Below are 72,089 nucleotides of genomic sequence, written 5' to 3'. Positions count from 1 at the left end.
ACATGAGAAAAAGAAAAAAATTAAATTTTATGAAGAATTAAAATTAAATAAAGGCACAATAAAAGCATTAATAAAAGCGGAAGATCTTTATTAAGAATTTATTAAGATGCGTTTATATTTCATTGTGCTTTTCAATTCACTAGCTATCAATATTTCGCTATATGCGCGCATACATTTCTTGATTCTTTTTTATACACACACACATACACATACACACACGCAAGTATATAGATTAAAAATATAATTTTAAATGTAGCAAATCTCATCTGGGCGAAAATGAAACTATAACGTCATATTAACAACGTATGAACGCCATTTAATGAAAATATGGCAGCGGACATATTTTTTCTGCCATGCAATTAACGTCAAAGCGGGTGTCGGCGTAATTTGCAATTTTCACGCTTTTATCGTTTATCGCAAATGACTGAGGGTTAAAGAACAAAGTTATCCTTTGAAATAATAGCGCCGCGTCATCTAAAAAATCCGAGACCTGCGACGCGTGCGCATTAATTCGCCATAAAAGCTGACCATAAATGGTTTGACATAATTATACTATTTTACGAAAGGAGAAGCGAGAGAGATCTCTCCTTGCTGGTAGCTCTTCGTTTTAAATTCGAGGTAAAATCGTCTCTAGTACAAATCCGGACGGATCGCTTAATTGAACAACGAATGTATATGGTATGTGTGTGCAGTACGCAGTACGCGAATCTGACGGATACAACCGGAAAGCGCGCAAAGATGTTTTTTAGTAAACGCGCGGTGCGCGGCGTCACTTTTGCATGACTCGCACTCGTTAAAACCGTCATAGGAGAAAGCTTACAAATCCGTCCGGTTGGGTGCATTGATTTCCGGCTTAAAACTTAAGCCCCCCGACTGGCAAAACTAATAACTGCTCGGCAAGGCACCCGTCCCCATTCCACCACCCCCTCCCCTTCGCCCGTTCCCTGGCCCTAGTATTTTTCAGCGTTAGAGGATTTTTTAGGAAGTAATTCTCGATTTGAAGGGCGAAATCAAGTTTTGACACTTTCGGCGATTTTTAATATCGCGTCGTTGCCTTTTACAGAGATATTTAATATCGCGTCGTTGCCTTTTACAGAGATAGACTGCATATGTTTATTGTTTATGAATCTCAGCTTAACTTGGAACGAAATTTTTTATTATAAACCCGCACGGTATTTTGTGAAAGAGACGTATTTAATATCGACGTAAAACTAATTGCCTGTTTTTATCCCTGGATCGCGGAATGGTGGATAAATCTTTTTCTGGGAATGTTTCGTTATCTTGAGCCTTGATACGTTTAAATAATATTTAAATTGCGAGTTGCAATATCGCAATATTAAATTTATAAAAAGCCATAGAGAAAGAGCTTCATAGAACACACAATTATAAAATTTGCTCGCATATATATTTATCTCTTCCGGATTATGTTTGTGTTTTGTAATTTATTAAATTGAAAAAGGACAGGTTATACATATGTGCGTCTTGTTCTATTTGAAATTTATATTCTTAGCTTCTGATCTCTGTCCTTTTGAAAATAATAATTTTATACTTTAATTTATAACCATATTGACGTGTGTGTCCGTGTGTGAGAGAAACTGCGATTCGATCGTAACTAAATTAAAATCGTCGCAAGCAGGTTTCTCGATCACAATAAAGCACGTATGCGCCGCGTCATTTAATTTATACAATGTTTACTGTTTCGCGTAGTGACTTGCTAAAATGCGTGGATGATTAATGAATCGAATCGCGACAAACATTATGCGCGGATATCCTCCTACGTACGAACGATGGAGTCGCTCTTCGATCGACCGCATTATAAATCACACGCGATATTCCCGTCCTGCTCATTGTCCTTCCGCGTGCATGATAACGATCGTAATTGTACCTTCGCGATAGCCGATCTAGGAAAGAGTAGAAAAAAACACACATCCCGGAATGTGTCATTAACGATCGTTATTTCCTGATTGTCATAAATAACGCGTTACACCCTCGGTCGACGCTTTTAATTCTATTATATTGCGATATTTCTTTGTTTACCTTGATAGGGCTTTTGGAAAAAATTTATATTAATATATATATATATTTTTTTCCACCATCTGAGATAATATTTTTCCATCAGATTGTATTGCGTTCAGAAGATCACCACTCTGAAAATGATCTATTTGTACATTTATCTTCTTATCTATTAAATGCCGTATCCTGTTCGTGATCGGGATGCGCTCGTCGGTAAACTTCAACGTTCTTTGCCAAAATCCTTCGGTTTCTGTCTCACCGTTCGAACGATCTCCGCTCCTCCTCGTCGAGTGGATCTCGTGTCTCACTTAAGCCGCGCACAATGTGGCAAATGAACCGAATTTGCGAAACTCGGCGATCCATGGGCGTCGGTGGGTTCTCCGCAGACGTCTTAGTGGCCCCGGCGCGCGGATCAACCATAGGCGTTAGAACTAACACTATTCAAGGTGTCAGCCCGAAAGAGGTTGGCGACCCGCTCGCGGCCCTTGACAGGTACTCAGAAAAAAAAATCCTCACCGAGAACCCCGAGGAGTTCATTACCGGTATCTGAATGGACGGCTGTTTCGCGTTTTGGGATCCGTATCCCTCTGGTAAAGAAATTTAATCGAGATATTAAAGGACCCTTTTGCGACATTCTCCTCAAATATTCGGCAAATTTAAGGACTGAGATCAATAATTTAATATTTGAAAGATATATCTATTATAAATATGGATTTTAATATAAAATAAGATTAAAAATATGCTTATTCCCTCTTTGTTTCTGTCTTTTAGTTTCTTTTAGATTGCAAAATTGTATTTTGACAAACTTAATCGAGCAGAATTACATAATTTACGAATACCATTTGATTACAACATAATGTAATTCTTCAAGTTATAATTCTATTTATAATTCTATCATATATACATATATATATTTAATGCTTGACATTTTCTATTCTTCAATAAATTAGCGAGAGGAAGAAAGTATGAGTAATCTCATGGTGCATCATTTTGCACATGTGCGGGACTCGCGGGAAGTTTTTCGAGCTTCATTGGAAATGCCACCAACCGCCAGACGGGGACGAAGAAACAGAGGCGTCGGGAATTTTCGTAATCACTGGCCGAGGGAAAGCAATTCAATGGCGCGTCACGCGGAAATTGTTGGGCAGTATTTGCGAGATTAATGAGTTTCATAACGCGCTAACGACATTCACGGTCAAAACGAAAAGTAGATTAAGCGGGTGAATTGGGATAGGGTAGGGCGGTGGCGCGGAACGTGGATCGGGAGGAGGGAGGAGGGGAAAGAGAGCGGGCCGGCGGAGGGGGAGGGGACACGAGGGGAACGTTGCACGCGCAACGCTCTCGAGCCATCTGCGAGTTTTGGTGACGATGATTTCACTTGATGAGGCCGTTGGTACTATTGTGAAAACGTTCCCCAGGGCGGGCCGCGCAATTTTGTAGCGCGCGGTGACGATTTAAACACCGACCGTCGTTTTCGTAACGAACGTACGCGCGCACGCATATGAATGAGATCTCATCTTGAGGAAAGAGCATCGGCTAGTAACTCCGATCTGGACAGAAATGATTTTTTCTTTTCTTTTTTCTTTTTTTTAGATCCTTACAATTGTATAATACCAATATATTGATACAAAAGAAGGGTGACTTTTATATTACGTGGATATTTAAATTGCGCATTTTCATACGATTAATTTTGTGAGAAATTCCGCTCTTGCGTATTATCCCAGTTATATATAAAAACGATTCGAAAAACAGATGCTTTATTAAGATATTAATCATAAAAATTGATTCTAAATCTAGAATCTAAAGATCGGAAAATAATTTTCTTTAACGCGCGCGAGGTAATCTTAAACATTCGATATTATATTTTAAAAGCGTTGCGCAACGCTTATATAGAGCTTCAACGCACTCGGAAAAGATCTGCTATTTCACTTTTAATCAACGGAGCGTCCACGAACGAAGTGTCCATCCATGCCGAGGAATTTCGCGAGGAGGAAGCGTTACGAGCTTCGGTAGCGAGAAATGAAGGAATATTGCCCGGGAACAAAACTGTTTCCAGCCTTCCATCGAGAAGCCGCTCGTATACGAAACAAAAAGCTGGCCGAAAAAAAAGGAGAGCCGCGAAACTATGTATGTTCACGAAAATGTGTCGAGCACAAGTGCCTATGCAACGCGATGTCATGGTCACTCGTTTCGTCCTGTGTCTCTCTTTCTCTCTCCCTCCCTTTCTTTCTCGTTCATCCACATTCTGCCTCCTATCTTTGTCTCTCTCTCTCTCTCTCTCTCTGGCGCGCGCGCGCTCGCACGCATTTTTTTCTTTAATCTAATCTATCGACAATTTGACGGGCGAAAAACTCGTCGCCATTTTTGCCTGTCCCCCGTATCCCTCCCGGCCGACCCCGGCCCTTCCTTCCACCCCCACATGGCGCGGCGTAAAGCTATTAAAATTCATAACCCCGGACATACGCCGAGGGGTTAAAACGCGTAGCGCGCCACGTCGAAGAGGCAGAGAACACAGGTGATGCGGGGACGGCGGCGAGGCGAGAGGGTGTGGACGATAGTGACCGAGAGGAGATACGAGCGGGACACGACGGAGGAGACGAGCGACAAGAGAGAGAGAGAGAGAGAGAGAGAGAGAGAGAGAGAGAGAGAGAGAGAGAGAGAGAGAGAGAGAGAGGAAGCGAGGGAGAGACAGAGAAAGAGAAAGAGCGCGACTGACCGGCGAAGGGGGCGGAAGAGGGAGTACGGTCAGGGCTCTCGAAATGAAGTAACCGAATTTGCGGACTCGTGCCCCGCGCTATAGTCCGGGCGCAAAACAAGAGACTCCGTTGCCCTGGCATGCCGCCCGCGGCTGAATTTTGAATATGCATTGCTTCCCGGTGCAGTGTCGCATCCATATACATGTGGCTCGCGTCTTTGTGTCGGCACGCGTGTATTAGGTGCGGGACTCTGAGGGGTTGCCGGGAGAGGATGATGGGGGAGCGGCAGGGGGGGGGAGGGAGGAAGGGAGACGGCCGGGCAGGGGTCGCGTTATGTCCGGAGAACGTACGGACAATGAGGTCCTATTGGATTATACCGACCTCTTTGGCCCGGGTCGCGAGCGCCAGCGCAAAGCTCTATTAAAAACTTCAAATTGCAGGCCCGGCATCGCGCGCGCGCGCCTGGATCATAAGCGCCGCGACGCCAAACTGACACGCTCGGGCGTCGCGACGATGAGCCTTAACCCGGATGCCTTCGGTCATTAAAACGCAATGATGTTGTTTCGCGACCATGCGTCGTCCACGATGGAACGATCCGAATGACGCGTATCCGATAGATATGACGAGTTTGAAGAAACGATACGTTCGAATTATCTCAAGATACAAAAGCTAACAGCATTAGAAGCTGATTTTATCGCGCACGATCGTAAACCATATATCGTATAGTTAAATTTCACTAGCTGTTATTACTGACAATATTATCTATCGTAAAATCTTTTATAATAGAAGCTATAAAAATGCGTGTTAGTTTATTGAAACTTTATTATCAAAGATAGGGTGATATAATATATTTCTTTCGCGAAGTCTATTAAATTTGCATTTTTATTCCCTGAATTGTTTCCCATTTTGTTTCTTATTGATTATTTGTAGTTAATGATGATGTTAATAATTGATGGATGAAAAAAGCTCACGTCTTGATAAAATCGAACGATCGGATAATTGATCGCTCATAATATTTTATATTTCGCGGAAAAGCATGCATGTGATTTTACTACGAGATACTTTAGACACAATTATTAATTATTTCACTCTCTCGTCGATCATCTATTTATAATGAAACCAAACTATATTATTAATATAATATATTAACAAAGTTTTTTTTCTAAATAACGCGTACCTTAAAAATCTCTTCCCTTTAATTTCTTATTCAAATATATATATATATATATATATATATATATATATATATATATATATATACATAATTTATTGTAAAAAATATTTAATTTTCTTACGAGAACATTTTCCTTTTACAAATGATCTCGTCGAATTAGTCCTTATTTCCGTCGATCCTTTATCGTTGGAGAATCGAGAGAGAGAGAGAGAGAGAGTTGATTTGATACTTTACGAAGGGAAACGTTTAGCACAATGAAACGTAACGTTGCATTAGAGGACTCCGGCACGTGTTAGAGGCATTCGCGGTATGTTCGGACTGCTGGAGGTGTCCAATGGAGAGCGATCAAATATTTGTCAAACAGGACGAGCGTATCGCGTTTTACCATCCCCGCGCGAGCTCGCGCTTGTATATATATATTTTCTAATAATTGATACAAATCCGACCGCACCGATTACGTTCTATGGGTCGACGAGCGGCTAACCGTCGGCTTAATGAAATTCCATACAGACATACGCCGGTCTTTCCTACGTACGCAGGATTTCGAATCACATGCCGAATTAATATGTTACTAATTGTAAATACGGGATTTACGATGGGTTATGGAACGGTCGATTTCGCGATCGCCATCGAGTGGGATCGCGTAGTTTGCTTTCCCTCTCTCTCTCTCTCTCTCTCTCTCTCTCTCTCTCTCTCTCTCTCTGTCTCTCTCCATTTCCCTCTGTTCTGTTTCTATCGCGTGTCAATAAGATTAATTTCTGTGCGGATTATTCGCAATAATTGGAGGTACAATGAGCAGTCTGGCGGGACTACGGGAATATTGAACGAATTGAATATGTTATTTACGCTATTAAAGTCCATTTAGATTTATAAAAAGAGCTGAAAGATTGACGCCACATTGTTCGATCTTAATATAATAAAAATACATATTTTTTTTTTTTTAATAATTGTGCAAATATATATATATGATCATAATTACTCACTGAACTATATACCATACTGGAACGCGCCCGGCTTTGTCGATTGGTGGCTAGAAATGTGAGACTGCGAGAGTTTTCGCTTCTCAGATCTGCTCTTGTCTATCTTGTCTAACTACGTCGACCACGTGACCAGATGTACTATCCGTTCTAAAACCATTATCGTAACTTGGTGTGCAGTTTTTTTAAGATACACTTTACCACTTTTCATATTTATTTTAAATCTCTGCTTCTTAACGTTTCCAACTATCTAGCATAGAAATAAATATTCGCGTGGAAAATCGTATGGAAAATCGCGCGTGATTTGGTGATTTTGATTGCGTGGCAGAACGATGTTTTCAGTCATGATAGTTCACGGTAAAAAAAAGACAGCTCTGAAAAGCTGCAGCTATTCTCTAGTAGTCGCAGTAGTGGTGATTGGGGCATAGCCGCGCGCGTTCCAATATGATATATAGTTTAGTGTAATTACTATAATTGTTAATGATAATTGGAAATGTTTTATCAACGACTGTTTTATCAGCGCGAAATATTTTGTCGATAAGGAAGTAGATGCAGTTTATCGATCTTCGATCATTAGTTACCGTCGATGGTAAAATTTTCGTCGATTTTCGCGGACCGTATCGAATAAACTATATCGACATGCTTCCATTTTCTCTTGCCAGGAGGCGCTAGAGTTTCGAGAAATTTGAATAGTACTGATTTTACTCGCTTAATAAGCTTATTATGCGCCATTACGTGCAAGAGTCGCGACATTTCTCTGTGTGAATTATACTCGGTCTGAATAATTCCAAACTTTTTAATTTTGAAAGATTAGGAAAACGGTAAGTATCGATCTATCGTGATACGATAGACGACGTACTACATTCAATATTTTTCTCGAAATTATGTCATGTGGTTAACCTTGATTTAATAATTGTAGGTGGACGAGACGCTGAGAGATACACGTACACGATTCAGAGGGGAAGTATCGGAGGAGAATCGAAATATATTTGCGAGTAAAAGTGGTAAGTGTCAAAATCTTTGATGAAATTCGTTATTTGCCGTAGTAATGCGAGCTAACGTTGACAAATGGCGACGAGCGTGCCCGGATACTTGGTAGCCGCCACAGAGAACGGCGTCTGGCAGTGCACCGTTATAATTACGGAGTAGCAATCAATTAGTACACCAATCATGCGTTGATTAAGGGGTCGATTGGAATGTAATGGGACTGTAGGTGGTCACTGATAATTAACGTTGGTGGAAACCGCCCGATGCGTACTGCGTAAAATCAAATACCGTCGACCGTGCAGGAAACGAAATATTCGACGTGCGGCCAGCCCGATTTCAGACTTTGATCCTATGGAGCTACGCTATAACTCGCGCTCGTCACAAAAAATACAAATTCAATAGTATAAAAACGATATTCTAAATTATTATGAAAGATAATCATAAATTATAGAGATATTTTATATATACGTGTAATAGCATTTTTTTTCTATAAAGTTAAACGTGTTAAATGTTTTCAACTAAACATGAAATATCACTTTTAATCTATATTTTTTTGTCGATGTTAAATACGTATTAGAATGATTAATAAAAAGTATAATAGATAATAAAAAGAATAATATATAATAATAATGAATAAAAATCGAAGGAATTGCAATAAGTATCGCATAGAGTAGATGCATAATAAAGTTTATTCGCTTCCCCCCGTTTTTTAATAATAGCGATGAGGAAGTGAGGAACGTGGCGATTAAAGCGCGTTAAAATATGCCAAAAATCTGTATTTAAAAATATCGCAAGTAAAAATGAACGCGTCGTGCGAGGAAATCATCGATCTGTCCATCGTCGTTTATCAAAGCTCGATGTGAACGATAACGCTCGACGCGGCTCTATAATCAAGAGAGAGAGAGAGAGAGAAAGCGCACGCGTACGCGTGAGCAAGCGAGCGTGCAATTTCGCGGCATCCTGCGAAATATAAAAGCATTATATTCGCGAATAATAATCAGCGTTTCCTGCATAGCCAGGCGGAAAAAAGCGCGATCGACGTTGTATCCCGTCGACGGCATTAATCCGGCACGAGTTTTATGCAATTTGTCGTTCACAGGCGCGAAAGCCCGAGTCGCGTGTATGTATGTGTTGTGAGAGTATAGGTGCGCGTATTATGGATATGGGCGCGTGTACGCACGCAGACACACGCGTCTCACGCACACTGCGCCGCCGACGTCGCCGCTGCCGTCGCCGCCGCCGCCGCCGCCACCGCCGCCGCCAGTCAACTTTTAACGGGGCGCATTTTATTTTTATGCCGGACTACCTTTGAAATGCAAATCGATTGTTGGCCGAGCCCCTGCAAAAAACCGAGCAATTAGCGACAGAAACAATCCTGGCGTATTTGCACGGGTACTCATTTCGGAACTCCTCCGTCCCCGCGCTACCCCTTTGCCGCCCACCGTCCTCGATCGGTCGCCGTCCGTTTGATACCCGGATCGAAAGTTGCTCTACGATATCGATGGCCTCTCATTGCCGATTTTTTTCTCGCGATTGCAAACACGTTCGTCGGCGCGGGAATCTTTGATTAATGTTCCACGTTATCAAAGGTATGATCCGCTTTTGTTCTCCGCGAAGCAGTGGTATCAACGCAGAGTACTCTTTTTTTGAACTTAAAATATTATACAAAAAAATACTTTTTTTTTTCGATACTTGTTACGATTTACCGAGAAATCAATTGAAAAAAGTGTGAAAATTTAATTTCGCACTTAATATATATATATATGAATATCTCTTACATAATTTACTTTACTAGATATATATATATATATATATATATATATATATATATCTAGTAAAGTAAATTATGTAAGAGATATTCATTCGTTTAACACGCGCGCGCGCGTCTCGTAAATTAAATTTGTTAGATTACATCAAATTAAGTTGAAATATCGATTGTACGAAGCGTTTAAATAATGACTCACTGAATGACCTATGGATTTCGTGATTTTATCAATTCCCAATTCTCACAAAAATATATCAGTAGTTTAATTTATATTTTCTGTCGATCGTTCAATAATTTAATTCGTTTTGCCCAATCACCTAATTGTCAATATTTTTTTGCTTTTAATTCTGGATAAAAGTAATTGGTCTCAAAAATATTTTTCTATTTTTATCTTTGTATAGATTTCTTCGTTCAAATCAAATTTATGTAAAAATTTTGACCATACAGGACGTTTAAATTTTACCGAACTACGCGGAGTTTTTTTAATAAAATTCCGATGCGCTTTAAAAAGAATGGAGCAACCTAAATTATTCTCTCCATCGCTTCCGGAATAATTCAGCTTATCCTGCGTGTATGTGTACAAGAGAGACATGTAAAAGACAAGGTTACGCGGAAGAATAGAAAGCGCATCGTACGTTTCGCACGCGATTCTCTCAAAGCTGACGGTGGCTGCGGCGGTCGAGAATGACCAATTAGCGTGCCCAGGAGCGCGACGTCGGGTATTACATTAATCAGGGTGAAAAAACGAAATTTTCCCTCAACGTATTTTCGCGTTAAGGGGTAACCGCGACTTTCATTTAAGTTACCTAGTGGTAGCTAAACTACCCGGTAACTCGGTCCCCACCCCCACCCCCTCTCTCTCTCTCTTCTCCCGCGATTCTTTCGCCAGCCTGCGTGCTCTCTCGTCCGTCGTTCTCCTGTATGTCGTCCCCGTTCCCGTTCCCTCCGACACCAGCCTCTTCCCCTTGCGGGCGCAAATCCCACCATCCGTCGTGAACGAGCAAAATGAGTGCGAGAGGAGGGCAACGGATGAGAAAGAGGAAGGGGATCGCCAATCTTTCGCGGCCTCTACGTGTCGGTCACTTTGTTCATCTCCGGGCCCCCTCTTCTGGTATCCCCTGGCCGCTCTTTGCGCCACCACCTCCGCCCTCGTTCCCTTTGCGGACCCCCCTTTGGATCGCTCGCCTCGTTCTCTTCATTCTTTTTTTTTATCCTTTCTCGGTGTCTCCGCGAAGCGAAAAGGAAAGGCACGGTTATTTTAATGAGAATCCGGCTCGCGTTTATGCCGCCATCTCTCGTATCTTCATCGCCGCGCCGCCCGTCTAATGAACGCTCCGTGCAAATATTATTTCTGTTTATGTACTCGGCAACTTAGTGCGACTTTGGTTCTAATTAATAATGCTAAACAGACTCAGTCGGGACAAGGAGGTGAGAGGGGCTGGCGTCGCTCTTTGACAACGTGACTTAGACGATGCTGCGGCGAGTACACCTATTAGGTAGTTCGCGTTGCGCACGTGCACGTGTGTACGCGTGCGTGTGTGTGTGTTTATATAGCTGGGTGCAAGCAAAACGCTCCTGGCGGCGCGCAATTTGCGGGATTTCGCGTCTGGTTCGGACATGCGCTCTGATAACGCAATGAATTAAGACAAATAGATGAACCATCGTTTCTTAAGTTTTATCGTGTAAATCTTGCATTACTTCGATTTTCTTTCTCTGTCCGTAATTAAATCTATGTCTTACATCTCGCGAGCCAATTTTTAACAGAACGTTATTAAATCTAGAAGTATTAAACGACGGTCTTGACCAATATATATTTGCTTATTTTATTTAAATTATATATTTCATTGTATTTTCTTCTTTTTTATATATATATATATATTTTTTTTTTTTGATAGCATGAACCTATGCTATTTCCCTTTTAATTATTTTTTATATACTTAATAATAATTCTTTTGCAATTTATTTGATTCCAGAATAGAATCTTTAGTTGTAGAAAACAAATACATTGAATTAAATACAAAATTGGTTTTTATTTATTTACGATATTACAAGAATATTTTTTCCTATAATTTGAACTTATACGGACTAAAGCAAGATCATTGTCACATCAACGTGACAATTCTTCAAGTTCTTGCCGCGATAATACAGCATCCTTTTACATCGAATCAATTTTAATTGAACAAATGAAGTTTACAAAATGAAGTCATACCCGTTGCGAGAGATGTGCGTATATAATATGTTAATTACACGACAATTATTGCTTTGTTCTGTGTATGCGTATGATATTCTCGGGGCAAATAAGCGTTCTATATCGGGCTGTTATTGTAATTATAATATATAGCTAATAAAGCGTGTCGCGCAATCGTTGCACGGAGTAGCGCCTACATAATATATTAATGATGAAATAGGTCGGACAAAGAGAGCGCATCCACGAAAGGATTATCCGATAATAGGAGACTGAAAAACTAGGGATTTGTGGATATTATATTATTAATACCTTTCGATTAATCGATTGTCGAACATCTTTAATCATACAGTTTTTATCTCTCTCTCTATATATATATATATTGTATAAATAATTTTCCTCGTAAGAAAGACAGTTTTATGAAAACTTTACAGTTGATATTTTACTTTCGAATTGTCAGATATTTAATGCAATTTTCAATTATTTTTGAATAACTAAGTTCTAAATTAGGGCTTTTTAAAAATCAATTCATAATTAAAATTGTACAGAATGTGTTTAGTTTGATCTCTATTTATCCGTTTTTGAAATGTAATTCATGAAAAGTTCGTCGCTTTATTTGAACTATCGTGATATTTTGATAGTTTAGAATTTCGTGTTATGCACAAATTTCTTCCCGATTTTAATAATAATGTTTTCTAAATTATTATATTTAATAATGGGTATAAAACTAGGAACATGCAAAATCTTATGCAAACTCGATTCTTCATATATTTCCGACGTCATCCGTCGAGCTCTCTCCTTATCGTTATTTACAGATTTTAGCTGGTTGACTTGTCGCTCCATTGATCTACGTTCCATCGGCTCGAAAACTGGTCTTATTCAGGTTTCCTTGCTGGTTCTTTACTTTGTCGGGGCAATAAGGTTAGGCAGGACGGGAGGCATCGGGAGAGATATTAGATAGACGACGGTTCGCCCGAAATCAAGGCGCCCGTTCACCGTCCCCTCCCCTCTCTCCCCAACCCGTTCCTAAACAAATTTAATAAAGCCACGATTTCCGTGCCAATTTCAAACTCAGCAAGAGATTGCCCGCCGCCTTCGAGAGGCGAACTCCGCGTGTCTTCTAGCTTCTAATCTGATATACGTAAGACTAACGATCGGCCAGTTTGATCAAGTATCATGCGGGTTTAATATTTTATAAATTAATTGCTGATTAGACGATTAATGAAATTCTTAAGGAAAGTTTCAAATTTCACATTTAAATTTCGAGAGAAATATACATATACATACGTTACAAAAATATCTTAATGACAAACGCATGCAGATTTTTTTTAATGCCTATATTATAGAATTGACTTTTAGAAAGAGTTTTTAAGGGATTAAATTTTAGTAGTGTAAATAAATAATAATAATAATTATTATTATTATTTGATTAACAGCTTTTATTTTAACAAAACTTTGAAATAAATATAAACTACGGATAAAGAATTTATTTTATTTATTATGAGTTATAAAAAAAAATTATATATATAACATACTAAAATTTCAAAAGTTATAACGAATGACAATCTTCTTTGATATTATAATATATACGTTATTAATTTTATATACGTATGGTATATGTAAAATATTTTATTTGAGGATGTTTATTTTTATTTGTTATTAGTATTTCAAGGTTTGTCACACACACAAAAGCTCATAAAGGATACTTCTCGTATTTCCATATCGTATTCTATAATTCGAGAGGATGAATTCTCGAATTGTATTCCCATTTTCTGAGTTTTTCCGACTTTTCCACTCACGTCTCGTAACTCTCGCGCACTCCACAAATTCCCTCGCTCTCACGCGAGAGAACTCGTCTCCCCCCCTCTCTCTCTCTCTCTCTCTCTCTCTCTCTCTCTTTTTCTCTAGCACGATTTTACCTGCACCTTCTTCCAACTGTACAACTATATCACTGTCGGTAGCGTTCTGCCTCGAGTATTATTAGTCTTTGGAGTTAGGGAGTACGCATGGACTCGAATCTCCAGGCTCGCTCGCATGGTTAACTTCCGCAAACAGAAATTACCATTTTATTGGGTGAGTTCTAGCGTCCCCTTACCGCGTCGGCCCCTCGGCTGCCCCCTTCCTCCACAACATCCCCTTTCCCCGTCGAACCCGCCTTTTCTCTCCTTCTACCCCCGCCGCACTTCACGGCGGCCCCTAACGTAACGATTGGAATACCTAATCGTCCGGGGACCATTCAGCACCATTGTTCCATCGACTTGCCGTTGTTGGTGCCTGTTAACGCCGAATCCTTTCACACCCCGGCGCTGCCCCCGCCGCTGTCCCCGCCGCTGCTTTTTTGCCACCCTTGAAAAAGATGATCGGCTTGCACACGTTCGCTGTCACGTTGCTCGCGCAAACGGAATTTCCGAGTGGCATTTGCATCGAATCGTCGGCTGCCGCGTTAAATTCCCCGGCAGGGAATGTATGGACAGACCGAAGTATAAAGGGCCCGTCTGATTGGTCGCGCTTGTACAATGGGCCTGATCGATAAGTTGAAAAATATAGATATGAAATAGAGATTTAAAATACCGGAAAGTAATTTATTACTTTATAATGTAATACTTAATATGTTTTGAAATATTTTGTAGAAATTTTCAAAATATATTTGATGTTGTTCACTGAAATCCTTTATCCGTAAATGCTTCATTTTGATATCACAGACATATAATAAGAATATTTTTGTTTGACTTTTTCAACGACTATGAAAATTGTTTTATATAAATGAGTTTTCTGTACAAATTTTCATTTTTTTCTCGCAGATAAGAGAAATTATATTTCTAAACAGTTGTCAATTCTTGACCATTCGACCATTGACGGATTTTTCGCGTTCTCATAAATCATCGGTTTTAATTAAACCCGAAGAAAGACGAGCGAGATGGCCTTCTCTCAGTTGCAACTCTCTTTCGCTTCCTCTCTCTTCGCGGAAATGAATTAAGACTTAATTAAAGTCGTTCTTTGATATGTTAATTCCTTCGTAAATATGTGTTACTTCCTCCGTAAGAATTAAAACTTTCTCGGCATACATCTCACTCCCATTAGACACCGATTGCTACTAGCACGCGAAAAATGCGATCAGCTAACAGAAATTAGCTGAGAAATGTTAAAGTAAAAATTACGTGGCTGATATAAGTATAATAATAATAATAAATGAAATAAAAGCAGAATTAAATGGTGACTTTTAAATCTGAAATTAGTGATTTTTAGAAGTTTTTATACGTAATAATAAATTAAAATATGTCGAAAAGAAGACATGCCCTTTTTCTCTTCTAATATTATACAAAATAATTAGAAAAATTAATAAGTGTTGTTGAATAAATTATTGAAGTTATTAACGTTATTATATAAAACTATTTTCTTTGGTATATTAAATTTATAGTTTAAATTTTATTATTTTTTATATGTATTCCGCTTTGAATGAAGGAACATGTTTCGGATTTCAGGAGAGGAAAATATTAACGATGAGAAAAAAGGTAGTAAAGAGAAACTTATCCTTTTCCATTTTAATATTATCATCGTTTGTATTTTTATTTCAATAAAGGAGGCCCTGTTTTCAAACGATATGGTACGATTAAATATGTACATCGAATTTTATTCTGTCACGCGAGCAGGTATATATACAAATAGACGTTCGGGAAATGACTAACTACGTTTCTTCATCCTCTACGAATTCTCCTTTGGGGACCGCGGAGGCTGACCGACATCGCTCGCGATTGATCAGAATGCAAACATTCATGAAATATGACTTGTAAAATCGTAAGTCAATCAAAATTGTAAATGATACTTATATGACAAAGATAATACGTCGAGTTATAATTAATATTTCGATCAAAATCTATGTCATATATATCTAAAAAAAGAAATTAAGAATACATACACACATACATACATACATATATATATGTATATATATATATATATATATTTATTTATTTATATGCAGAATGGATTATAGTCACCGAAAGTAAAAAGTTCATTAAGAAACTTCGTAACTTTCATATTTGAAAAATGATATCTTGCAGCTTACGATTTTACACATCGCAATTAAATCGTATTTCACATTAATTGTTAAACCTGATCCTCTCCTCCGCGCTCTTCGGAATTTACATACCGTGACGGCATCTAGATAATATGCACAATTCTTTGCCTTAACTTATTAATACTGTAGAATATTGTTTATGTCAAAATGTCACTTCTTTTCTCGCCTCCGTTTGCCTCTTTATTCTATATTCTACAAGAGATATTTCGCGCTAGCTCGCCGATCGACGATCGTACATCGATTTCGTGAACGTTGCCGATCTGAAAAGTTTTTAAAAGACCGAGCGACTTTCGGTTTGCGTTTAATAAACGTTTAAATAAACGTTTTGGTTGCGTGCGTTACGCTACGAAGGTTGAACGCAACTTGCCTTGTATTGCGAGAAAATATTCGGCCGACGAGCGCGAATCTCGGAAACACCTTACGCTCAGCGTTATTCGATTTAATCGGCGCTATCGAGTTTATTGATTCTTCAAGATATTTGTTTATTGAACAATGTCCTTTTTCACTTTTATCGTTTCGCACGGATGATACTACTACTCTATAGGATATTCCGTAATAGGTGTATTTGTCGAACAAATCGATATTCCTCGCTGAAAATTGAAACGCTTCTTTCCTACCCTTCTTTTTCTTTTATTACGTTTCATTCGTTTAGAGAGGATTGAGATTCTTTTTACGTTCAATGCAATGTTGAATATTTTTATGTAAAATATATAAATTATCACTTTACGCATACACTGTCTAAATAGATAATTGATAAATAGCGGTAAAATATGCTACTTGTTAGATTTCTAAATAATTTACATACTTGGTGATAATTTAAACATCTCACACATAAATCGTGATATTAATTTATTGATATTTGTTTACATATTTAATAAAAACGTGAAATAATATCTATAAAATTATTTTTAAAACATATCTGCTGAGGCTAGGAGTTTTCCGTTATTATTTAATTATTGCGCAATATTGAATAATCTGAAATATGTATATCGAGTATCATATTCTCTCTGTGTTTTATGCCGCGTACATTTGCAATTTTATAAATTCAATCACATATATTAATGAATTAGTTAACAACTTATTTAGAAATAAACTTAAAATTATATGCTATTATTTTCCTCTGACGATTAGCGTACACCAACACATATTTGTTTGCATTATATTGCTTTGTAAAAATAAATAATGTATTATAACGATCTCTTTTTTGATAGTATGATGTATAAATAATTCTCAATTTCTTTCTTCCTCGAGCCAATTATTTGGAGTCCTTTAAAAATTTTCACATTTTTTTCTAATAATTTATTTATTGTTTTGTATTTATTTTATTTTTAATTTTCATGAATTTTCACATATTTCTCTATGATAATGTTCTCTCTCTCTCTCTCTCTCTCTCTCTCTCTCTCTCTCTCTCTCTCTCTCTCTCTCTTCTTGGACACTTTGAAAGATAATTTAGAGTGAAACTCGGAATATACAAGATTCATAATAAATGACACGATGACACTATTGAAGACGATAGTGGCAAGATAATAAATATTGATCTTTTTTATCTTTATATTAATTACATATATGACAAGCTTGCGCAACATAATTTGATTTGCATATTGCACAATGCCGACTTAGAGCGAATCCTGAGCAAATTTTCCACATAATACGCGCAAAATTATTTTGTCATGTCAAACACGCGGATCTTTTTTCCATTGGTCGGCTATTTTTAGCGTCTCTATCGTTGTCAAAGTTATCAGAAACATCACAAAAAACACAAATTTCCGAAAAACATCTCAATCTTGCAGATGTTTCTCATGCGCTTTTTAATGCTTTCTTTATATTTGAGATAAAATCTTGATTTCTCTAGTTAAAGTCATTTCACGAGGAATATCTTGATGATCGGCCCGTTTTCAATCATGAACACATTGCTTATTTCATCATAGATATTTGCCAATTTTATAATATTGATAGTCTCTATAATTGTCTCTATAATTGAAGATACCTATAAGCGCCGATCATTGATTATTGCAAGATTTGTCTGTTTGATGATCTAAAATTCTCACCAGAATGAATGTCAGATTTTTCCTTTGGTAATTACATATCGATATATCAAGAACAAGGATCTTTTCAAATAGAACGATAGGGGCTTTCTCTCGCGAGATCTCTTGTACTTCACGTGACGTCCAGCTCCGTTTCGTCGGTGATCTTTCCCTATGACGGAACGAGCTCTCTCGCTCTCGTCGGTCGACATACCGCTCTCGCTGTTCAGGCGATTCTTCTCTTCGGGATCTGGAATGTCTGGGCTGGAAGGATTGTTGCTCGCTTGCTCGTCACGCTGTCACGAGGCCGGCAGCGGTGCGCGCCCTTGGCGAATCTTCGGTTAACCTTCAAACCATCTGCAGGCCTTTGGTGATGCTCTCGACGTGCTCCTTGGCTCGCATCCTGAGTGCCTGGATACTCGATGTGCGAGGATCGTGTCCTGGCGGACTCGGCGGTGATGGTTGAACGTGGCCGCCGGCGCTTATGCTCGCCATGCTGCCGGCTAGCGATCCTGCGAACAGTGCAATTCCTACGTCTCGTTGGGTATGCACAATGACAATCATTGATGACGAATTTAATAATGCTGATTATTCCATTAAGATTATTTTACCCCGTGTAAAAATTATCGTAAAATAATTTCGAGTCACGGTAACTTAAAAATAACAATTATACAAAATCTAACTATTATAATGTTTTATAATAGTTTTATAAGAGTATTATAACGCCTTACAAAAATTTTATACTTGTAAAGCATAGACACTTAATAACAAATTCGCCTGATATTTGTAGAACTGCTCTCCTTTCATTGCAAGGGGCATCCGATTATTTTATTTTTATAATTTTATTTTTATGCTCATGGTTCTTTATTTTATTTTATTTTTAATGCCGTGCAAATCAAACGATTGACAAAAAAATGTGGAAAGGAAATGTTGGAGATGACTGTTACCTGGAACGGCATTGGTCACGGCGCCGACATTTGGCGGTGACGGCAATCGCCTGGGAGACGTTAGATAACTGGGATATCCTGTGTGAGGCGCAGCGAGGAAACCGGGAAGCGCACTGAGTAATCCAGGTGGCGCGAGCCAAGGATCTCCTGGCAGACCTAAGGCCGGACCGGCAACATTCCTGAAACAAAATATTTCCACACACGCAATATAGCTATATCTCTTGCAAAAGTTTACGCGATTATGTTAATAGAAGTATTCAGAAAGCAATTCAGACAAACCTCATATTAGCAGCGTGATGATACTCGCTCAAACCGAGTCTCGCAGCTTCCATTTTTTCCTGTCTACGCCATTTGGCTCGTCTATTCTGAAACCAGACCTAAAACATAACAATAATTTCTCATCATTCGCTCGCACTCAGATGAGACGTAAACAATGGAAATAGGTATATATATTTTACTTGAATACAAATTTACGAGATACTTTGCGAATAAAATAAATCTTATTACCCTTTCTGCTATTAACCGATAAGTAATAATATTAGCCGTATTTAACATTTTATGAACTTAATTTCGCAAATTTATTAAGTCCGCGTTTGACTCGACGTAAATCAGGGGAACAACGCCGGTACAAACTCTCATTAGCTGCCGAGACGCGATAATAGTAACGTGTCACTACCGTATACTTGAGGAAAAGGGCGCCCCTCCTTTCTTCTCATTCTTCCCTCGATCTCTATAATAGATTCGCGAAATATCACTTTTGACTTTGATAAAATGTTTGACCTCTGTTTCGCGTTACTGTTATAAAGTTTTCTTATATTATTATGAAATTAAAATTCTCTTAAAATTAAATAATATATTAAACAATCTGTTATAAAAAAATTTTATATTTTAATATATATAGTAGGCTTTTGTAAAATCAGCTTCTTTATAAAGCGCCAAATTTTTAGACGAATGTTTTATAAAAAGTCTAGGTTTTCTTTTTGTAAAAAATTGAATTTACAAACAATCTGCAATATATATATCTTATTTAACTATTATATTAAATCAATTTTTTTTTTCACAATATAGCTTAAAATATAGTAATGTAATGAAAGAATTTATTCAATTATTTAAAATTATAAATAATTGGTCTTAAAATTTTATTTATACATATTATTAAATGTGATTAAATACAAAAAGAAAAAGAGAAGAAGGAGAGAAGATTCGGAAAGAAAACTATAATTATTATTAACATATGTAATATATGAAATAATTTATTGTGTGTACAATGTACAATAATTTATATAATATTTAATAGAATTTTTATAGAAGTTATTTTAAATTTCAAAATCGCATTCCCCCAAAGTTGACATTGGCATCTTCAGTCAAATTAGACGAGACTCGCCCTAATAAGGGCCGCGCGACTCTTCCCCATAAACCGGTCAACTGCAAAAGCATCTAACCGCGATAAAGCAAGCCAGAAGTGTGCAAAACGGTAAGTCAGAGCAAAAAGAGTAAGCAAGAAAAGAGGGTTTGATAGAAAATGGAGTTCCTTTAGCGGGGAGCAATCGTGCGAAGGGCGAGAAAAGTGGCTGCCAAGACTTTCTCTCTCTTTTATGTTCTTTCTCCTTGTCCTTCTCTCTCTCTCTTTCCCTGTCTTTCTCGATTTCTGCTCCAAAAGGAGGGTTGCAGAAATGTCTCTTTGGGCGGGTCTCCCAAGTCCACCCCTAACCCCTGAAAGCGGCGTTGGCTAAGAAAAGGGGGGCAAGAAGGAGGATCGGGGCGAAAGATCGGAGGGTGAGACGCGGTCCACCCTTCCATCGGCATTAAGAGGGTAACGAGACCGTGGGGCGAAATCGAAAGTGAACGAGCGACGCGGCGTAACGTGACGCGCGGTGCGCCTTCAAGGAGTGGACCTAAGAATGGAAGTGAAACGTAGGAAGGATGAGGAGGGAAGGGAAGGTACCCCGAGCTTATTGGGACGGGGTTCGGCCATGTTGATTTCTTTATTGTAACATGGCTGCTGTTGGCAGTTCGCTTAAGTCTATTGCGTTAAGAGCCGATGCTATCGGTCTCGGCTTATGAATTATTCAGTTCCCGTCGCGAGACGCGCCGGGTTTATAAGGCCCACCCGGTGCCGTCCGTGACGAATTTACACGCGGCAGCGAGGCGAGCGAGATCCCGAGGATCCATCGGCGATCGATGAATCTCGCTTTTCGCTCTGCCGGCAGCCTTCGACGCTTATCTCAGATAAATAATGCTGAGCAATCGATTCCAACTTCCCTACACGGTAGCTGTCAACGAATGACCGTACGATCATTCTTCTTCGACGTATTAATCCGTATGATTATTAACGAGAAGTCTGAGAGAAAATCATAAATTCCGAAATATAAACATATTATTGTTGTCAAAATCTGAAGAGAGATATTTAATTATCAAGGATCATTCTCGTGTATATTATGGAATATTCTTTTGCAGCGTGAAATAACGCTAAAATTTTGTATCATTGCAAATACTTTCGACACGTATATCTCGTAAACTTGTGTTTATTAATGGGAAGCGCAAAAATTTCTTCCCGCCTCTGAAATAATCAGTGACAAGTATCGCGTTCGAATAACAAGCGACTAGCAAATTGAATGTTACCGTCGGGAATGAACGGCGGTGAATCGTCGAGAGGAGTGAAAGAGAGTGAAGGAGAATGCGTGGCAGACAGAGGAAAACGCGGAAACGAAGTGAAACGAAGACGGGGTTAAACGTCAGAGGCATCACGAAGGTTTGGGCGTATAGTGGTGGGAAGGGAAGGGGGATACATCGGGGACGCGGGGGAATGGATATCGGAGCATTGCCTGGCTCATCAGGACGATATTCCGCTCTCGAGGACGAGAAGCAATTTTCTTTCCCGGCTCCGTGGATGAGAAAAGGCTACACGGACAAGATGCCACGCCGAAATGATGGGAAAATAAGCGAATTTCCCTTCGTATCTCTCTTATATATCCTTTTCCATCCCGTTCCGTCTTCTGCCTTCCTTCTCCCATCGCTCCTTTTTCCTACTCTGTCTGTCTGTCTCTCTCTCTCTCTCTCTCTCGCTCTCTCTTTCTTTGGAATTCCGCATCTTACCATAACGCTCCGTCTCTGTTTACCGAGAACTGAACTCGCGCACTTCTTCTCGCTTTTCTCGCGGAAATATAAAGAACAGGGCTAACGCGGCTTAATCTTTTTAGGTCGTAAATTTATTAGAGCAGGTACTTCCACCTTTTCCGCCCGCCTCCGCCGACGTCCTTCTTCTTATCCTCTCTCTCTCTCTCTCTCTCAGCTTTCTTCTCCTCCCCTGACCCGACCAGCCGGCGACTCGCGACGATCCTCGGCAATGATATTGCGAAGGTAAACTCGCTTAGACGGTTTAAATGCAAGAAAATTGAAATAAAATGGAAGTAATTCCGAGATTAAAATTGGACGTCGTTCCGTTGTCGCTGAGAAGCGGCGACGACACTTTTTCGAGCTCTCTCCCTCGTCCCCTTGCCGTTCTTCAATGCCCCGTTCCCGCTTTAACGTGTTAGTCTTTGTGAAATTTTACGTAGCTCTCTCGTTGGAGAAACTTCGTCATGTCGGAGTTGCATAATTCGCAAGATTTCGCTGAAAGATTGACACGCGGATGAGAGGGCTAATTATCATTATCGCGTTAATGCGCAAGTAACATAAGGGAATAACAGTCCCGACTCTTTCTCGCGCATAGAACCGTTACGTCCAACATAATCGGTAAAGAATTTGACTGACAAACACACACACACACACACACCGTGCAATTTAAATACATCAAAAGACATATTAGATATAAGTAATGTATTTCCTTAATATTATGATATATGTATATCGCGCACAAAAATTCAATGAAAATTTTATAAAGTAAAATAAAAAGCAACATCGTATACTTGAGCGTATTTTGTTTCAAAATACATTTTCGTTTAATAAACTATCTTGCAATTTTTTTTACGTTGGCGCATTTGCGTACTATTTTCGTTGGCATGTTGTTACTCTACGTGAATGCATACCAAATATGACACCTATGTAAAATATATGAATGTATGGACGATGTGTTTTCGGTGACTGCACAACAACAGCTTTCGTTCTCTTTGGTAACATACGGTGACGAGCACTCAACTAGAACAAGAAGCGTATCGCGCCGAAAATCACTCCCGAACTCTATCTGTCGTACGGTGTTTTTTTTTTTTTTTTTTTTTTCCTTTTACATTGCACGCGCACGCATACGACCGTCTCTCATTTTCCTCTTTCTCTCTCTTCCTCTTTCGCTATCTCACTCTGATGGAGCACATCGTTCCGGGACGATGGTCGCTTTATACTCGACGGTGGCTCTCGCCGAATTCGGATTAGCGCCGGCAAAAAGGTATTCGAGGTGCTCACGCCACGTCGAGTTCATTGTTGCCGACCGGAGTATTAACAGATTTCGGCCATTGTTCGCCGTGACGGTGGCCTGCGAGACCTTTAAAAGAGTCGCGATGATGCGCGCGAAGGCGCCGCGCGTGATATAATGTGGCGATGTCCGGGGAGGAGGGGGGGGGGGAGGAGGAGTTTCTAGCGATGTGATGGGAATTTTGATATTTTTTGATTTCAAGAGGTTTATAAAAAAAAATTCACATGTCTTTCTTTTAATTATAACCCTATTAATGTAATCGTTAATGAAGAAAATAATTTATCCGAGACAGAAATAAGAAATGATTAACGAAATATTTGCATTCATCTAACTTGTGTAAAAGAATAGAAATCGAAGAAAAAGTCGCTATATACGCAAAAGCAGCATTAATACAGGTATAGATTTTCTCTTCATATTCAAAAAACGCAAAAAATAAATTAAATCATCCTCCTCCTCCTCGCGTTATATATTTATTTCACGCGTTTTGCTCAGATGAGATCGCGATTCGATGAAAGTCGAATTCCAGGATGAACGAGTCGTGAGAGATGGATATTAAAGCCTTTACGATGGAGGAGATTAATGTGTCTTCCTATTAGGGTTCTGCGCAAAATCGAAATGACGTTGACGATATCGACGTCTTTCCTGTAGGATGCTGATAGCTCCTGAGTGTTTTATAAGGCGAATGTGGAACGATGCCAAACATGCGTGAAATATTTATACCAATGGCAAAACTTAATTAAATCGATAGTATTTTTACGCGATTATCGCAATTTTTCAAGTTATTATTTTACTTGCTATATTTTGCTTAAAAATTAAGCAATCGTCGTATATGTTTTTCAATTGTTCAAACTTTTATTAAATATCGTCTTAGATACGCGAATATGGATCCTTTAGTATCAAAAAAAAAATTATTGAAAAATTTCTTATATTCCTTTGGAAAAGGAGAATTATTGGAGTAATTATTATCGGCTTTTAATGATTTGCGCGATCGTTTAATGCTCATTAATATTTTCTTTATTACTAATTTTTTACATAAGATTATTTTTATAGATACATATTAATATTAATCGAGATTTGAAATATTTCTCCTTCACATTAGCTCTATTAAAAAGAAATAGAACGCCAACTAAATTGCAGTTAACTACAATATAACGGGATGCATTCTACAGCTGATTATTTGCAATTATTTTCTACTTACAGTTTGAAAGATATCCTTGCTGTTTAAAAATTGGCATGATAATGATGTGTGAGACATATGTTTACTAACGGCCATAATCGTCGATGTTAATAGCTCTCTAGCCGAAAAAGGCTAACGCAATATATAAATTGCCGCTAATCCGCGGACAAGGAAAAAAACAGACAAGGCTATTTTTCTTCCGGGTGTATTACAAGTCTATCGAGAACCCCATCGTCGGTATACTACGACATGGATAGAAGGGAAAGGAGAGGGAAAGAGAGGGGTAGACAGTACGAGAGAGACGGATAGAGAAGAGACGGGGACACGTTTCGAATATAAGCCTAGATTCTCTCTCCGGTCCAGGGTACCGCGGTATGCATAGAGAAGGGAGATGTTTGGAGAGGGTTGGAGTCTATTATTCCGTGCTTTTTATGCTCCCCATCTCTCCCCTCCCTCTTCTGCCCCTTCCTCCCTCCTCTCCCGGTACTATTCCCCCTTCTCTACTTCAACCATGTCAAACTGTCGGCTAAATTCAATCCTACGCAGTTGTTCTCATTTCGTTCTTGTTCTTGCTCATCGTTCGCGTCCGCACTGCGGTTAAAACGGCGCTAATTAATGGTCTTGCAAATCATCTGTATCCCGATAAGATTATGTTGACCGCGACAATTTACATAAATATGTTGAAAGTCTAAGAATTTTGCGCTATTTAGTGTAAATTATTATTGAAGCGTGTATACGTTATGATTTTATATAGGATAAAATAACAATGCAATATAAAATGAACTATACATAAGAATCACTATCACTTACGACTTACAATAAAATCGAGATTACAAGATAGAGAAAAAACGAGAAAAGAAATGCAATAAATATCAAATTTGTAAGAAAGATAGTGGTAAGACAATAATGAGAAGAGCACGTTTTATACGAATCAAAAAGAACAAAAGTCACAAAAGGAGAAATAATTATAAAAAAATTTTTTTATTGGATTTTTCTTTCTTTTTCCTATTTAATAATAGCATTATATTATATAATTATATTATATTATATTATATAATGCACTTGTATAAATTATATAAATTAGTGATTAATAGATAAATAAATGTTATCCGATATGATAATTCAAAGATTATTTTTTTAGACGATTACAAAATCGCGATCTTACAAGTCTCAATATATTTTTTTCTCGCGCATTCTAGAAAAATTTTTGATATGATATAAGTGAGCACCCCTGGCGACGTCCTCCAATAAAGCCACCCCTGTCGTTGCGCGTAATCACCCTTAAACACTCCAACGCCCCGGTCTAACCCCGTCGTACTGCGATACAATACTAATGTGCTACAAATAACATCCCAAACACGAGGCGATTTCACTTTTACAATGCGACTAAACGGCTCCTTGTAACACACCGTTCATGGATCCGCCATAGATCGTTCGTTTGTCGTTGTGTCGAGTGGATCCGCGCATCGTACAATGATTTCGCCGGATGATCCTTAGATCATCGAAGAGCACGAGAGCTTTTGTCACAAAGTCAAAGAAATTTCAATGTGGACGCGAAGATTCTCTTTCATCGAGCACATTATATTTCACATTTTATAAATAATTGCATTTAAAAATGTAGAGATGTATTATCATTAAAAAATTTATACACATATACCATAAATCATTCGTTTAATCGATCATTTAATTAATAATTATAAGAAATGTTGTTGTGAAATTATGAGAATTATAAAATATATTATGAGAATCTGCCTCATCTGTATCTAATCCATCAGAATTGATCTGATATTTAATAGATAATTTGACAAACATACAATATACAAATATTTTTATTTCAAATATAAATTTGTAACAAAGTCATGCTTTATCATAAATCGCAGCGTTTTCTCGCGGTCCTCGAAAAGTTAGTCGCGATGCGTGATGTGCGAACAACGTTTTTGAGCAACAGCGCGTACGATTGGGTGGACGGTGTGAATGAGCGAGCGCACCGAAATTTGACAAATTAGCCGTATGGCCTGTGTATTTTGACACCGTGCCCACATTGTCTGGCCTGGTCGTTGTATTTTCTCGTTGTACGCGCTCTAGCGGCGGCGAAATCGGCTCCGAGTGAATGCATCCTTTGTGCAGGAAGCTATTTACCAGACAATATGTTTGCGCCGAAATGAGGCTTGCAAACGGATCTCTCTACGTACGCACGCGCGCGCGCTTTTGTCGCTTGTTTAGAAGAAAATTCTATGCAAAGTCGCCGATCGAGGCAATAATTTTTCAGATTTTATTTGTATCTAGAATTTTTCGTACCGTAAAAATAGGAATAATAATCGCTTCATAGTATTCTCTTAAATATAGAATTAATCTGTTAAAAGTCTGCGTATTATAATTCTTTTCATATTGTTGCTAAAAAAAAAAAAAAAAAAAAAAAAACAATTACGTTATGGGATAAAATAAGCTCAAGATTAAAGATCACATCGTGGCATTGCGAGAGTATTCTAGCAAGAAAGAAAAAAATAGAACACGTTTAGTTAACTTTGATTAGCGCTAACGGGAAGTCGAAGGAGAATTGGACTCGAGAGACCTCGAGAATTGGATCGCGGCGCGCGCGTATTTAACGCCATTAAGTCGCGTCTGTGCACTCGAAATTACGTTGCGTCGCGCATCCAGTAGCAACGCCATCGTTTCGCGGCCGGGGGTTCTGCCGCATACAATCCCGTTGACTGTACCGCAATTAAGACTGCTCGTTTATAGAGACACTCATCAGAGTCCGGCCAATGCGCCACTTACAGTCAAATGAAATTAACATAAAGTTTATTGGATTGCAAACAGCTAAATGGAATAAAATCACGTGCTTACTACTGTAATTGCAGTAGCAATACAATAAGTGGATTACACGTCACTTTGCGATTTCTTATCACCAGTTCTTTGATTATATATATATATATATTCTTCTTTATATAAACGGCAATTATACAGCGATAAGAACAACAAATCGCGTTTTATACTATAATATAATAATCAGTCCCTATTTCAATATTCATCTTTATTATGTCTTTTCTAAAATTATTGTTTACTTTTTTAATTAATTTTTGTTCTTCCTATAATCGATTTATTTCTCCGTTTAGCGCTTTTCGTTTTGTATGCTATTTTGCAAAATGTGTGTGTATTATATTTTATTACGTTATACATGTATTTAATCATACTATTTTAATTGTCATTCTGCTGCATTTTTTGTTGAAAGAAAGAGAGAGAGAGAGAGAGAGAGAGAGAGAGAGAGAGAGAAGTGAGGAGGAGAAAAAAAATCTCGGCGGATAGAGATAAAAAAAAAAAAAGTGAAACGAGATACCGAGAAAACGCGCTCGCGAACGTAAGAGCGTGCGCTCGCGCTGCACGTGAAAATCCGTCGCCGATGTAATAACTCTAATAACTCGTAATAAAGCTCGGGTGGAGTCGTATTAGCGTCAGGAGCACGCGTGGGCGCACAAAGGGCGGCCGCCCTCGACAAACACTGTGACTTTTGATGATTATTAACTTCATGGGCCAGCCACGGTCGACCAGGAGATGGGTATGCGAGAGGAGGAGAGGACGCGAGAGTGGCGGAAAAGGGACTGAAGGGGGATGAGAAGGGGGAAGGGAAAGAGGAGAGACGAAGGGTGTAGGCCGTAGACAGTAATCTGTTGCCCCGAAGGCTTTCTGGTCCTGGTTTGAAGCCCCCCCCCCCCTCTCTCTCTCTCTCTTTCTCTGTCTCTTCCGTCATCGGCCCTTCCTTCCACCTCGCGTGCCCGCCCTTCTCGTGCCGGCTCTTTGCTCGTATTTCTACCCTTCTCTCTCTCTCTCTTTCTCTATCCGACGCCTGGGAACCGAATTAATAGTTGGTTCTGCCTAGATATATCTCGAATTCGGTGTATTCCCTGGCGAGAATGACCCCGAGCTTCCCTTCCTCTTCCTCTTCCTTCCTTCTCTTCATGTCTACGTACATCGCGCGTGGGTTCCGTTATAATGTGTGTGTTTGTGTGCGCGTTTGTCGGTCTCTTCTCCGGCTGCGTTTGACATCGGTTACTCGTTAAAGGGCCGCGAGATGCCTCGATAAAGCGGGGGCTCTTTCGTAGTCGAATGGCTTTAATCAAACGGAATTTGGAAATTGATAATTGGCACGATCTCTATATATATCTCTCTCTCTCTCTTCTTCTCTCTCCATTACGGTTTCCCAAGGGAAAACTTTTAATAGGATTGAGCGTTTTATGAGACACAATTTTGCATCTTGCAAAGAATGTTTGTATGTATGGCATAATTATATAAATTAGATTAAATTTATTTTGTCACTTTGGGACGACTTATTCACGGCGATAAGAGTTTTCGTTAATTACAATCAAATTGTATACTTGTAACAAAGCTTATTGAAGATGGAGAGATATAACAGTACTTATAAAATTAAAAAAAAAAAAAAAATACTTTCTACAAATCCGCCATCTGTCTTTCTATGTCAATTTTATCTTGATAATTCTAGAGTTTATAAAGAATTGTCGTTTCCTCATCAAAATATTACATTATTAGTCTACGTTTCAGCGCCGAGCACAAGAACAGTTCGGCGAGGAACGATTTAGGGATGAACGCATTTTTCCGCGTCGAAAGATTCATCTCTGTCGCAATACACATCTCTGACAATGAGCGAAAACTCGGCAAGTTTAATGTTACATTCGCTAATCCCCCAGAGCCGCTATCTTACTACAAGTCGTGTATCGCGGCACGCCTCGCATCCAGCAGGATACCTGCGATCCTCCATACGACACGAAATCTCAAACTGCTCTGAAACGGATATATTTTCACGTGGTGACATTCAGAGCTCGGTCCGGGCTGCCTTTGTAAGGGATCCCACCACGGTTGCATTCCGCATCTATGCGCATGCAGCGGCAAGAAATCCGATCTTAAAGTACTGTAGAGAAAAAAAAGGAGACGAGCCAATAAGGTCTCGAAGGGTCCGCGGGACGTGCGGGGGGAAGGAGAGGGATGGAGAACGCCGGCACTGAAGGTACTGAGGGAACTGAATACGTTTGTACCTGGACCCGCGACAATGGCAGCCGTAATTCGATTACAAGGACCGCCAGCTAATTGTTAATTGCCGGCCTCAGGAATGAGAGCACGCCGACAATGGCTTTATAATATTATAGGCGATATTAAAACGAGTAAGGGCACGTACATCGAATATTACTATATGTGTGGAGAAGCCTCTTCACCGCCCACTCTTCGTGATGCAGAAAGAACCGGCGAATAGTCAAGGAAACCTTCTCTCCCCTCCGTGGGAAATTCTTTTGCTATTTCCACATCCATTACTTAATTCTCGATAGCGTAGTATGTTCTTCGCTATACTCGCTTTTACGTTCGTGGAAGCCGAAGAATAGATTATTCTCTCTCTGTCAGATTTCTCTATATTCTCGAATTGTTCGAAAAGATAATGCAACTTCTTTTATTGATATCTTAAAGCAATATATCAGGCACTAAATATTTCTCGCACAAGTACTTGGGATTTGCATAACTTTATGCTATTCACTAGATACGTTTATTAAAGAAATATTTAAAACATTGTAAATTAATGTAAATTATGAAAGTAATTAAAGAAACTGATAAGATTGCGCATTATCCAAATATCCAAATATGATTTATAATATTAATAATATTTCTGTTTTAAAACGATCTATCCAGACTATGATAAAAAATCTAAAATAGAAATTTATTTATAATTTTATATACCGTATATTCTCTCTCTCTCTCTCTTTCTCTCTGTTTGTATATATAGTACACCGAGTAATACATCACGATGCATGAAATTATAAATAGAAATCTATCTCTTGAGTTTTGTCGTAAATTGATAGCAGACTTTAAATCAAACAGAAAGTTACGATAGCAATATACATAGACGATATTATCACGTTATAGATTAGAGACTCAGCAATTTGATAGCAAAACGGCAAGTATTCTCAATTCAATCGTTGTTCTAATCGCTTTAGTAATTTGCGCCTACAAATGACACGAGGACGAACATGTTTTTCTCTCAAAACACTTTTCGTGCTTGTCGATGATAGCCACAGCGCCGTGTACCCTTGGTATTTATCAGCTAATCTGCCAAATGAAGTGTTTTTGTGTTTGAGCACAACACTTCGTCTCAATAGAGGAGCAAAACCGCCCTCAGGAAAAGGGTTGCTCCGACATGATTGATGCTCGAAGGGGCAGGGCGCGAGAGTCTCCCAACCCTTTTTAGTCAAGCGCTAAACGGAGTGCTTAATTGAGCCACAGACCTCAGAACCTTGGACAGCTAATCTCCCGAAGACATCTACGGACTTCGCTCCGTCTTTCTTTGCTCCGAACGTTTTCAGTTTTTTGTCCAACGATCGAGTATCGAGACGCCGAAACTTTTCGTTTAATTTTGCAAACATCAAATATTTGCTTTCTGAATTGAATGAACAAATTAACATATTTTTCTTCGCATAAATTAATTTCTTCGTTAAAAAATAAATATAACGCAGTTTCCTTTCCATGTTTTCTGTCTCACTGTCTTCTCTGCATATTATTTTATCTATTTCGCTTTCTATATTATATACAAATTTATTCCCACATATATTTTAGTTACATTGTATCATTGTTATAATTGTACTATAAATCGCATCATCCTGTTTGATGGGAGAGAATTGATATTATTTATGGAATAATAATCTAACGATCTAATCAAATGACGTTGGAAATTGCCTGAAAATCATTTCTTGAACGGTAAGAAGAGACTCTCAATCGACTTTCAATCTCAGGCTCCGTATTATTCGCCATTTAATTTCGTTCGTGTCCCTAGATAGATTTTTCATCGCGAGCACCCTCCCCGATTGAAACCGCCCTTCGCGTTAGGCCGCAACGAGACGGTGTGCGCGCTCGCGTGTGCACGCGCGTGTGTACGCGACGAACGAAAGGATGAACACTGGCCCGTAATGGAGTTTCCAAATATTCGGGGAGCCCTCGCTCAATTTCGAACAATTTGCATTTAGGGTGAAGTGCAATTAATAGAAGCGGGGTGTTGTCCCGCGCCATTCCACGCCTATTAACACTATATTCCGCGGGAGTTTAGCATATCGAGGGTGCAATATTGAGTTACGCGACAGTAATTATAATACTCGTTAGACGGCGCTGCAAGAAAGAGAGAGAGAGAGAGAGAGAGAGAGAGAGAGAGAGAGAGAGAGAGTTCGTCCTCCCCGCGTGCTCTCGCGGTCTACAGGATCGAGAGACGTGTTGTTCCTTCCTAAGGCTTTTGACAGTCTGTTGCGAAGGAACCTAACGATAGTCTTTCAAATAACGTTCCGTATTCTGTCGGCTATATTAAAAGCGATCTCCGTTAATACGTTACGTTAATGTCTTTATCATGTTGCAATTATTGTGTTTATGTCATGTAGTTTTATTTTTAATTCTACTTAATTAATAATGGCAAGAGAATTTTTTACCTAACAAAAATATTTTTTGATACTTGTCAAATGCACTTCATCACATGATACAATTATATTTTTGTTGATTCTCTCGTCCTTTCTCTTCTCGGATGTATCCATAATAAAAATAAAAAAAAATTATGCATTGAATTTTAATTTGTACGAGAGAATGATAAATAAAATTTTCAATACGAATTTAATAAAAGGCTGCAAATTAAAACTTTGATCTCTCTATTTGACATCTCATTATAAATATGCACGCGATAGTAATATTCATCGTTGATTCAATTAAAAAGTTCCAATAGATGTTAACATGACAAATCAACAATAACAATCGATTGCAATTCGCAACCGTAGATCAGTTCAGTTTCCGGACTAGCGCAATTTCGCCCTGTCCGCCTCGGGAGCCAATCGTGTCGTGTCGTTTGATTTATTCTCACGCGTTTGTCACGGTGACTCGATTACGCGATCGCTCGCGCACGAGCATTCCCACCGCGCGTGTTCTCTCATCCGTGTGATGTCTCTCCTTCTTCTCTCCTCTCTTCTATTCCAATCTTCTCTCCCGCGTGTCCCACCCCCGAGAGAAGGAACGTGTATGCTCGGTCCCTTTATTTTTTTTTTCTCCCGCGGGCGCCCTTCGTCGTCATCGCGCGCGCGCGCGCGCTCAGGACAGGTGCCGTCGCTCCCACGATCTTCGCTATTTCCCGCCGGGCCATTTTGCCCGCTCGCGGGGCTTTTCGCGCCTAGCGCCGGGCCATTATCTTATTTTCCGCCTGGAAACATCGCACCCACAAGAAAAACGATCCGGCTGGGTGGCCGAGGAGGCGGAAAGAGTGGGCGACCATCGGGGCTCGGGGAAAGATCGGGCAAGTGCTTTCGCGTAATAACATTTGTATCCGCGAGAACGCCTTTCCTCTCTCTGATATCGAGCCGAGCGTTTTATCTCGTCTAACCTGCGAGAGAGAGAGAGAGAGAGAGCTACCCTGACCCATCATCGTTCCCTTCTCGATGAATTCCTCGTGTTGGAATTAGAAGGCGCGTTATTGGCGCCATTTATCGCGTGGGTAAGAAACGAATAGATGGGCGCGATAAAGGGCGAGAAAAGGGGAATTGTTGCCTCTAACCGCGTTGATACGATTAACGACGAGCATAACGAGACTTTATGACTTGCGTTGCTCTCTCATTTCCTTACAATGGAATTAAGTCTTAATCGTTTGATCGTAATAATTCTAACTTTTAAGATATATAGAATAAGATGCATACATATATTTATATATTCCACAATCTATTTATACAGGATGGCCAAGAGATTTATTAAGTTTTATTTTCTTTTCACTTTTGCTCTTGCTTTGCATCAAAGCTTTGAGCGATAACTTTTTAGGAAAGCATTTTTCGATCCATGTTTATAGGAAATTTTTTGTTCAGAATTAAATTTTTTATAAGATCCCAAAGTCTGACTGAAACTTTCGGGGCCACCCTGTATAGTAATATTTTTTTAACAACCTTTTATTAATTTTTTATTTGTATCAACGTCAGCCACTGAATGAATCTACCAAATAAATTATGATTTAAATATATGACTATATCGGGAATTAATTTTCACAAGTTTGCTGTGTACATTTTTGACAGACGATATATCGAGAAAGGAACATATAATATTTATGTATTTTGTATGATATATATTTAGGGATTATTGACCGCTATTCACGCTTGAGTTTATCCGAATATTAGTTTGATTTATGTACACGTCAACAGATTCAGGTGCCATTAGCCGACCGTGACCTCGTGCGAAAATTCTCACTGCGTGTTACGCGGTAAACAGGTTTACGGTGTTCACGTATGAGTATTAATATTGCGATGGGTCTCGGTTGGTTGACTGCGAGGGGTACGTGAGAATCGCGTATCCCGATAAACCATGGGGGATTACTTACTAATCCGCTTGCAAAGACCCACGGGACCCTTCGCGAAATTATGGCGATTTATCCGGAGAAAATTTTACGATGTACAGTGTGCATGTAACTCGAGAGACAGAAAGTAATGTAATTTGATCAAAATTGATATAAAATTTGCATTAAAAAATTTGTTCCTTCACTTCTAAATAAAAATAAATCAAATGAAAATTAAGAAGAGATATTTCTGCACAAGACTTCCCTAATATTGAATGAATAGTGTAGCGCGCGTGGCATAACAAATCACATTCGATCTGTTGGACACGATCCTTTTTAGCGATGTGTGTATGTTGTTAACGTCATCGAAACCGATAAATTCGTCGTGCGGAAAAAGCGCGAGCAAATACAAATTATTACTCGATTTCGCGAACGTGGAGAGCGACAAAAAGTTTTAATTTTCATGAGGTGACATTTAACGTGAAAAAAAAAATGCTAAATAAATGAGCGATCTGTCCCCGTCAATTTTTTTTTAATTCCCTACCACTCTTTTCCTACCCTCCCGTCTCGCGCGCGCTGCGTATTGCATGCGCAATTGCGCTCGTTGCGTCGGGTCGCGCAGAGAAATTCGCGAGCCAGTAGCCATGGTTACGCCTGTTCGTCGATGCGAACGGGTTGGGCGGAGGCGGCGTGCGTGATTAATTTGACACCCCGTAGATACAGGTGCACACCCCAGACAGTCACCTGCGATTCGTGCCGGGCTCGTGTCAGTGCTAACGATCACGATTCGGCCCCTAATAATCCCGAATTAAACGCTCCGATAAGCATTCTCGCTATCGACCGCGGAAAAGGTCGTCGCCGAATCCGCGCTGGCCGTGCGAGCGATCAGTCGTGCCATGACTTTTCATATTCTTACAATAGCAAGTATTAATTAAGTGCAAAATATCGTAAAATTGAATTTCAAATACAAATGATTTTTGAACACAAAATGCAAAATATAGATAAAATTAAATATTTTGTACATTAATTTATATATCGACTACATGTATGTTTAAGATGCTGCTCATTCTTGTTAAACGATTAGTTGGATAATTATAATATTACCCGATGTTATGTTTTGGATGAACATAATGTCTGTGTCAGAATATTAAAATGGAATAACGTAATTTGAATAAAAAGATAACAATTGCAAATTAATTATAGTATATTATGCGGATATTTTCTGCGTAATAAAAATTTATGCTTCCAAATAGTCTGCGTTAAGCGCTGCATTGAATATCGCGGTTAAATAATTTACTAGTAAATAATGTTAAACAGTGTCGCATGAAAAAAAAAAGGGATATTTCACCTGCGCCCTTTATTACGTCGGCATTACGCCTCGCCGTGATATCATTTTTCTCTCGCGATAACCCTTCGTAGTAATTCGTCCGAGAAGTTGGTCACCACTTTTGAGATACGAAGAATGCTGAGAGAGTAATATGTATGCTTCCAAAAGAGTAATATATATATATATATATTGTAAATTTTCTGTTCATTCTTATTCGAGATATTATCTTTACAGAGTTTAGATTTATATATATATATATACATACATATAAACCTAAGCTCCGTAACGATAATATTTTGAATAACAGTGAAAAGAAAATTTACAAGATTCTTCCATGAATAACATATTTATCTCTGCGAAAACAAAAATTGCATTTCAATCGTGCAACATTAAAAAAAAAAAAAATATATATTTATCATATTTTGCCATATATTATATATTTAATACACTTTTCATAGATCCTATCAAGAAAATTTTTTAATATGCATTTGGAAATTTTACATGTTAATTCTTTAATAAAATTTCCTTATTACGACGAATCATCTTTTTCAAACGACATCGCGTAAGAATGATCATTGACGTAGGTTTTAGCGGATAAACCTGGAAATATCGAGGACAGATATACGTACAGCATACGTTGATAAAACATATAGCGCCCAGCTGACACGGTACGAATTTCCTTCCGGATAACGCAGAAAGGTACGGAAGATCGTTTTTTTAATTGCGCTTTTGAAAGCTTTTAGAAGACCATCGCAATCCCGATATCAGCTCTCCGATCTCTTCTCCGGCTCGGTCATAGTTTCGTCGTTCCGCGGAATCGTTTAAAATTTTTCCGCGCCGTTGTGTGGGACCGTCGAAAAAAATTGTAATCGGATTGGAGTATTTTTCCAATTGGCAATCGTCGAGCGGCCAGACATGGAACGATGGGCATCCAACCGCGTCCTCTCTTGCTCAGCCGCTCGCTTTATTCATTCCCTCCCTATTCGCAGCCCCCCCTCCCCCTCTCCTGCCCCCCTTCCCGTTAGTACCGAATTAGTTGGCCTACCGCGAAAAATCAATCTCTCCGTTTTTTTTCCGCCTGCCCGGTAGATTCGCCGACAACACCACCGTCGATTCCATTGTCCGCAGTCAAAGCGAACATTTACGGACACCGTCGGACTCATCCGTACGACATAACGTCGCGTTTTGCTTCCACAAAGTGTTTCGCAAGAGCTTTGCGTCAATCTTTATTTTAATAGATTGTTTGATAAATCAAATGACGAGACGTCTGAGGATTTTATTTCTCATTATCTTCCTTCGCAATTTTCTCGAAACTTCTCGATATTTAAGTTCATTCGATATTCAAATATTTCTTTTTCTCGAACTTAATACGCGATAAAATGAAGAGAAGGCTAATTAAGCCTAATGAAGCTTATTATATATAGTTACTGCAAAATTGTTCTTTTAAACTTTAAGTTGCGGCTGAAGGCCGTAAGGCGGATATCGTATTTATCAAAACGTACGCGGAACGCAAATTACTCGCCGGAATAAAGTCGACACCGGCACGCGAGGTAATAATTCGCCGGTGAGAGCCGCTAAAGTGCAATCGACTCCACGCAACAACGGGGAACGGAGTTTCGTTTTCATTGAAAATGCCGCAACGACGGAGAGATTGGACGACGAATAGATTATTTTTTTTTTTTATTTTTTTTTTATACAGTGATACATTCTCCCGTTCTATTTCAAAAAAACGCGATAGCATTGCTTAAGGAGAGATATTACATTTATATATATTAGTCCAAATTTATATGACTACTGAATGATGCGAGCGCAGCTTACCGAGCGGTACATAATTGTAAATTCACGCTAATGATTTGTTGATTTATAGATTGTTCCCGGCGGTCAATCGTCATTATGATCGTTGCTATCTTTCTCATTCAGTGCATCGCGCGCGCCCGATCGTTAACGCGACAAACTTTTTAAATGGTTTATCCGCAGGTGTGTTTTCTGCCGTGGGTTAATTCCGGTAAGTGTTTCCACCGAAACGCGCTCGGTATCGATTTCGACCAAGTCGCCCGGCAAATCGCCGAATTAGTCGGCTGTTTTATTTTTTCCACGTAGAGCTCTCTCGCGCGATCGCGTGACAGACGAGTAATGCGCGGCTCGCTCTCCTCTCCCCTCGCCCTCCCCCACCCCTTCCACCCCCTCCGACAATGGATCTATAATAATATAATAGATCGCCGCGTGTAGTTTCGCCGGCGTTTTAACACACGAAAGCCGATAAAAAGCGAGACTCGAAACGGAAATGACTTTTAGTGCTACGTTGAAATTAGATTATCATCGAGTGCGCTAGGGATGCATTAGACATCGCGCGGCTAAACGAAGATGAACGCCAACTCCAGATATATAGGTGTATTAGCGATAATAAGAATAAAAAAAAAAAAAAATAGGGCGATATATCGAATATTATTTTAAATATCTTTATTTTAACGTGGCACTATTTCGAAGAGATGACATCGTGTCCAGATTAGCGAGCCAAAAAGTCGATAAACAATCTGCACAAATCCTTTAATAAACCGTATTATTATTATCTTATCCCGTTTAAAATTTTTTGATACGTACCATTGTTGCAGCAGCAAATCAAAAATATAACGTCTAATGTATTTCGTTACGTAAGATTTAACGATTTTATTGGAAAATCATTTCTAATGATAAACGATCGCACAATATATATATACGACAAAGATGTAAAGGATCGCACGATAATCTTGAATAAAAATTTTATTGCTAGCATAAAAATATGAAAGAGATAGAAAGAGAAGGGGGGAAAGAGAGAAAGAAAAGCCTTCGTAAAACTACATAAATGCGGGATTCGCCGAGGTCTAGTGCATCGACAGTTGAAGAATCGAAGCTACAGAACAGTTAGTAATTTACGAGCGAGCCCGCTCGTAAATCTAACCGAGTGAAGTTGCATTACCCAATTCCATTTATCTCTCTTTGAAAAGATGCGGCTTCCCGTATGATTCCCGAGCTTTTATTCCCTTTTACATTTTCTGCAATCTATTTTTCGATTTAGTACGCAAACAAACATTACGCGCGATTTAAAGCTAAACCATTTGGCCGTTAATTGATTCGGTCGAAATATTTTTGTCGCAACGTGTAAAATAATGTACTTTTAACGAATAACAAACAGTAGGCGTTTAAAACCGTGTGTGTTACAGTCTTTTAAAATCGCCGTCCCTGTTTCATCAGGCAAAATTGAAATGAAAACAGATTCTATTTTAAATTCTAAAAAAAAAAAAAAAAAAAAAAGTGTTTGATAACAGTCGTAACAAACATGTAATAATAATTGTTATTAAAGTTTCATTATATACGTATGATATATTGCAAACAACTCAGAATTGCATGGACGTTATTAGCGATGATGAAAATTAACTACAAATTTTTTCTCCAGAGATAGTACGATGTTATTCTGTTATAAATAAGTAATAAAGATAATTTAAAAACGAAATATAGAATCATCGATCTAAGATTATTTAACTTGAATTTTGTGTCAGAGCAATTCAATCGTGATAATGTGTAACGTGATTGTGCGTATCCTATAAGCGACGATAATCGCCTGGAAATCGTGAAAACGGCGTTAACTTACGCGCGATGAGCTTGCGCGCGCGCGCGCGCGCACACATTATACACTATACACATACGCGCAAATACGTGTGTACCGGATTGGGAAAAGCTGGAAAACGCGCGGCGCTTTTCCGATGACAATCAGACCGCAGCGACCGCCGACGGAATCTCGTCCGCGTTCCGCCACGCCCAATATAAAAGCCTCCCCCCCTTTTCCGTCCCTCGTTTTCTACCCCTGCCCATCAGTCCCTTCGAAACCATCTCGTCGAGCGGCCTAATAAATCCGACAGACGGGATTGGCGTGCGCTATCAATTAAAAATGATGAAACCGAACGGCGTGGCGCGCTGGCGAGCGAGCGAATAGAACTCGCTGCATCTCTCGCGAGCCAAGCTGATTCAACGGCAACCGCCTTGCTGTGGCGTAATAAGCTTAAGCGATTAGGTATACCCCGGGGGCGGCCCGAGACGGTGCGTTGCCGCAGTTAGCGAGAGAGTTGGAGGGGGATGGGGGTGAAAATAAACGAGAGCGAGAGACGCGCGGACCGTTTGTTCGAGAAAAATGTAAAAAAAAAAAAATGGGAAAAAGCTCTTTATGCAGAGAAGAGAAGGAACAACAACGAAGACGGAAGACGGAAGAGCGCGCGTCGGTAGCTCTCGGCGGGTTTTAAACGCAATTTAAATTTTTAATTGCAAACCCGCCGCCGAAGAACGAACGCCTCCGAACGCCGTCGCGACGTCTCGTCCGTTTCGTTTTGGATCCCGTGTTCGCTTAAGGATTCCCGTTTTTGAAATTTTTTTCACACCGATTGATTAAATGCATCCAAATTTGTACTCCATTGTAGAAGAGAGAAGCGAAAAGAAATATATGTATAATATTTTGCAAAATTTCTTTAGAACGTATTATTTCGCAGAAATAATTTTTCGAAAAAATAACTTATCAAGAGCTTGATTCATTAGTTTCTTTCTTTTGCTTTTTATATGTATACAATTACATTAGTAGCACATATTTTTTTTAAACAATGTAAAATTTAATTCGTATAATATAATATTACGATGTCAATATAATTAGCCATTATATTTTTCTGCAATTAGTTTATGCTTCTAAATATCTATTCGTTATATATTCCAAATAGCGAGAAAAGTAAATTATAGAGTAACTTTAGTACAGGCGATGTTTATCGCACGATATTGTATAAACTGTTCGTTAATGTTGATAAGAAAAATCTTGGTTATTTAATAAATAGACGATTCGCGCAGACGGACTACGTCTATTTTCGAATCGCTGCTCTTTTAAAACCCATCCATAATCCACTTAAGAAGCGAAGGTAATTCTTACGTTTCTCGCATTGCATGTTTAATGGCAACCCTCTAACGAGCCGAATATGCTCACGACACTACGAATTAGTATGGTCGCCTCGATAAAGCCCTAATTGGAATCGACGCGTAATCTTGACCGTCGCCAGCAGGCGAGAGCCATTCGCGGGAACAAGAACTTGAGGCGAGCGCCCAGTAAAAATCAATTCCGCATTCGAGAAGATAGAAAGAGAAAGCAGGTACTCGTAAGTCCGTCGGCCAGATTATTATCCCATGTTGCCGAGAACTCCGCCCAATAGCGTAACAAGGTGGCGGTGGTGATGGAGCCTGGATTGAGAGATCCTTTTAAGGACCCCTTTCTTAGCCTTTCTCTCTGCGCGCTGCCTCTCTCTCTTTTATCTCTTTTATTAGAAAAAAATCACATTCATTGAGGAAAATAAAATTACCGTTATCAGCTCTCTCCCTTACAATTTGTAAGTACTAATCTATAAATTATTGTTTGGGGACATCTATTTTATATTATTTTTTTTATATTATATAATATTATTTAAAAAAGTCACATTTTATTCTCAAGCTTAAATTGTACTTAAGAATTTTCAATTCTCATAAAATTAGGAATAAACGTAAATTGAAGGATTATGAGGATCTTATCAAGTTCAAAGTTATGATTCTGTTAAGTGATTGAAATCGCGGTAGCTGCGCCATTGGTCCCGCTCGGCAAGCGTGCCCCCGGGATTCTAATCGATGCGTCGTCGCACGCGACTGCGTGCTTTTATCGTTGTCACGCACATAATTAATTTAATTTAGTCTAATACGTCGGCTCAAGCGCGCCAGGCAGCGATTGCTGTTCCGATTGTTTGCACGGAAACGCCAGCGTTAACCAAGCCGGCCGATTATTCGCCGAACACGACATTCGTATCCGTCAAAATTCGGCTAAGGAAGGATAAATCAGCTGTTCGTGTTGCAGGTCGCGTAAAATTATTTTTCTTGCAACCGAGTTGCATTATTTACCTATTCAATCCAAATAATATCTTGATATTCGTCTCGTTTCGATGTCAAAATCTACGTTATTAGTTTTTAAGGCATACTTTCGTTGTGTAATTATCAAAATGATCATTAATTATAAATTTTATATATATTCTAACATTAACTATGGAAAAAACGGTATAAATATATCAGATGCTTACGTCTTAGGATTAAGATCCTAAATATAAAATAAATTTATAAATCTATTAAACATTTATAGAGATTTCATAAAGTTTTTCATCTTTCCATTTCTCTCTTTATTTTATAAGAAAGAAAAAGAAAAGAGATATTTCTTATCTACGGCCTACTTAAAAGAGAATAATTAATCTTAAAGTAATTAAATCTTTGTGCCATAAAAAACGATCTATATCTTCAGAATCAGACGTCGCTACGTTTTGATGTTTATATTTTAAAACAATTTATGCGAGAGGAGAAATATTTCTCCTCCCCGATGATTCGTCGATTCGCTCTCTTGATATTTTTTGACTCACCTGAACACGTACTTCCGGGAGATTGACCTTCATGGCGAGCTCCTCTCTGGAGTAGACGTCCGGGTAGTGGGACTTTTCGAACGCTCTCTCGAGCTCGTGCAGCTGGTAGGTCGTGAAGGTCGTCCGGTTGCGACGATGCTTCTTCTTACCCCCGTTGCCGTTTATATCCTCCCCGCAGCCTGCGCCGAGTTCCTCGTCGCTGCCGCCGCCGGTGGAGTTGCAGCTGTTCTCACCTGGAAGCCGCAACAGAGAGAGAGAAAGGGAGAGTGAGTGAGCGAGTGAGCGAGTTGGTCAGGTCTCCTCGGAAACGGTCGTTACTGGTAATAGGAGCGGTAATGGTGATCGATTTATCCGGAGTCGCAGGCGCTATTACCCCCATTATACGCGCATAATAGTAGCTATTAGAAGTGCCGCAACACGCGTGGCTATGCAGAATTACATGCGTACGTGCGTAAAGTCTACGCGTGTGCGTATACGCGCGTGTGCGCCCGCGCGCGCACGTGAATTAAAACGTCATTCGCTCCTGGACGTTTTTTGCGATTCGTGACCGAGCAGGCGCAAAATGTGACGGGCTACGGTTCGTTGAATGTAAAAGAGTCAACGAAAATTAATTAGAGTATTTAATGCATGCCTTACTTAATGGGAAGAGAAAGAGACGCTGGTTATGGCTCGATAAGTGGATTATTTTTCTCTTCGAACGAAAGCGTACATAAAGTATCGGTTGTCATACTTTCTAACGAGGATACGGTAATCTTAAAATGAGCTCATGTGTAAAAGATAAAAACGGATTAACCGTAACAGTGTTATGTGCAGGATATGTCGTTATAAAATTTAATTAATTTTCTTCCAATGATTTCGCTGGACAATAAAGAGAATGAGCTAAATTGTTATTTTTTCTTTGTCAATAATTTAAGAAAATAAGTAAGAATTATTCTTTCTTCTTTTTCTCTCTTCATTTATGATATTAATGTTGATGAAAATTGGAGATATCGTTTATCGAGAATGAAACTGTGTAACGGGAAATAATCATTTATAAACGTTATAAAGACGGAGGGAGAAACATTTGTGTAAAATACAATAAAATTTTATAATCCTAGCGGGGATGTATCTTTAATGACTGTTTTAAAATCACATTCTTTTATTTCTTCATTACTTTTAGGAAAAGATGAAAATTATATAATATATGTTTCTGTCTTAATTTGCAATAAGAAATAATGCAATATGTGCAAAATGATAAAAAAAAAGAAATAAAGATATATTTATTTATAATGTACATTATATTATTTGGCTAATATAATTTTTTGAAAGCTTTTATTAAAATCTCTGGTTTAATAAAATTAATGAAAAATAAACGTAGGCAAGTAGGGTATAATTCGTTTATATAATAAATTGTTTCTATAACCGTCACGTGGAAAGCGGAAATTTTATTTCTAAACGTCTTGAGAGAATCATTTAATCGTTCACGAGATAAACGAGAACATCGTTGTAAGTGCGCGTCGGCACGCACGTTTTTCTATATCGGGCGACACGCGTCCGACCGACGCGACGTACGCGTGCATCTGAAATTAGGTTCTCTATCGCCTCTTATCCGGCTCTTTATTAAGGCGACGGCCACATTGCCGCGTCGTTATCGTCATTAACGAAAGGCGCAACGCAACGGGAACGGAGCGAAGATTTATCTACGCTACCAAATGATCACGCGATCGCATTTCCATTGTAAATAACATGTCCGCGACGTCATTTCGCTGTATTTGTTGGGGCCACGTGGTACATACATTCGTGCTCGGTATTTCGGTCGAGGTTTAATCGATTTAAAGCGCGGGATTAATTGTCCGACCGACTGCGATAATCGTTGTCGTGTCGGACGCGCGAATCGTTTAATCGTTTCACTTTTCGAAGCGCAGGTGCATGGCGATGGAGAAGCTTTACATTGGTTTCAGAAAATATATAAATCTCCCTCTAGCGATATCGTCCGTATCTTCACACGTGATGTATTTTTACCACAAATTATAGAGTGCAATATTATTTCATGCATATACAGAAAGTTCAGAGAAACTGGGAACATTTTGCCCCGAGTTCTTAAATTATTTCTGAAAAGTGGAAAAATGTCATATCACAAGACAGTTTGCATATCTTGATTGACATTTTATTTGTGGTAATACGTTAGTTATGACACATCTGTATCTATTCTTATCGCGCAAGAAAAATTTAATTTTACATCCTTTCATCGAGAGCAACTTTGTTGAATATTCAATTTTGTATAAATATCTTTAAAAAATTTCTCTTTTAAAGATAAACATTACTCGTGCATATTATTATTAGATTTAAGAAGATTCGCTTGCTTCGAAAATTAAAGTCTAGCATTGTATATTGGTGCGTACCCGTACACTTTTTTCTCACCTACTTTCGTATAAATTACAATTTTCTCGTAAATTACGCGATCGTCGTCAGACCGTGCAATTTCGCGGATTAAATCATTAAGTGAGTGAATCACTGGGTAATTTTCGAACACTTTGCGTCGTTGTGAGGGAACTTAAAGCGTCAACACGCGGCAAGCTAATACGCTATCTTTTTCCTTGCAAATTACACCTCTCTGGACATCGATTACTTGTGGCCAAATGCCCAATCAAAATTCGTATTATTTTCATTTTCGAGGTAATATCGTCTAAGAAGCTAAACTTTCACGCGATTTCTTTTCGCGTGTATCAGAGATTGTGTTAAATAACTATTAATATTCTATCAAAAATACGTAATTTTTATTTAGCAAATTTAAATGAAATTCTATGTAATTATCAAGAATTCGCATATAATATATAAAAAAATGTGAAATTTACAAGAAACCTTATGAAAGTCATAAAAACTTTTGCGGCAAGCAATTAAATGAATAAAAAAACAGATACAAATAAATTTCAATCTTACGTTTCTCTTTAGCTCTTTCTTGATTCTGTCGATATTAATGCGACTATACAAGGCGGCACAATGCGGAAAGCGTCGCTCACTGGGCGAACTATTACGCGATCATTTTCCCTGCAAATTACATCCATCCCGGGTGTTGCGGTTACTCGTCGACGAACGCCCGATCAAACCTCGCATTATTCCCGTCCCCGAGTATAATATCGTCCAAGAAACCGAACAGCGCCACCGACGAAGAGATTGATCCTGCGGGACCGCGGGAGTAAATAGGTATTTTCCATCGAACACACCCTGCCATCCCTCCCTCTCTCCCATTGCTCACTCCGTCCTTCCTCCGCACCCACTCCTATCGTAAATTCTACCCTCGCCTCTCTCTCTCTCTCTCTCTCTCATCTGTTCTGTCGATTGCAAAGTTTCTCTTTTGGGCAGCACCTCTCTAGGGGAACTCTACTTAATATATATATATATATATATATATATATATATGTTATGTATCTATGTATCCCTTATATAAGTAGGGTATTTTTTTTGATATACATGCATGTCATATATATATATGCACGAGTATATATACATATATACATGTAAATGCTCTCATTAACTGCATAATTAACCTTCTCTCGCGTCGCAGCGCAGCGTATTAGATGGAATTGTGAGGGGGAAGGAAAAGGGGAGGTAATCGGATGGCTCAATGGCGGGCGTTTGGTGCGCATTCGCGCGAGCGTGCGCAACCGCTGGCGCGTCACGTATCCGCGATCCACGCACGCACACGCGCACGCACCCACGCAACATTCACGTATACACATCCCGGCGTATATAGCTTCCTCGCGAGAAGCTTCGCCCGGCGCTAACCAACAGCCTAATAACATCGCCTTGGCCGAGTGATTGACGCGCGCGCCTGTACCGGCTAATTATCAACAACAATCAATAATGTCTCCCTCCTCTTCTCTTCCTCTCTTCCCCGAGAATGCCGCCGACGCTACCGCGCCCCCGTTTCCACCGCTTCTTCGGCCTCAATTCACCTCCACCAACCGACCTTTCCCATTCTCTCTCTCTCTCTCTCTCTCTCTCTCTCTCTCTCTCTCTCTCTCTCTGGCAATCCTCCTTCACGCTATCTCCTTTGGCATGCATCCGCGTCGGCGACAGAGTCTGTTCTGAATCGCCTGACCTCTCAGGGACGAATCTATATACCGAGCTAATTAATCAGAAAATTGTGTGAACGTGAACGTATGCGTATTGTGTTTATCAATTTTCTAAGAGATTCCGCAGAAATTTGATGAGAGATTATTAGTCTAAATATATAATTTTGTAATGTATGTTTACATGTGGAAAATCTGAATACTTAATAATTTTAAGAAACATTAAAATTAGAATCCCCAAAACGTTGATATTGTAGAGCGTTTTTATTATGACGATGTGATTCAATAAGAATTTATTTCAGCATTATGTCCAAATGTCATTAATGTCTTCCATTAATGAAAATGCTTAAAATTTTCAGAAAATGATAAGAAGAAAATAATTTATATTTATGAATATCGAGCAAATTTATTTCTAAATGTTTGTTATATGAATATATTTATAACAATAAATCCTCCCACCCTCAGAAACAATGCATGATTCGATATAGGAAATTTAACAATGTCATCGCTATTTTGAATCTCTCGGTAAATTATAATTGGCCAATCGGGATTGCAAGACAGAAATTGCAAATGTTTGCAGATGCATTATGGCGAAAGGTTATCAGCTAATTTAATTTAGCTTTCCGGAAGGCGTACAACTATGCGTGCATGTCAAAAGTTTATTCGTATACCCGCTCTGCATGAAATTTCATCCGACATCTGAGTATAGAAGTTGGAAATTTACACCTGGAAGTTGCGTGTCGTTATTTTCGTGTAAAAACGTATCTAGGAAACTTGAAAAAAGCTACAAGAAATTATTTTCAATTAATTTAAATATGTATTATTAAAAATATGTATATAAATAGAGCATGTGGAGCGGTGATTATTCATTCTTCGCAAAGTTTTTAAATAACTACAAATAAATGATTGACATATCACGCGAGGTGCGTTCACGCGAGCAATTTTATGTTTATTTGTATGAATTATAAAATTGAAAGAGGCAGAAAATGAGTTCGAAACACTCGTATTGTTTGCGCGCGCGACGATCGCTCGAATCGTACGGATATTTGCAGAAGCGGATTTCTGTGATGCGGGTAGGCGTATACACGTCTGATTCGAATAACTGGATGCCTCGTGTATATGCGCGCGGATACGTCTGTGCAATAATTGGTTTCGGTCGGGACAGAGTAACTATCGTGATTAAATCCTACGGGGCAGATGCAACGTGGCGGTGCGGTGGGTTGCTCTTACTACTTGCCGCCCCGTTATATCGAGGGGTACATATATTGTTGCGAACGACCTATATTTTCGTTTAAACGCGACACTATTATTCGAAAAATTATTACATTGTTCGAGTACCGAAGATTAGAATTGAGATTGGGGCCGGTTAAATGCGGACTAAAATTTACGTGAGATTTATAGTTTTATAAATTTCTAAGTCCTTAAAAAAAGAAAGAAAAATAACGGAAAACTTATATTTATTCCTGTGTAATATCAAATTTTATACTATTAATAACAAATTTATTTATATTGTATTAATAAAAAATATTCTACTTATGTATAATGTGATCAAAGTATAGAATAATTGAAACATTTCCCCCGTTTCCTCCCGTATTCTCATCGGCACCAATAGAGATATCTTGAGCAACAATTTTGTGACACGATCTCCGAGAGAGATGAGCAAGACAGTCGCCGGTATTTCGCGTTCACGAGCGACGAAGAAGATGGTATCGCGCAGATGCAAAGTCCTAGCTAAAGTCGCTTCTAGCTACTTAAGAGATTGACACGACCAGATAGTGTAATGGACGATGCATACGGGTCAGGAAAAGGAGAGAAAAAAAAGAGAAAGAAAGAGAGAGAGAGAGAGAGAGAGAGAGAAAGATTCGTGGTCCTCGGTCGGCCACCGACTCTAATGGGCCAACACTGATCGCTGATAAATTTCAAAACGCCGTGGGGGCCCTTTGATTCTTCTAGGCGGCTTAATCGAGTTAAGGCGTCGATTGAAGAAACGCGTTAGCAGCGAGTTAATGCGTCGCGCGTCATTCCCGGGAGAATGATAGCACACGCAGATTTGTGTCTGCGAGTGAGATGTAAAATCGAGCTGAATTATCGGAGTTAAAAAAAGGCTAAATAATGCTCTTACGTTGTCTTATTGCTTGTATTATTCAAAGTGATCGTATGTTAAAAGCCATCTTCAGGGCTTGTAAGAGTTACGTATCATAAATATTTTGTGATTTAATTAAATCTTTTTAAATAATTTATGCTAATATAGACACCTAATATTATCATTGCATATCACAGAATATTCTTTTTGAGAATTTACATCTCATATGGAATGTTTATGTTTTTCGATAAAAGTATTAGAATATAAATTATTATCCAAATGAGTCAAACCATATGCACATGTGCATATTTCGCATGGCGTATTCTAATAAAGTATCCCAATTTTGACAGACAATATTTTGTTTACAATGCAACAGAATATTGTTATCTGAACCAATAATATCATAGATATTTGTGTAGTAAAATTTTTCGCCGTTTAGCGACATGATTGTGCGAAGTAGAATTTGAAAAAAATCATCATATCAAATATGTCAAAAGTTATTCATTGTTACGTGCTTATTAAAAGCGGCTAGACTGGTGGTTCAGTTCGTTTCCATGTGTTTGTAATGTAAACCACATATATCCCAAAGCGCGCGTTTAATATATTTGCGAGCAAATGTCGCGAATGATGAATTAGAGGTAAACGAATTGATTGCAACAAATATACGAGCTTTCGTATATCAGTCGCGAACGATGATATCCCCGAATACCGACCAAATTAATTAACGTCCCGTTGGCATTTGTTAAAAGAGAATCTTTGGCGTATAAAACGAGAAGCCGGTCAATCGCCAATCAAGTGTCAAGATGGTTACATAAAACCAATGAATCTTCGCGATTTTTTTTAGACATTCGTAATTCAATATTATTTCACAATGACAATTTTTCGAGCGCTTATCGGATCATCAGCTTATCAATAAGTTAACCGATATCTCGGGACAATAATTTTGCAGAAGCTTGAAATTCCTTCGTAATGTCGTTATATCGCTAAAACGCGAAATGTTTCTCGTCATCGCTTATCCTCAATTTTGTAATCACGGGAGGTTAACAATCGTTTATAAGGCAGAGTGAATGATGTGAAAATTGATAGGCGATACGAAAATTGCGCGAGATCAACGATATCAGGGATGAAGGAGGATAGACGCGCGATGATTTTGTAAACTCGACGATACGCCGCGTGGAATATGGATATTAGAGTTCGCCGCGTATTTAATTGAATTTCCTGTTCAATATTGATACGCCCAGCGCGGTATTCATAATCAAAGACTAGATGCCCAAAATGATTAGTATTTCGATCCGTGCTATTTTAGTTAGCTCGCCTGAGGAAAAGTCACGTAATCAGAATCGTTTAATCCGTGACGCTAATGCATATCTAAAACGAATACGTTTAACTGTGATAGTGATATCATAATTCTATTTCAGCATAAATTACAATGATTTTATTAATTTTGTTTTATTTTTATTTTCATTCTTATTTTTTAAGATGTTAAAAAATTTTCAAATTTGAACATATAAAAAGCAGCTTTTATATTGCAAGATATTTTATTAGAAAGAAACTATATTTTTTTTATTTGTTGAATTTGATCAATATTCTATGCAATTGCATTTCGATTACAAACTTATTGAGCATTTCTTTGCGAAGTATAAATGTTTCTCAAGCGCATGATATAGAGAATTTCTTACGAGAGGAACGAAAGATTTCTTAGATTCTCTCATGGATACTGCTCGATATTCGATGCAGGATATACCACGCCGTCGTTTGTACTTAAGCACGGCTGTCGATTCGGAATCTAATTTCCTTGATCGGGCGTAGGAGGGAGACGAAGACGAGACAAGGAAAGATGGAGAACAGGAGGGGAAATAAGAGAAAGAGGAAAGGTATGTGCCGTCACATAGAGGGCTTAGCTCGCCGACCAAAGAGGATTACAGAATTTGTCTTCTCGTGGACCATCACCGGTGTCGTTCCTTCTTTTCCCTTCTCTTCCCTTGTCACCCTCCTCTTTCTCTGTCTCTTTTTCTCGCTTTCTCTTTTCACCCGCTCTCTCCCATCCCGACTCTTTCAGTTTTTATCTCCGGAACGAAACGCAATGGCCACTTTGCGCGGCACAAAGTTTCGACGGAAATTTCTTCGTAAAAGCCACTGTCACCTGTCGCGCTCTTTAATCCGACGCACGTATCGATCCTCGAGAGGTGTCTCCGCCCGCGAGACGGTGCTCTTTTGCCCGCTCGAGACACGGCGGACGAGTGTTTTTATTATCGCGTTAGAGAAACGGTAGTACTTAACGCCGGCCAATACTTTCCAGCAAATTTAATTTATTTAAAGCACACGGGGAGAACTCGGATCATCGGGAGCTGTTAGTCCAGTTAATTGACGGGCGATTAATAAAGCGAGAGAGAAAGAGATGGAGATGGAGAGAGAGAGAGAGAGCGTAAATTAGCGAACTGGTTTCTGATCGATATCTCAGGGCGCGGTTTTTCTTTATCGGCGCAAGCGAATGTAAACGGGTTATATTTCCTCCTCGAAGAGTCGTTACATTAAAACTCTCCCTCCTAAGTCTGTAATAAATTAAATTTCAGGATGACCGATGCCGATCTAGCAACGATAATCGCGTTATCAAAACACAGCGTATGAGTAAATTACTTTGTAAATTGGCGTAAGGTTCTTAATCAAGGCAGTTTCTTTTCTCCTCGTTGTTACAACACAGGCTCACACAGGCATCGTAAGCTGTTTGCGAGGAAGCGAAAAACGAGAGAACTCTCGCGTTTAATCTTTGCCCGGCAAGATGGATATCGGATTCGTCGATTATTCGCGTACCGGTATCGAATTATATCGTCGGAACACGACGACGAATGCACGTGTCTCAACAAAGCTCGAAGCAAGGTTCTTAAGCTGTCATCGGGTTCTTGTCGCGAGGATAGAATTTCCGTCTAAACGAGTCAACGTACGCAACCATCGGACAGTCGAGAAGATGTTAAGAAATATGTAACACTTAAAGAAATCAACTTAATCTTTTCGAAACAATGTGTGACGGAATAAAATCCAACTTTCGAAATTTGGTGAAAAAATATTATTCTTAAAATAAATGATAAGAGTAAATTAAGATCTCGCGTTCACATCCTCTCTCTCTCTCTCTCTATTTCAAAATGAAGAATACAGACTTTCTTTATATCGTGCTTAAATTTATTTAAAAATTTACTTTCTCGAATCCTTGCATATTTTATAAATTTGACATTGCTTCCAATTAATTCTCAGCATCGGACAATCTTGTCACGTCTACTCGAGCGGCTACAACCATCGCCGATGACTATCTACTTCACGGACGCTAGTTTTTCGATATTTCACGGCACGTGTCGCCCCGGTAATCCCCGGGGGAGTTGACACTTGGTAATTACACTAAAATTTGCGCAGCCGACATTTGCGGCCTAATTTACACACGTTAAGACACGGGAGTACGATTTATTTTGTTTACACTTCCTTCGCGCGATTTATGGATACATTCTTAATGGTGCCTTCGTTACAATAGTAATCAACGCGGTCAGCCCCTCGTTATCGTTACTAGTTAATAATTTAATTGTTCGGTGGCGTGCGCGGGCTTTATTGGGATATCTTTGCCGACATCGCGTCGTGTTGCGCGTGTATGCGTACGTACATATGCGTGCCTGCTTTATGAGCCAGTCAGAAAGACCTGTACGCGTGTGATATTTGCACGTGTGCATGCACGCATGCACGCACGCACGCACGCACCCAGATCGGTAAAGTGACTGACGGCTCGCACACATACGCGCGCGTATGTCCTGAATTATCCAGGCGTCAATATTAATCGTGGTAATGACGTACCGATTGCTAATCGCTGCACAAATTACGCCAATACTGCACCGCGAGCGTCTCTCTACTTCCTCCATACCTATCTATGTATATATATCCATCTGTATTCCTCCTTCTCTCTCTCTCTCTCTCTCTCTCTCATCCTTGCTCGTGTTCATATCTCTCGCTTTCCTCCCTCTCCGTCTTGTACGATGTGGTACACATATTCCCTATATATCTACATCTATATATGCAGATTTCCGTCTCGGCGTAGTCGACTATCGATCACGAGGCACTTCGACATCCGAGCGCAGTAAAATAGATTCCACGATGCCCGGTGTACGATTGATCGGCGACACTTATGCGCCAATTACTATTCTCGCAAGCTTTGATCCAACGGTAATCCGGTTAAATCAGTGCGGAATGGCGCGAGTCGCGCGTTCTCGTCTCGTTCGCTTTCACGAAAATAGGAAAAGTATTTGGCGTATCCGCGAAAAACACGCTTCTTTACGTAGCGTTGAAATCACGATTAGATCGATCGATCTCGCGACGATTATTGTGTTAAAAATTGTTGAGGAGAAATAATATTTACGAAAGCATTGATTCTCGAATACGTAAATAAAACAATATTGTATGCAATCTATTTAGTGATATATTTTTTATTATAAAAATTATTCTTCTAAGAAAGAATATCGGGATATATATATGATAATTTTCGTTATTGGTTAATCATTCTTATTCGCTATTTTCTGATTATCTGCTTTTATTATATCGAAGAAATTTGTGTCCATTTATTGCCATTTGGTATCTCCGATGATGAATTTTCAAAGAATAAAAATTAGTTTAAAAATTTTCATTTAATGCCCTTGCAAATTGAGAGAGTGCAATAGAAATATCAGTGATTGTTTTTCCAATTTATTTGTTTCTACAATTTATTTGCGATCGAATCGTAAGTGCGAAATGTTTGCAGGCGAAAAACGACGGTGGTCCCAGCGATAAACAGGGGGTATAAAATTACATGTAATCGTCGATGCCCCTCCACCATGGTTGCGCACCCGCGTATTGTCACGCGATCGAAATTACTCCCCCTAACAAAGCGCTTTTACGTACGGCGCTCTAGCCCGACGCGACGCGACTCGCGACGCCCTTATGTTACGTCTCCGTAGAAAATCGTGATATAGATTTTTGTAATATAAGTATTACCAATATCGTGCATTAGGATATTTATTATTAGAGGTTTTAGGTTTTTCTCGTTTAAAATGCTACAAAAAGTTTTAATTTAGAGGAGTCTCCGAGTGAAAGACGGTTAATATTTATTTAGGATTAAAGAATAAAATTAAAAGAAAGTGATTGCGTGTGATACTATTTGCTTTTTGAGACCTTTCGAATCTCGAAGTAAGAGAAGATGAGAAAATCAAAAAGGGATACGTTAAATGAATATGCGTCGAATGAATGTGTAACGTTGTAAATTAATATAGATATTGATTTATATTGCGGATACGCCTGCTGCAAAATGTAGATGTTGCATTTTAAGTTGATAAATGTAGGTAGATCATATATCAGAGTCCGCGATCAGATTAGCGTCAATTTAGCGGTGTAAAAGCTAGGTCGTAAATATTTCCCACAATCTCGAATCAGATGGAGCGATATAATACACATACACACGCGCGATAAATAATGAAATTGTGATAACGCGAGTCATGTCGCGGACGGAAATACGATTTTTTTTCCAAGAGAGAATAGGTAAAACAACGAAATATTTATTCGTGAGATAATCGTTTTGATAAAGTATTTCGGGTATGAATTTACGGGCATAATTTATCCCGTTTGACGAAACAATTGATACTAGCACTCTTGTCATTAACACGTTTTGCAATGACACTTTATTTTATGAAGAAATCATTTAATTTTTTTTTTATTTTAAAATACAAATATAATATATACTTTGTGCTAATTTTATTTTATTGAACAAAAGAGAGAGAGAATGATAGATTGATAAAATTTTTTTAGATAAATCAATTTTGCTGTACGGATATTGTTTATGAGGATAGGTAACACACATATACACATACAAGTTCGAGATAGTCGCGAATAATTTGTCGCGGTAATTTATTGTAATTAGCATAGATATTATCAGTCGCGCGCACGATTAATTACGACTCGGGGAAGATGACTTGATATCGGGAATTGAATTAGACAGAATAATTGTGAAACTTGCGAGGCAGATGATGAAATTACGAAGCGGAAAGTTAATGACATTAGCACGGCGTTAAAAGGAATTAGACAGATATTGGTGGGAAACTCTCGTAATACAACGAAGAATTAATATGAAACGTGTTAACATCACTGTTCATATCACGTCGCGGGATTGACTTTGCGCACTGAAAGCGATTTCACATTTGTTCGACTAAATATATCGTTCAATTGGCTTATCCTATCATTATTCATCTTACACTTTTTATCCTTTCCATTGATTGGAAAGCGCAAGTTGCAATATTTTCTTCCAATACTGTATGTACTGCGATTTATATTAATGATTAGAAAAATTATACGTAAAAGCAGAGAATTATTTACGAACAGTGAGCTGTTCGAACGAGAAGAAAATAACTTCCGTGGCAGGGTAATATTTGATTAACAGACGTATCAGTTTCGATGTCAAAATTTTCCGTAACATATTCACCTTTCTTTTAAAAATAATAGCTATGCACAGAGAAATGGTCAATAAAAATTAATTTAAAAAAATGTCATTCACACTTAAAATGTACCAAAATACAAAAAAAGATTATTATCTCATAGTGAAACTTTATAGTTATCAACAGATTAATTCCAAATTTTTAAAAATAAAATTTACCTTGCCTGAATCTTATAAAAATTATTATCATATTGTACAAATTTTTTTCAAGTATCGTACATATGTATATATATTTATGTGTGTAAGTTATATTATATTTGCTGTAAAGTAAATGTGAAAAGATTGATTGTAAAATGTATCGAATTGAGAATAATATGGCGAATCACATTCTCAAGAAATAAAGATACATATCGATCAAGTTCGTTCATCTAAAATCTAAATGTCTCGTTCATTTATACTTAATGCGACGTGACTTTATTTTAAGAGTCCAGAAGCTAAAACAAGAATCTGACAAATACTAAAATGACAATGTAGCACGATGACACGTGTACAAATAACGTGTATCGCGCTCGCGCACACTTCGCGACAACGATCGTTATTCCAGCGAGTTAATTTCGATCAATCGCGACCGCACGGTAGACAACCGATTCTCGCCGAGGATAACAGACCTGTTAGCCTCGTGTTAAGAGTGGTAGAGAAAGAAAAAGAGAAGAGGAAAGATGATGAGGGAGAGACAAGGAGAAAGGACGAGGCAGGCACGATCCATTAGTAGGCACGTCAATTCACCTCTTAAGAAGCAACTTAAAGCCGCTTCCACCTATCTCCTTCCCCATTTTTCTCTCTTTTTTTTATCCTTCTCTCTCTCTCTTTCTCCCTCACGTTCTTTTTCATACTTATTAGTGGCGGCCTTTCGTCTTTTACCTTCTTACTCTTTTCGCGCGCGCGCGCGCGCACGGTATCATAATTAATGATAATTCGATTAGCGGGACAAGATTGGGTCTTGGCTAAGCAGCCTCCGTCTTTCTCTTGGTAGATTTCTTTCGCGGTTGGTCCATTCCCCTCCCCTTCTCAAAACCCACTTCATAGTTTTCACCGAAAACGATCAGCGTAAATCCTTGGGAATAAATGCCGACGATTAATCCTACGTTGAACATATTAGATTTGACAGGCCTATTCAGGTTTATTATAGTTCGAAATCAGATAAGAACGACTTTACACGTTTACTTTTTCAAGTTGATGTGTGTGATTTCTTTTATCCTTTTCACTATCAATAAGATTATGCGTTGTTTTGATTTGAGAATATCTAATAAAAATTGTTATCCAAATAAAAATATATATTGTACATATGAAACGATAAGTTTTATACACTAACACATACGCTGCACGATGATATTTAGTCTCATTACATATATTTTATAGAATTAAGAATTAATCAAAAATTGCGAGCTATATTTACCGAAACACAAATGATTGATAATTTACATATCGATCAATGTTAAATTATGTTACGTGCATATATATTTGATTTAAAATTATTTTTACTATTAGTAAATATTACTTTTACTGAATTTCTAATGAAAATTGTAATTCTCTATACAGATCATTATGAAAACTATTTTTAACACAAGAGAGAATGCGACACATTATTAAAAATTACGATAATATCCGTCTGTCGGCCGCGTTTGTTCTTCGTCGAGAAAAAAAAATAAATAAAAAAAAATATGCGCGCTTTGACACAATATTAATTTATACCGCTTATAGAAATGATATTCGATATATAGCTGTTTGCCCATTCTTTTCCCGCTCGTATCTACCAATAATGGCAGCGCCGGCACAAAATTGTTTTGTCGATTCCGACCCTTTCGCCGAAAGTGTTGCGTCGATAACTCGTACTCTCGCCCCGCGCGGATTTTCAGAATGACACGAACGACAGTTCGCGGGCAGCGTAGGCGAGCCGCGTAGAGACGAGAGTGTCTCGAAACAGGAATTATCGGATATATTGTATGATGTACGTTTCGTATATGTGTGTATATAATCGATTCGCCCGGATCGGTTTCGATCGCTAGCGCGCCTAGTTCGTCTAGTTCGACGAACGAGATTCGTTGCGAGATACTAACGATTTTCCAATTACACGCTAACGTTTGCAAGATCAGAGGCCCTCGGCATGCCGAGCACCCCCGTGAACACGCGGAACCGCACATGCGGCGGGTGTGCGATCCGGTTCCGCGCGGGAAACCGACGTCAATTCTTGGAATGATTAGACAATATATTAGATAATATATTATCCAAGACCTTTTACGTGGCCTTTACTTTAATAAAACAAAGCTAATGGAATATTAGAAAATTAGAAATTCTAATTATATTCTAAAGTGTGCGTGTGGCATTGTTCGCATTCATGATTGTATCGATTCTGTTTCACTTTGAGTGTTTATTCATATCGTGTCATCTAGAATTTTTATCAAAATATTTCGTCAAGAGATAATTGTCCCATTTTAGTTTAGAGAGATAAATGTGTGCAATTAAGTTTCAATTTAATTGAATTATTTAAAAAAAAAGATTTTGTTTTTCTCCTTCTCATCTTCAATATTTTAGTATTGGATGAAATGATAATGAAAATGATAATGAATTTAGGAACATTCTCTATTTTTATATTACATTTAAATGTACTAATCATTGATTACGATGATTAATATCATATGCGGCCGGCTGGCTTCGGAAATGTTTAGTTCACCAAACGTTTAATCATCGATGTATAAATTATGGATGTATAGCGAAGTATTAATTTAAATTATTTTGGCGTAATAGATATAAAATAGCGATTATACTTCGATGTTAGAATAAACTTCCATTAGTTGTAAAATATAGCATAAATTAAATAATAGAACGTATAAACGGCTTACGAAAGTGAAAAAGGTAGCATGCAGTGAAATTGATCTCATCAATATGATAGAAAGTCACGCAACGAACACGATTATTATCTAAAATAATACGTATTTATTTATATCATTAGCGTTATTTCGTTTTTGGTCCATAACATGTTCTAATCGTGAAGTGTACGTATATTTAAATACCATTCTATAATTTTATTTTTCAGTTTAAATAATTTATATTTTTTTATATCATCACATGTATGCTAAAAATCCAAATATACAGAAATATTTTAAGCTACGTAAACAAAACAATTATTCTGTAATGAAAAACTTAGTTCCAGGTATAAACTATTGTACGAGTGCGACGATGCATAGACAAATGAAACAATGTAATAATTTTACAATAATAAAATTAATAACGATATATTTACATCGATTTACGATAAATTAATAATAGCTATTGATTTTATTATTAAATAATTATCGTACAGTGTGAATTTATTTGAACGCATTAGTTATTCTTTCGACTTCCTGTTATTTTTTTGCATTCACTACCCGATCGTTTTTCTTAAATCTTGTCCTCGGAACTGAGGTCGCACAACTGCAGCGATAATTAATCGAAATTCGATCAAATTGCATTACTGCCCGTAACACAACTGTCAGACAGGATGGCAAAGCTAATTCGCGACGCTTGATCGTGCCTGTCCGGCAGAATGCAAGATTCAACGGACAGTGAAATGGTTTAGTCTGCTAATCGAATTAAGCCGTAAATGCGAAAAAAAATGATCGGTTTCCGTGGAAAACTACACGCGGCCGTCGGTCGAAATGCGGTTCATTCTCCCGTCAGGGCTATTAGTGCGCCATTGATTTTTCGTTTTGGGGCAATGATATCACGAGAGTTTGTATCTAAATGCGATCGGAGTTATCTTGTTGATTTTTATAAGAGCGCACAAAATCGAGCGATTTAAGATCAAAATCTTGTATAATTAAAAAAAAAAAAAAGAAAGAAACTAAAAACTAATAACTAATAAATGATTGATAAACGACTTATAAAATTTGTGTAATAAATATTTAACGGCGGAGCGCGATACCGAAGAAATGATTAATGATACGATAGCGACTAATGAACTGCAGATGGATAGACGTGAATGAAAGTAATTGGGGATGGAACGGATGATCGAAACTGTATCATTAATGAGTTTCGAAAGGTGACATGAGTATTTTATAATTTGTGGATTGATGTGCTTTGCATATGTTACCTTAGAATGGGGAAAGAAACTCTGCGTAGGACGTTATTTCTAACGTTGATCAATCCGACGGTACGAGAAAACGATGAGATCTTTTGCAAATTTGCCTTTGTTTGTTCAGAATCTCGACAGTTAAACGTAGAGACAAACTTAAGAAAGAAGCACGCTGCTTTAACGGACAACGTGAAATTTAGTTGTTCGTCGTTTAGCAAACTCCGGACGATTGACTGAAAAGCACGAAATCTAAGATAGATACGAATAAAAACTTGTGTTGTAAGTTCGAAGAGGGAAAACATTGCGTCTTTTTTTGTTACGATAGCTGAATGATTTGAAAATATTACAAAATACATATATGTTTACACAATAGTATTTCGTCTCAGATGTTGACAAGTTCTAAGGACTATTTGAAAATCAATATTAATGTTTTAATATGATAAATTTTTAACGTCATTTTAACACATAATAATTTTAGTAGGATATATATTAGAAAAAGTGGTTATTATTTTTATATATTAAACAGAAAATAAATAAATTTCAAAATTTTATAACGAGTTTCATTATAATGTACCAAAATCGTATCTAAGGGAGAGTATAAGAATAATGTTAACCATTAATAATATGGCAATAGTGAAATTATGGTACCAGTATTTTCTTGCGCGTCGCGATTTGTGTCCTCCATCTCCTGATGAGTTCTTTTATGACTGGCCAATCCAAGGATTGCATCGATACTGTGTCTCGGAGTGCTGCTGGTCGGTTTTGGTAAGACTATGTCCTGACTATTCTGAGAAGCCGTGTCAACCAACTGCTGAGAATCCATCGTCGGCAACTCTTACACAGGACTCTTCGCAGAGGTTGCTTCGAGCTGGACGATCCTCTCGCCGGTTAAGGATCCCGCGAATGATTCTGTAGATGCACTACAGTTCGATAATCGCGCGACGAAACTTTTTAGCACACGTGTTCTTCACCGTAAAGTGCATCTCGAATAACATCACGCACCGCTTAAGAGAAGAGGGATTGATCAGTTTCAATAATGATTATAAAACTGAGAGAAAACGCAGGTATCGGTTAAAAAAGTTTGCATGTAAATTTAAAATCTTTGTTTTTATGAGATTGTCTTGGACTTTAGATTGCATTAATCGCGATTGACGAGATCATGTCCGCGAAATTAAATAGGATCTTATAGATGTATCCACTCCGATGTGTTTGTTTATTTAATACACGGAGATAAAGTTCATAACGAATCCCCGTCGTCACTTATCACCTCTTCACAAATCATGGCACTCTCATTACATTTCTGTCGACGAAACTGACTTGTCTTTTCTAACATCAGTCAAGGATAAGAGATAGATGTTCGTTGACCGAAATTTTGTAAAACGTTCATCGCCGGTCCTAGTCCTAATTTCCAGGAGTGATTTGTTTCTTTGCTATCGTTTACCGATTCCGGATTATCGTCCAAAATCCGGAGCTCTTAACGGAGTCTCTTGAATGTCCTGCGTCCACTGTGATCGCCTATTTAGATCAGGGAAAAGTGACAGAAAGGGAATGTATCCTTCGATCTCTTGACAGAATGACATTCGACCTCGTCCTTGTTCATTCACTTTCGCAGACGTCAAATGAAGTCTTTCCCGTCGAAGCTCTTGAGCGTGCGTCGTGTCAACGAGGACTAGCCGGTCGTCGTCTACCGGGGTGGCCTTTGTTGCAGCTGTACACAACTACTCCCGGAGAGACTACTTGCCGACGAAAGAGGTGGTCCGGGCAGCAGCCTCGCGAGGCGTGGCCCGATTCGACGAATCGGCGGGGTTGTTCGTTGAATCCATGGCCAATCGCGACCAGGATACAGGAACATGGCGAGATCAGCGGTGCTCAATCGAGGGGTTTTGATAGTAACCCTCTCTCTTAGATGGGGTAGCCGCAGGGTTGAGGAGGGCGGACGGACTCCCATGACGTGTCTCGACCCCACCAGGGTGTGTACGTGCGAGCGTCACGAGGGTAGCGTGCACGCGCGCGTGCGTGTGTGTGTGCCCTTGCGATTGTACACGTATATGTAGGGGATGAACGCACACGAGCGAGCGAGCTCGCGCGCACACGCGCACCACGAAGGGGTGGTTCACCTAAACAGAGGCGGATGGTACACACACGCGGCCGGAGTGGGTTGATTCTTGCGGCGGATTCTGGCATCCCCTGTAATTGCCAGAAATGAGGTAAAGCTTACCGCTTATACGCCGAGCCTCCTACGCTTCTGGATGCCCCGCAGATTCGCGAGAGGACCTTACGCCCTGCTTTTGTCCACGATGCACCCTATGCACTCTCGTCTCGCATCAAGAGAAAAGTTTACGATGGCGTGATTCGTTTTCATTAAGGAAAGGAGATTAAAAATTGTTGATTTAACCGACAAAGTTGACGACTTTAACTTTTGATACGTGTTGCAAGTACGTAAAATTCAACATCGTGTTTGCACATTAAGTTTATCGAAGTTTTATCGTATTTTAAGGAAGACTGAAGAATTTATATCGCACGCCAAGTGACCTTTTCGACAGCGAGATATTCATTTCGCGGCTATTTTACCGCATTGGATAAACAAAAATATTATTCCTGCATGAATGTCATTGGGAAATTTCGCGCGATACAATAAAGTAAAGCCTCGTTTATATTTTATTGGCTGTAGTCGAAGCGTTGGTATATTTACGTAACGTCAATTCGATGATCACGCACGTATATTGTAGCATTTTGTGCGTGTACAATAGCATACAATCTCGGCATCGCTCGCGCAAACGTCACAAATTGAAATAAATTGTCTCATTTTACAAGTTTAAAAACAAATATCATGTTTGCAAATAAATTCGCGATAACTATCCGGGCCAACGGTATTCTTGTTAATTTTACGATTTATTCATATTATGAGCTATCAAAAATTTTAAACCAATCTATGATGCAATGTTATTGTAAAATCGCTCGTAAGATAAGATGGGAATTCAGTTTGATGAAAATAGTGTTTCGGAGAGATTTTTCTTTTTTTACGAGTATTTCCTTCCGCAAATCCCCTCCTTCTTCTCCCCCTAAAATTAGCTTTGCGACAAAGAGACGAGAAGTGGACGTTTTCCGGTTACCAGAATGGCGGATCCGGGATTGTAAATTGTTTCTTTTTTTTCGCCGACGCGCCGGCCGAAAACCGTGCGCACAAAACGAATCCCCGTTTCCCATTCCGCGTTCGATTCCGCGTATCGTCGTTACCATTTGGCGTTTTAGCCCGGGGGGAAGTGTACGCCCACAAAACCGCGCCACAAAAGATATCCGCCTGTAGCGAAACAGTAGCTACTCAAAATCGATCTGGCTAAATCGAGGCAAATTATACGTTTGCGGACGAGAGAGAGCTTGCGTTCTCCTTCCGTTATAGAAAAGGCTCCCGCGCTGCCTCGTCGAAAATTCGCCACCGTTATAATCCGATTGTGCGATATGCGTTACACCTCGCGAAAAAAAGGAACCGCCGCACTCTCGGCACGAGAATGAGTCACAACGGTATTGATATTGCATTTATTCATCATACATTTAAGATTGTTTTTTTTTTTTAATTTTAGTTGTAGCAAAAAAATATATTAAAATAAAAATTTTAATAGGTATTATCTTACAAAATGTATCTTTCTCGTCATTTATATTCAGTGGACAGTAGATGAAAATTGAAAAAAAGATTTTTTTGATTCTACATATTATCAGAATAAATTTTGAAAATTGATATTATAACTCTAAATATAACCGATTATATTTAAATGAAATAAAAAACAGTTTTCATATAATTGTCAAGCTTTTGAAATTACTTTACTTATTTCTGATTATTTTTTAATTGCTCTGTCATATTTTAGAGAAACTAAGTATTGTAAATAATATTCTTCAAAAATCAATAAAATAGACAGAAAGGCATGCAAGAGATAATAAAATCGAGATCAATTTAATTGTAACATAGTATATAGTTCCATTTATCTCGCGTTTCGAAGATCATTCGAAAGCGATATTCCCACGTGCTTTTTCGGACGCGTATTGTATTCGTACACGCGCGCGAAACAATTTCGCCATTTTCATCGGCGTTCAATCTCCGCTATGAATCTGGCTCGCGACCCCCGGTGGGGCGAGGGAAGCTTTTAGGTCCCGCAGAAATCAGATCACAAGTTGCATTTAACCGGATCCCACTTACCGCGATAAATATCTGACGGTGGAGCAAAAGGGATCGGCCCGAGTTTTAGATCGGCGCGTTTACTCCGCGCCGGTTCTGTCCCGGGTCCGCTTTCCCGGGGCACTTAGTTCCAGTTTTAACTAATTTCTCAGACAGCGATCTTTTAGCGAGCTTTTAAGAGGGCCCAAAATAAAGCCAGGTAGCTGCGCCGTCCGTTAAACGTTTCGACTTAAACCAAAGGACTGACGGCTGACTAGCAATTTTTTTAGAAGACAAACGGGAGCTGCGAGAGCGAGAAAGAGAGAGAGACGATTGATGCATATAATTTTATGCTATGGAGAAATATGAATGACTGTCGCTTATTAAAAAGCAAGATGTTCGTTGAGATGGATATAATGCAGAAAAACCAATCCTATGTAGTTAAATAATCAAATTAACATATATCATATTTCTAATTATCAAAGTTACGAGAACAATATGTTTACAAAATATATATATATATATTTGCTAAGATTAAAAATTCTGAATACCAATTTTTATTCATTTCTATGCTTTTCAGATTTGATCTAAAATAAATTTAAGCTTATAAGATTGTAATAATCTATAATCAAAATTTTATATAAATATGTTAATCAAAGATTCGTGCTTTTCAATACGTCACGATAGTTGTAGAAAAATGAATAAATTAAAAAAAAATGGGATCAATATCTTGCAATATTTTAAAAAAATCTAAACTAAATCTATTCGAGAAAATTAATAAATTTTTTATTTCTGTTTTTCATAATTGCATAAAATACTTAAATCTTTTAAATGTAAATATAGCTGTGAAAAAAGGTCATTGCATATTTTTCTAGATCGTTGAAACGATAACATCTCTATATGAATATACGACATTCCATAGAAAAAAGGAATTCATTCAATACTCAAAGCAACGTTTCAAACTGTATAAACTTGCTATTCTCCCCCTATCATCCACAGTCCATCGAAAGCGGATCGGCTCGAAATTACCGTAAATTCGGTTTCTGTGTGTATATCCAGATTCATTCGATACTTCTCGACTGTGTCATTGTAGCGTATTCTTAGATCCGTCATCGGTTTCTATCGGTCGCTCACAATGGCGCGTGTCCGGCCGTCGAAAAGAGCAGCGCGCCGAATGCACGTTTCTTTCGAGGAGAACTGTTTGCAAATCTGACGAGAGTCTCTCGACGAGCCACAAAGGGAGGACCGCTTCTCGTGTCCATTCTTATGCCCTCGCGGGAGTAGCGCAGCTGTCTACACGGACCCGCGATGATCGAGATAAGTCTAATTTCGTTTCGGCGGTCTCCAAGTTCCAAAATCCGCTCCAATTTTCTCTCCCGAATTCTCCCCGCCCTTTCTTTTTCTAGAGACTCTCCTCGAGGTGCGAATCAAGACACAGAGCGCGCAGGATAAAAGACGGGATTTTAGGGTGCAACTCCGTTTCTAGAGCGAGAGATCCCACCGCGAGAGATTCATTGGATACCGCTACAAGAAGCTTGTTTGGGTCCACGGTAGCCGTTTTCGCGTAGCTGTTTTCGTTACCATTGTAAAGCGGTCAGACGGATTTCACGACAGGTTTTGGGAAAACTCGCAGCGGGTGGCGCTCTTTGAGGTCGGATCTGCGGATTTCTATCGTCTGATCCGTTGTGTACAACGAGTATACAAGTGAAATGCTGCGCGAGGATTTGCTCGTTCGCTCGTGCAGCCTCGCGAGAGAGGAAGCGGACGTTTCGCGAAGCGACGGGTCGCGTGGACGAGTCTCGTCTCAAATAAATTTTTTTTTTTTTTTGCAAAATACGCGATAATTAAAACGCGCATGTTAACGAAACATTAGCGTTAGAATGAATTTGAGTGTGTTCTCTATCTCCGTCGAGTATATTTGGCGCATTGTATATATAAACGCGCATATACGATTATAAAATTTTTATCAATGGGAAACTTTTCGGCCACCCGTCTCATGTAAAATGCAAAATATCAATTATCGCAGTGTGCGACAAGAAAATGTTATTTCCAGCCACGATGAGAACCGCTGGGACTGCATATCCAGAGAGCAAATTACGTTTGCAGCCCACAGGACAGAGTAGCGCATCCTCTTCTGTCCCTCTCTCTTTGCAACGCGCATTTGCTTTATACGACCTCCGCTTTCCTCTCTCTTTCTCTCTCTCTCTCTCTCTCTCTCTCTCTCTCTCTCTCTCTCTCTCTCTATTCAGTTTTGCTCCCTCTGCTTTCCTCTCACTGCTTTTCGTCCTACCAGCTCTTTCTCCTTTCTCTTCCCTCTCTTGTCAATCGTTTATTTCTGTCTCTCTCTCTCCCTCTCTCTCTCTCTCTGCCCAGATTCCTCCCGCTCTCCTCTCCTGACGGCTCCGCCGTGGTACTCCAGCTTAATTAACTGTGTATACACTGCAGTCAACTCCTACCGTTGTCTTGCTCCCGCCAATTGGAGCTCGGGCCCGAGTCCTCTCGTGCCTCCACACGCCCGCAACGCCGACACACGCCGGGGGTATCCTCCGTTTAATTCTCGCGGCATGATTTCATCAAGTCAACCATCTCTGTGCCGTCTCGCTCGCTCCTTCTCTCTCTCTCTCTCTCTCTCTCTCTCTCTCTCTCTCTCTCTACCGTTTCCTTTCTCTCTGTCTCTCGCACTCGTGCAGTAACTTCTCATTTTAGAAGTACCTCACGGCCTTCACAGCCGTGACGAAGATTATCGTTACCGTAACAAGATAATCCAGTGTGCAATTTAGCGTCGATTATTGTACATTTTATCGGCTCGCACGTGAATTAATATCTACGAACCGTCGGAATGAGTCGCAAGAGGACGAGCTGCAACCAGCCTAGAAGAGAGCTTCTTTTTTTTTTTTACTAGCTCTTGTATAAATGATATATACCATATACGCGATATCTCATTAGTTGGACCGCACGTTCTTTTGTACGTCGCATTAACAGATTCACGAGTGGAAGCGGAGTGTGCGTTTGAATTTTCAGCCAGCGCAGGATGTGAAATTGTGAAATTCATTGAATAAAGCCTCTACATTTCTCATTAGAATCGTCTATATAGATCAAAGCTCTTCGTTATTTTCAATTAAACAGTGGCGGATTTACGGATAAGCAGTCTAAGCGTTACGGTCTATATTATGAAGAGACTTTCAAATTCTACAAATTTTTATTCGTATTTTTTTTCTAAAAAAAATCTCTGTTATTATTACGAGAATAGTTTTTACAAATAACGCGAAAAATATTCTCGTAACCGAGAAAAAAAAAAAAAAAAAAAAAAAATAGATCAAGGGCAGAAAAATGAAGTATTAATAAAGCATTTAACTCTGACATTTAACTTCACTCTCTTTGTGAGCGTACACGTCGCTCGGTATACGAGAGGTAATTACGGTAGCATATTAATGCATGGCGTAATGCGGCGCGATTTTTCAAAGGCATTACACACTCAGAATTGAATCATTATTCTTTAACGACCGCTGCTCGATTCCATATTCCGATTTTTGCTAGATGGGGATATTTATACCGCGCGTCGCGTGTCGGTATCGATACCAAGGGATTCGAGTAAACATAGATTCCCGGATGTCTCTTCAGGACGTGTGGGTGACTATTTCGGCTAACTCTGCGTCAAACTGCGAAGCAACGCGGAATAAAGCAGCGTTAAACGATATAGAAGCCAACCACGTTGCTTCTGCGCTATGCTGTCCTGACGCTCCATGAAAGCGCGACGAAATCTCTTCGACGCCGGCGTCGCGCTCGCGCTTCCTCCCTACTCCCCCTTTCACCCACCACTTTCCACCCCCTCTCGTCGTTTCGTCGCGATGAAGACAGGGAGGACGCGCGTGCGGGGAGGGAGGGTGGACGATTTGGCGTGTACAAAAAGCACAAAATTAAATTTCGCTCCCCTCGCGCACGCAATATACGAGCCTTATACGACGGCCGGGATGGGGGACGTGAGGCCTCTCTCTCTGCAATGGCGTTTAGCGGTACGTTAACTATCATTCGGTCTCGCCCTGGGGCCAATTCGCTAACCCGTGTTTACCGATGCCCAGGGCGCTGTTAAATAAACTACGGGGACCGTGGCTCTGGGGGTCAGGCGGCCGTACGCTCGATTAAAAGCGTAGCCGTCAAGAGAGACGCGGGTGTCGAGGAAGCAATGCCGGGCGAGCCACGAAAGTTCGAAGATCGAGGGGATCGCTCTTATCGCTTGGATTCGCGATCCAAGGGCCCGGCATTCATAATTCACAAAAGCCCAATTTTTTCGAAAAGCGGGGAGATTCGATTTCCGTTTCGTTTTTGAAAAAAGAACCAAAGAACGTTAATAATGAGCAAAATTCTTTGCACTGTTGACATTATAATTATTATTAGATACGCATCTTTTGTCACAGCCTTATACTATTTATAACGCGTGTGAGCGAAAGTAAAAAGTAAAATGTGTGTATGCGTGTGCAGATAAAGCTATTGGATAGAGAAGTCTAAGAGCGCGTATGTACACACGTTATCAGATTTAAAATCGATTACGACAAACCTTTATCGTAAAATCGGATCGCTGCAGATGGACCACCCTTGCTTCCTGCTGCGTGCATATGCCCAGGATACATGGCACAACAAGGTAAGGCGTGCGTTGGAAGTTGCGACGTATTTATCTCTGTTGGATACCTTTGTAGCCGATACGAGAGTACCCTTTCGGGCCATGTGTTCCGTTTACTCCAACTCTCCTCTCACTCTCTTTTTAGCCGCAGACATTGTTAGCTGCAACAGTAATAATCTACGTTATATGAGACATTTGCGAAAATTAATACTCGTAATACTAAGAGTACATCGAAAATAAAATTTACGTAAAATTGTTGCATGTTATTATGATTTGTTTTAACATATCTTTAAAGTATAATTATTTTTAGAAAAAAATTTTTTTAAGGTATCTCTAATATATATGTACGTTAAATATAAAAGCCTCTCTTAAACCCCTTACCTAAGATCTGTTATCTTTACATTGTGTTATCAGAGGAGTATTAAAAATATGTTTCATACAAAATGTACGCATATACTGAATCTTCATCGTGCGCTATACACTTTTCCATTATATATTATTAGTGCTTATGAAAACAATATATTAATTTATTTAAAGAGAATAAAAATCGTCTTTTTCTTTGTTTCAGCGAAATTTTATTCCACGCAGACATTCTCTCGCCAGACATATCTCAAGTACTCTGCAACATCTAACTCTAATGATATTTGGAGTTAGTGTCTCCAACGAAGGTTAACATTTCTTCTTGGTAAACTCCTTCCTTCCTCTCCCTCTCAATCAAGTGTGAAAACTTCATACCGCGGTAGTCGCTCCATCTTTTCCTTTTTCTCCCACAGCTCCCCGTCGTCGCGGAGGACTCCCACCTTGAAACCCCTTATCCAGGATACGTGGTGCATGGCTGGCTCAAATCCCCGGCGCAGTTGTGTATCGGGATTCGAGCGGAAGGCGCGGTAAGACGAGGGTGAGACGAGCGAGCGAGCGAGCGCCCCACGCCAGCCATGTTTGCGGGTTTATAAATTGGGTTCAGCGCTGGGGATTTTTCTATTAGGACAAAATTGGTTCTTTCAACCGCCACCAGAGCGGTCGGCCCACCCCCGAATCCCACCCTCCCATCGATCCACGCTCTTCCACACTCGTCGCGACTCACGTTGATCCTCTCTTTCTCGCCCTCTCTTCTTCCTCTTTTTCTTCTCTCTTTCCCGAGCACTTCCATCTTCGTCCTCCCTGTCACGTCCTCTTCGTCTCTTTTGCGCGACCGAGAGCCAGGGGAATGATGGGTGATTTGCCAGGGGCTGGTGCACCGGTCCGGGAGGAGGGGTGGAACGCTCGCGGGAGGGCAGGACCCGCTTCGGGGAGGGATGCTCGTGGCAACTCTCAAAAGTCGATATTTCCGTCACCGGTGTTATCGATGTTTCCTACATTCTGTGTCCAGCGTCACCATAAACGAGGTTACCGATCAAAGTGGCGCCGACATCGTCGGCCGCGGCGCGTCTCTCTTAGGTGCGCGCGGATGTTGTTACGGTGCGGCGATTTTATTTGTCGGAATTGGGATAATGCGGCGGCACGTGGATTATGTTGTCTAGCGTTATCGAAACTAATTGTTAGAATGTAATTAATATAATTTAAAAAAATAAAAAAAACATTGCAGATTCTCATTCGTTACTTCGAGCATGATCAATATTAAATTATACGAAGAAGAATTAATTTACTCGAAAATTTTTTTTATTTGTGTTACGCGTAAGAAAAGATATTTAAATTTTTTATTTATTTCCTCCGTGTTGTAATAAATACTACAGAATAAGTTTTTGTTTTATCTACATCACGAGAAATATAAAAAAAATCAATAAAAAATATACAGATCTGTCAATTAAAGGCGAATGATATGGCATGTATAAAATATCTTATAATGATAAATATATGTGAATCGAATACATGATAACCGATCGTTTTGCGATCTTATTAAACCTGTCGGCGCGAAGGAATCGCGACAGCTCAACAATTGCGTCTCGTTAATTTCGTCGTTTGCACTTAACGCGAGCACACTGCTTCCAATAAGAAAATTTAATTAACCACGCACTCCGCTTCGGGCGGAGGAATTAATTAGATCTCGCAGTGCAATTAATGGAAACGCGATTGTTCGCGATACTCGTGCTTAAGTGACGCCTGCCACTATCTCTCTCCGTCTCCCTCGCTCCGTTCCTCTCGGGACTCTAATTAGCCATCGCCATTTTTCCATCGGGCACCCCATTATCGGCCATTGAGGCAAGAGCGGGGCAAGCCGGAATAGAAGTTTAATGAAGTTTACCGCGGCAACGAGATGATTTCACGAATACCCCCGAAATGGGAACACACCTATTTCGCGATATGTCATAAACCCGATGTGACGTGCAACGACGGCCGAATCGACCGCATTTATCTCCGTAATCGGTAAAACGATTGGCGGGTCTCCGCGTAAATCACGCTCGTGTTTTCTCGAAACGGTTCTTCCCAGGTAGCATTTTGCGAACGGGATAATAACGATTCCTGGTAATAGCGGTCGTCGCGGTTCCATTTGCCTCTCGTTGCGAAATTTGCGTTTTGCATTTTATCACACCAACGTTATATTTCGCTTATCGTTTTTCGCATAATTTTACATTTTTTACGTGCGTTTTTTTTTCAATCATCATTTCTCCGCATTACACCACTGTATTATTCGCGCAAACTATAATATAATACTTGTCGAGAATAAAGCGTGTATTCTTAAATCAGAGATTTAAATTAATAATTATTATAACTTCAAATAATAATAATACCAAATTTTCTTTTTAAATTTCCCCAATGAAATATTCTTTTTAACTTTATATTGAAAATCATTGAAGGTGTATCATGTTTTTTAGAATTTCATATATTATAAAGTTAGACAAATTTCAAAATTATAACATTGCAACAATTTTATATAAATAAAGTTTACTGTTATTGAACGCAAATGCACAACAAAGTCAATGCGAGACGCAAGAACGAGGGTTAATCAAAATTGGTCTACAATGAAAGAAGGAGCGAGAACGAGAGAGGGAGAAATAGAGATACTCTACGCCTATTGAGAAATATTTATTAATTCGCTTGGATAATTCGATAAGCTTCTGTAATCTCGAAAAGTTGCTTCCCCGATCTCTCAGGGCATTTTTCGACGCCCATGCCGCTCTTTGTTCTCGATCGGGCGAGCGTAATGCGTGCGATATGCGACAGGCAGACTAAACGAGAGCGAACGATTGCGAAGCTCTCCCAGGGTGAAATTATTCGATTTGCCGCGACAGCACAGCACGAGATGTGCGTACGTGGTGGTATATACGTCCCGCGTTGACGAGCGTCGAGGGCCGCCGTAAGAGAACGACGGCGGCTTGGTCATTTGGCTTGACTTCATAAGTCATTAGAATCAGCCCCGAATCGAGTCGTTTGCAGGAAAACACCCAGTACGCGTACGGGAAGTTACGTATACGTGTACAGGGTGTTCTGGAATAAATAATCAAATTTCGACGACAAACTATTCACGATCGATTATTCCTTCGTAGGATTATCTCTTCAAATTTTGACATTAGATAAAAACAAAATAAAATTCTATTAATGATCGCTTGAAACTAATATATGAAGAGTGAAAATCATTAACTTACATTTCCTTTAAAGTTTGATTCTGTGATAAGTTATGCAGTTTTAATTACGCGTGAATTTAAAAATATTGATGTCTCCCTCTCTCGATTTTAATTAAAAATTTGTTGAAAATTGATCGAAAAGACTATATATAGAATATCATTCTGAAATTCTGAGACACTGTATATAACTGGCGGACTTTAAGCGGGAGAGGAACGCGGGGCGCGCCTAACCAAATTACATCAATCCCATTTCACATCGTTTTGACATGGCAATTGAATTGAGTCTCGCGCAACTGTTGTGTTTTTGGCCGCGCGGAGGAGAGATTCTGAGGATGAGGGGGTTGTCGAGAAAGAGAAGCGAGCGGTGCCGATTCCGTAACAAAGTGCGACTAATGATCGAATATACAGCTTTTTGTCTCGTTTTATCTGCCTATTGAACGTGAACTTGAAAGGATTTGTAGCGTAAAAATAACTTTGTACAAAGTGTTGGCAATGATTTAAATTTAAATCGCAAGCAATTGGGATTTCAATAAGTTTTACCGAAAAAAAACTTGAAATAATATATTAATGTATATAAATAGAAAAGATATTATCTCTAAAGTTCAAATACGCACATCGAAGTAATCATCTTGCTTAGGATTCATCAGGCATTAAAAATATGATAAACAAGAATAAAAGAAAAAAATTAGACAGAAATATTTCGCCTCGCAAGTATCTATTCCTTGTTATCATCAACTTCAAACGAAATGTTGCGTTAAAATTCTTGCTATAACACAATACGACTATACGCGCTCACGAAATTCGGCGAAAAGTCTCGCTCTGGTTTCCTTGGTATCTTGCGTACGGGTCTGATCAGCGCGCATCCTTCCCTCCGCACCCTCGGCAGAAAACGACGAATAACGGTATGCGAGGGCGAATGGTATTCGAGTATTCACCCCGAGCTTCCCCGAACGGTCGCGGAAGGGCGGCCGGTACCGGTGGATAATGGTGGCGCGAGGCAAGTGCCTTAACTTTTCCTTATCGAAAATAAGTCGTTAGCCGGCCTTTCATCTTTAAACGAGTTTTCGCGGCGCGCTGAGTTTTTACCCGACCCGAGTCCCCGGGTCCCTCCGTCGTCCCCTTCCTCATTTCTAGGGGCCGTTCTCCTCAGCGTGCGACCCTCTTGTCGGCACTTTCGCGTACGTTGCCTCGGTTTAAGGGATTTTTCAATTTCGCCACGGCAAGCTAATTTAATTTCTTGCTACGGCCTGCGTGCCATAAAGAGGTAGTTATTATACGCGACGTTTGCGTTCCGGGCCAGCATTGGCCGATTGTTTCTTTCTTTTTTTTTTTTCATCGGCTTAATTGCTGCGGTAAACCTTTTCCGATGAATGGTTACGTACATTTTCTACCCAAAAGGCGAGAATTTAATTTTAATAACGGGTTGGCGGTTTAGATAATACATTGATATTATACTGAGTCGATTGAGTTAGCGAGATATTGCCAACGAATGAATATTTTTCCTGTTTATGACTATCCTACTTGCATTATTCAAGTAAATAAAATAT

At 39.2% G+C, this 72,089-nt stretch overlaps 1 protein-coding gene across 2 annotated transcripts; it reads right to left on the bottom strand.

The window, feature by feature from the left end:
• Nucleotides 1–16,808: 16,808 nt before the first annotated feature.
• On the bottom strand, nucleotides 16,809–59,888 carry LOC138940134 (retinal homeobox protein Rx1). 2 transcript variants are annotated; one of them, XM_070308686.1, is made up of 5 exons: nucleotides 58,860–59,888; nucleotides 41,533–41,765; nucleotides 19,126–19,223; nucleotides 18,847–19,025; nucleotides 16,809–18,429 (listed from the first exon to the last, which is right to left on the bottom strand). In XM_070308686.1, exons 1-5 carry the CDS (start codon nucleotides 59,032–59,034, stop codon nucleotides 18,248–18,250), a joined length of 867 nt encoding a protein of 288 aa, XP_070164787.1. In that variant the 5' UTR covers nucleotides 59,035–59,888; the 3' UTR covers nucleotides 16,809–18,247. The 2 variants fall into 2 exon arrangements, with proteins under 2 accessions (XP_070164787.1, XP_070164788.1); XM_070308687.1 differs by having other exon boundaries at nucleotides 16,809–18,411.
• Nucleotides 59,889–72,089: the final 12,201 nt, after the last annotated feature.

Source organism: Polyergus mexicanus, unplaced genomic scaffold, assembly GCF_030449975.1.
Source record: "Polyergus mexicanus isolate NDT 795.1 unplaced genomic scaffold, iyPolMexi1.0 SCAF_16, whole genome shotgun sequence".
NCBI classification, from domain to species: Eukaryota; Metazoa; Arthropoda; class Insecta; order Hymenoptera; family Formicidae; genus Polyergus; species Polyergus mexicanus.
This window is presented reverse-complemented; position numbering and strand designations above follow the sequence as displayed.

What these genes read in the sequence shown, in the direction of transcription:
- LOC138940134 (XM_070308686.1), bottom strand. Translation starts at nt 59,034, where the DNA reads ATGGATTCTCAGCAGTTGGTTGACACGGCTTCTCAGAATAGTCAGGAC. An exon ending in TCCCGGAAGTACGTGTTCAG is followed by an intron (nt 19,224 to 41,532) that starts GTGAGTCAAAAA and finishes GTTATGTTTTAG; the next exon opens with GTCTGGTTTCAGAATAGACG. An exon ending in CGTGACCAATGCCGTTCCAG is followed by an intron (nt 18,430 to 18,846) that starts GTAACAGTCATC and finishes AACGAGACGTAG; the next exon opens with GAATTGCACTGTTCGCAGGA.